This window comes from Panulirus ornatus, chromosome 59 (genome assembly GCF_036320965.1).
Source record: "Panulirus ornatus isolate Po-2019 chromosome 59, ASM3632096v1, whole genome shotgun sequence".
Lineage (NCBI taxonomy): Eukaryota > Metazoa > Arthropoda > Malacostraca > Decapoda > Palinuridae > Panulirus > Panulirus ornatus.
Window position 1 is genome coordinate 13467542 of NC_092282.1, and position 72089 is coordinate 13539630.

Sequence of the window (72089 nt, forward strand, 5' to 3'; positions counted from 1 at the left end):
CTCTCTCTCTCTCTCTCTCTCTCTCTCTCTCTCTCTCTCTCTCTCTCTCTCTCTCTCTCTCTCTCTCTCTCTCTCGAGTGGAGGGTGGGAGAAGAGGGACATTTGCTTTGTTCACTGGGATGGTATCTGTTTCAAGGGACGCTAAGGTCGGGCAACCTTGCTTTGATTCTCTCTCTCTCTCTCTCTCTCTCTCTCTCTCTCTCTCTCTCTCTCTCTCTCTCTCTCTCTCTCTCTCTCTCTCTCTCTCTCTCTCTCTCTCTCTCTCTCTCTCGAGTGGAGGGTGGCAGAAGAGGGACTTTTGCTTTGTTCACTGGGATGGTATCTGTTTCAAGGGACGCTAAGGTCGGGCAACCTTGCTTTGATCCTCTCTCTCTCTCTCTCTCTCTCTCTCTCTCTCTCTCTCTCTCTCTCTCTCTCTCTCCCTCCATCAACAAAGTCAGCTTAGTTCGGTAAGTCAACGTTGGACAAGCCGCGCCTTAAGCAAACCACAAACGAATCATAGTTAGGTTGGATTCATTCTAGTCTTGTTAGGTTATCTGATTTCTCAACTCTTCCTGACGTAGTCACGTGTCGTTATGAATTAGAAATTCATTCATTCTTTAAACTGTTACTATTTCAAGCATCTTGCTCAAGGTAGATCTGATGAATAACTCAGATGAGGTCGGATAAAGATGTATGTTAGTAGGTTTGAGAGAGACGCTTCCTTTATAGGAAAAATAGATCAACCGTTCCACCACCACATTATCCATGTAACTGAAGATCTACGACACAACCAAGGCAGGAAGAAGCCTTTAGTGTTACTACACAGTTTGTATGCGTGACGCCGTCGTACGCCCGCCAGTGCAGTTATCCCCCCCACAACCCGGATGCTGCTGGCTGGTGTCCCCATTCACCTACCCCAGTTACATATCGTCACATCAGAGGTTAATTTGTGGTTACTTAGCCTAGCCACATGTAACAAAAACCCTCCTACTTCACTTTATAATTATGAATGTATTTTGGAACCAGACGTCACGGAGCATTTTAATATGATACTAATGAAGAAGCCAAGCCTAGTATGGCTGCCTTCTGTATTAGGGGTCACTGTATGGGTGGAGGAAATGACCGAACCTTTCATTTTTCGATGATTTATTGAATTTCTCCCTCCGAGATCAAGCGTTTCAGGTCCTCAGCCTTAAACATGGGGTTAGGAATCTCTTAATATACTTGTTTCATTTTAACTCGCGGTTATCAGCAGATCCTTATATCATGAGCATTACTATGATTAAACTGTCTATATATATATATATATATATATATATATATATATATATATATATATATATATATATATATATATATATAGATAGATAGATAGATAGATAGATAGATAGATAGATAGATAGATAGATAGATAGATAGAGTTTGTTATAAATGATATGTCATATATTCATATATCAGTCTATCCTTTGTCATCCCTGTCTTCAATTCTTAGCTCAATATTGCAACTGGGAAGATCATCCAAGGTGAACCACAGATTCATTTGTTGATCTCATGTTTAACGTCTATCATTATTTGATCGATTCAGGAGGAGATGACTTGTTGATCGAACTGATGTATCTCACCGCTATCGCTCAGGGAGCGTGGGGGTGAGGGTGGAGGCGCAGCGGGTGAGGAGGTATGTCGTCATCTGATTGCAACAAAGGACCAGCCATCACTTCGCAGCCATAGAGACATGAGGAAAGCCTTCGACAAAATATGGACACGCAGCCATCATTATACTGTATAACTGTATATTGCTATGTAAGGCATGCTAGAAATGGCTGAGAAATTTCTATCAACTACCTTAAACATCAGTTCGCTGCAGTAGGTAGGACATAAACTTTAAATGCCACGGTGATGCTGTTTATCACTACCGCTAGGTAATGTTGCATGACTAACATTGTTCATAACACACACCAGATGGCTCCCTCTCCAACAGGGAACACGAACATGGACATCTTTTATGCAGACGATGTCTCACAGATACTTAGTAATCTCCAGTATCACATTCCTTAAGACATACTCGCCACCACTCACCTTGTACAGCCAGAAGCATCAAGACGCAACACTTATACCACATACTTCTGGAAGTATTCTCCACGGGTACCTAGTGACGGCACTAGGATCTCGCTCCTCCATCAAGGAATAAAGCATTGATACTAAATTAGATTAAAGAAACTAGAAAACGTAAAAGAAACCCTGCAAGGAACCCCCTTCAAATGTTTTAAAGTTTTCATCCCCAGAATTTAACTTTCCAGAGCTAACGGTCAAGAAAATGTATCTTACAACTTCGTCCCTATCCTGCACCTGTCAGTCCAGCCCGCGTGACACTGGTGGTGTTGCCTCGCCAAGGCTAGCGATGGGACGGCAAGCGACCAGTTTTTCATGAAATAGTATTCGATATCAGAGAGTCATTGCCCGGGTCGTGTCCATCCTCGGCAGACAAACCCTGACCTCTCGCTCTGGGCGAAGCCACTACCGGGAGAGATATATACCTGGTCGCTGCAAGAAACCTCCCCTGGACGCTCCTGCTGCCTGCTTCTCATGATAGGCAGTTTAAGTCGAGTGAGCTAGACGGTATGCCCCTAAGCACTACAGCACGACGCAAATACGGTAAGACGACCCCAGAACATGAAGACCAGACTCTTGAGTACGAAAAGTAAGAGAACAAAATCAGTCCTTCCACTCTCATATCATCGACGTATCTGAAGATCTTTGATACAACCAGCTTGATTGAGGTCGATAGCGACGACACTGGAATGACTTGGGATTAACTTTTGGATGTGTTGGCATAGCCTTTGACTTACCCTCACGCAAGGAGGCAGGTCAAAGGTTCACCCCATCATCCCTATGGGTCTTTACTCAAGGGTCGACGTGTCGTGTTCAAGGTTCATACCACCATGGTCAAGGATCTTATCAAGATGAGGTTCACCTTAAGCAAAATCTCAATCAAAACACTATCAAATAATCTTACATTATATCGTACATCATTTCAATCACATGAATTCTTATTCTTGCAAGGTTTGGCAGGTTTGCTGTTCCTTAACCACACACACACACGCGTATAACAACCACATCACATCATGAAATGAGCATTCCTACCGATTTCTCGTCCGGAGCGATGCTGGATGCATTGTTGCGTGAAAACCATCTAAGGAAGAGACCTGAGGGCTGGCTGAGGTGAAGAGGACACCGTGGGATGAGCAGAGAGATGCCTGGGAGAGGAAGAGCAACGATGTGGTCGAGGTCCAGTTCAGGAAGAACATACAGAGATGAGAGGAGAGTTGTTAAGAGGCGAGAGAACTGGTTAAAAAGATAGTAAACAGATGACAAAGGATTAGCGGGTTTAGAGTGGGGTAAAAATGGAGAGGGATTGAGGGAAGACATTGTGCATACTGGAAGAAGAGGTAAAAGTGCAAAATATGATTACAAACGATAGCTGATTTTGTTACACGAGGACATGAGAAGATATTCAAGAGGAGAAAAAAGTTTGATATCAGAAAATATGAATTCTTTCCGGTAGATGATTTATGGAACCTGGTCTAGTAATTCCCACCCAGTGGGCCATGGTGAATGTTCTGGATGGGTCATGCGGTTTATTCAGCGCCCTAAGATCAGAATGTACCATGTTGGTCTCTGAAGCCAGAGACAAACATTCAAACATTATTGCTCGAGGGATCCAAATCAAATATGGATTCCCTCTCATATAGGCCTCCGTGAGCATAAAAAAAAAAAACTCCTGCTTCACGGAAACTTGAATTCACTTAAGGTGACATTATAAACAATATTGGGTTAACACTTAGAAGGCCGCAAAACTGTAATTAGAAAGGAACTAACAGACAGACCTCTTTGAGGCACGAACACGATTGCAGATACACACAAGTAGAAACATTTTCTATCACAGCGAAATCTGTAATGTAAAATGTACATGGAGAAAATGATAAGATCAGCATATCACGAGATATACTATTAGCATTTTGGCCTAGCTGGAGATGTTAGTCATATGAATTGTAAAGTTTGTGGCCAAAGATCTGGACACAAACTAGAATACTATGTCTTAGAATGTGGAAAAATAGAGCTTTTATAAGGATAGGTCTAAACAAACCCTAAAAGAAATGTCAGAATATGAAACAATGTAATGTATGTACTGAAATACCTGCAATGAATTGTAACATCCATACAATATCAACCCACTGGGGTCTGACGAAGCCCCTTTGTGACCCCTGAAATCCTTTTGAGCTACTACTCACAGGATGGACATGGGGAGAAAACTTCCTTCGTGTAATCTGAGTCAGAATAATGAAGTCTTTTTGATAAGAGGCTCGATATTTTTTAGTGTGAACAAGACGTGCTTTATAACTTTAGAGCTACTCCCATGACCGTAGTGGACTTGCAAAAATCGCTGATGTTATGGTTAAATGACGACGCCTTCTACCAGAATTCTGGTGTGTAACTATGAGAGGAAACCTCTACAGGAAGTGCAATTTAGACTGCGAGAGGTAGTGGGTGGAGGAAGACTCGGCTGTACTTCCTACAGACACCTACAATACTGAGCGTGATTCCATTATACTCCATTCACCACAACCCATATCGTCTAGCCGATACATCTAGCACGGATGATGACGTCCAAAGATGCTCGCGTATGTGTTAGCGAGGATAGAAACTTCAGAAATCCCTATTTCAGAGCTGATTTGTTCTTATATCTATACTGTGTTGGCATTATGAAACCAAACAGTAACAAAGTGGCGACTGGTGATGCCTTCATTATAATATCTACCGTAAACAGGGTAATGCCACTATCTGCAATCACTTTGATTAGAACTACGAAGTGACTGGTTCATTTCGGAGCGTGCTATCTAGTGCTTGTTTATAGCACGGTTAGATGTCTCTTGTGGGAGCCGCATAACAAGCCTAACCCACTATGCCCAGTGCTTAGGTCCTCCACCACCGGCGGACCGCCTTTTTAGAGGATAGGTCCCGCACCTCCTGAGTTGCATGTAGACAGGTTTAATCTCAGCCAACGACTGTTTTGATTATGGCGCTCCGAGGCTCGGTTAACGGTGGGGCAAGACGTGCGTGGAGGAGGGAAGCCCAGGGCGGCGGTTAACGGTACTTGTGTGTGTTGCCGCCTTGTGATCGCTCGCCATATTTTACAGCGCAGGAGTCTGGACAACAACACAAGACTTGTCTGCATAAAGAATTAATTCCCGTGTGAATGTTTCTTTTACGGACATTCCAATGATTGCTAAACCTCCGCAGCGTTACTTATGAAAAACCGTTGCTGCTCGTTGCTGTGGCGATCACTGATGGCGGTGGTGGTCAATACGACGTCGGCACAGCGAAAACTTCCTAGTTACACCAGCAGGTTTCGACGTCCGCTTTTTGGCTAAATCATGTCCGCAAATTTAGCAAGCACAGTTGTGGATTGATAGTTATTATAGTTATCACATCAGGACTTAAAAAATGGTCGCATTGCATAGATTGTTTTCCCTGTTTTGGTGGACATCTACCATTTTTAGGTCAGTTGGAGCTGACGTCCATTTATGATGTCCTTTACCTCCAAAATAAACCGGTTATGCTCCTCCTCTCGAAGCTCTGAGGATGTTGATAGTTATGTTGTGAATGTCGTTTTTTTTTTCCCCCACGTAGTCTAGTGCTTTAGGAGATGCTTGTTCATCCATCACTGATGTGCTATTGAATCAATACATCTCTTGTCATCCTATAACCTTCTGAAGTATCTTGATGGATTAAGCTCTTCTTCAGTGTGCCCCACATTCGTCCAACACAAATGTTATTGAATGTAAAAAGTCGTCTACAAGCAAGTGGTCATGAAGCCAGCACTTTGACCATACATGTCATATGTTCATGACAAGAACGACAGACACGACGAGGTACATTTCTTATCCATCTTCTCACCCTTACCCCAACCCAACAATGATGCTAAAGTCGTGTATTTGATTATTCACCTATGTCAAAAGAAAGTAGATGAGCGATGGTTATCTTTTTATCTATCTATCTATCTGTCTATCTATCTATCTATCAATCTATCTATCTATCTATCTATCTGTATATATATATATATATATATATATATATATATATATATATATATATACTTATATGTATATATATTTTGCTTTGTCGCTGTCTCCCGCTAGGAGGCGCCAAAGATAGAAATAATGCCTCATTCACTCACCTCCACTTCTAAGAAGTCATGTTTAATGCAGAATAACCAGAGCCCCTTGTCCACAACCTACTCAACTGATCCGAAACTGGCGACCCTTTGCAGACACAATCCTCACCGTAAACCAGTCCTCCCCCACACTCCACCAATACAAAAGTCTCCCACATCAAGGAATAACCCTAACCCATACTTATGACACTCGTGCAGCCTTAACCATATCAGATTTTCATTTTCTCACGAGGAAAGAAAACTTATCTACAAATAAGTTGAAGTGCCTGCATATCCATTGTCATTAAGTAGCTTGAACACGCATGATTTCCAGTACTCATGCAATGCTCTTATGCCTTCATGCATATTACTCTCCCACTGACAATCAGGCATTCACGACCCTGGTTCTGGACGTATATGACCAAGTATCTTTCTTCCTCGTATTACTGCGAGTCTCGCTCCCCCGGTATCATTAAGTCCCCAGATACGTATATTATTCCCCAGTTTCAAACTCTCACAGATATTCAACCAGTGCTATTTCAAGAACAGACGCTCATAAGATTAAAGAATTATGTGATATGGTCTTGTAGAGCAATGCCCCTTACTATACGTAGTTAAACGGGGGTATAGTATGGTTAAGGTGTAGACCGGGGGGGAGGGTTGTGTGAGGTGTGTGAGGATGTGAGGGAGGAGGCCGTAGCCCGACCCCCTCGGTTGACCGCGGGCTGTCAGTCGCTGCTCGGCTGGCGAGGAGGCAAGTGCTGGTTTTCTAGGTAGTGTCGCGCGTGTGTGTTGCGCCTCGCACGAACTCTTCATCATTCATCATGAGTGTCAAACTTTGTGGAAATATCGAGGAAATTTCACCCACCGACTAAAACACATTCGCTATGTTTTGTGTTCTCTCGCAAATGGAACGCTAGAGGGGTTATTCAGTCATCAGAATCTTAGAGATAATCATGTCCGTATGAAGGTAGTGACGGTGATGAGATGAAGCCGATTGATGTGAAGCACAGCATCACTCACGTCATGACGCTCTCCAGCCACAGAGTCGCGAAGGTCATCGCACTGCTGATCTTCGTCGGCGCCTTCATGTACTACTACCATTCTGGGGAGACTTCGTCAGGCCCTGCACAGGTCTTGGTCAATGATGGTGACCGTGTGCTGAGCTTGAAGTTCTCCCACAGCGAGATACTCAGACTAATGCAAGTCGGGAGAGTTCATGCCCAAGGTCACGGTGAAGTTAGGGAGACTAACGGGTCGGTGTCGCAGCGATGGGCCGTAGGCCAAGACCCAGGAGATCACCTGATAGAGACCACGAAGAAAGTACAAGACACAGGAGATCAATTGATGGAGACTACGAGGAAAGCACAAGACACAGGAGATCAATTGATGGAGACTACGAGGAAAGCACAAGACACAGGAGATCAATTGATGAATGCTACAAGGAAAGTACAAGACACAGAAGATCATGAGTCGAAGGAGGCCACGAACACAGAGGTGGATGACGGTTGCAACAGCGAGGCAGGGGCGGCTGTGTGGACGCACCCAGTGCTCAAGCCCTCGGAAGGCTCCTATCTGAGTAACCTCGACCTCTCTGCTTACTCGAAACAGGTAATGTGACAGATTCACTTTTAATCGTAAAGTTTCTCGGAGAACACTTCAGTCAGATCCTAATTTGATGTCGTTTCTACATTCACGAGAAGGTGATTGCCCTTGTCCTTAAGGTCATTGTCATTAATACTATGTATATATATGCTGGTGATCCTCTCACCATTAAAGCTTCGTCCTGTTTTTAAGAACGTGTCGGTTAACGTGGTACAGCAACTTCTCACACACCAACGTGTAAGATTTTTACATTATCAAACATGTGTGTTGAGGCAGGAAGGTGTCCGATTGCTTTATATGTAGGCGATATGTTAGAGGCAACTTTAAGAATGAAAAAAAAATAACTGTCTTCAGGTTCGGTATGTGATGAAAGGACTAGGAGTGAAGTAAGAGTTAGACAGTCAGCGACTATAGATGTCGAGTACATCTAGAATGAATATTTCTGTACTGGCTCTCACGCATGCATACAAAAAGCAGCCTATCCCTGGGGATAGGGGAGAAAATACTTCCCACGTATTCCCTGCGTGTCGTAGAAGGCGACTAAAAGGGGAGGGAGCGGGGGGGCTGGAAATCCTCCCCTCCAGTATTCTAATTTTCCATATATATATATATATATATATATATATATATATATATATATATATATATATATATATATATATGATTTATTCATTATTTTTGTATTATACTTAGTCGCTGTCTCCCGCGTTGGCAAGGTAGCGCAAGGAAACAGACTAAAGAATGGCCCAACGCACCCACATACACATGCTTGTACATAAACGCCCACACACGCACGTATACATACCTATACATTTCAACGTATGCATACATATACATACACACATATACATATTCATATTTGCTGCCTTCGTCCATCTCGTCGCCACCTTGCCACACATGACCCCCCTCCTCCCTCCACCCATGCGAGGTAGCGCTAGGAAAAGACAACAAAGGCCACATTCGTTCACACTCAGTCTCTGGCTGTCATGTGTAATGCACCGAAACCACATCCAGGACCCACAAAAGAAAGAATATATACATATATATATATATATATATATATATATATATATATATATATATATATATATATATATATACACACATTCCTATGAGTCCACGGGGAAAATGAAACACGATAAGTTCCCAAGTGCACTTTCATGCAATAACCACATCATTATTTACCCCAGAACCCCTTTAAGAAAGGATCCTGGCGTTACCCCAGCAACCCTTTTATAGGGGATCCTACTGCTCTTAAGCCTGCGCTATAATCAGTAGCAGGGACAGGATGCACACCTTTGACGCGAAAAATGCTTTAACGAGATTATACTTATTCATGATGGAAGTACAAGTGACGGAGGGATCGAACTCACAAACGCATTCAAGTTTTAGCATCCGCCACGGTGGTCCATGTCACTGCCGATGCTAACCAGATTGCCTTGCGTTCCCAAGTTCAACGTAAAGACATTACAGTTTCTGTTAATTGCATATGATGGTTCACCGATAATGGAACTATAGTACTCACTGATGATAACGGAACAATAGTACTTGCTGTATAGTATTGACTCATAAATATTAGATATTTGTTCAATAGATTTTGCTCTGTCAGCGTACGAAATATTAAGACATCCACCCGAGTGTTGTGATATTTTCTGGTTGTGTTCCCTAAGTGGGACAGACCCATCCCACTCACCTCCTATTGGAGGAGAGATCACCGAAACAACCAATCCTGATAAAGTACTGTGGCACGTGACTGCATCACAAGCTCATCCGAGTAGTCATCATCATCTAGCTTGACTCTGGTTTAGGAATGTCCTTTATTCGAGGCGGAAGAATGGTACACAGGTGTCCGCCCAGCTCTGCCACTACGTGCACTCGGTAACATGACGTTGTCATATTGTAAACTAAACTGGCCAGTGATTATTTGCATATATATATATATATATATATATATATATATATATATATATATATATATATATATATATATATATATATATATTCATCTATTATTATACTTTGTCGCTGTCTCCCGCTTTACCGAGGTAGCGCAAGGAAATAGACGAAAGAATGGCCCAACCCACCCACATACACATGTATATGCATACACGTCCACACACGCACATATACATACCTGTACATTTCAATGTATACATATATATATATATACCTACACAGACATACACATATACATACATGTACATAATTCATACTTGCTGCCTTTATTCATTCCCGTCGCCACCCCGCCACACATGAAATGACAACCTCCTCCCCCGCACTCGCGCGAGGTAGCGCTAGAAAAAGAAAACAAAGGCCACATTCGTTCACACTCAGTCTCTAGCTGTCATGTTATAATGCACCGAAACTACAGCTCCCTTTCCACATCCAGGCCCCATAAAACTTTCCATGGTTTACCCCAGACGCTTCACATGCCCTGGTTCAATCCATTGACGGCACGTCGACCCCGGTATACCACATCGTTCCAATTCACTCTCTCTCTCTCTCTCTCTCTCTCTCTCTCTCTCTCTCTCTCTCTATATATATATATATATATATATATATATATATATATATATATATATATATATATATATATATATATAAATATATATCCTGTGGTTAAAGGTGCCCTGATTTCTGGTCCTCCTTTATATGATATTAGTATCATTTCCAAACTGGTTCAACCAGCTGATGAAAACTGTCCGTGACAAAGAGCCTTTTAAAGAACATTTCTGAATTCTTCTCTACACAGTCCCTGAACATGTAAACCTGAAAGGGAACATTAATCCAAAATTTAATACGACTCTGAAGGCAACCTTTGGTTATAAGGCCTAACCACATCTCAAAAGACGTCGCACGAATGAACATAACCCAACTGCCATTTGCCCCACACGCAATGGTGGAAACACCGCCTCTGGATAGTTCCCTCGTCGACATCCACATACACGTTATATAGTCCAACAGGACATAGGAATTTAACTTCAAGGTTTATTCTATGGTCACATGGCCAGTGACCCTGAAATATCGACGGACGTCGTAAAATACTGTTTGCTTCACCTAATACAGCAACAACTTTACATCATCGAATTAGTCCAACGTAAGTTTTAACTTCTGTGATAACTTTCGTGAAAGTAGGGAGGTCCTCGAAGATGTGGGAAATGTAAAAATGTTGGATATGAGAAACACAGATGATGATAGACACTGGAACTGCAACTAGGAAATCCCGACCTGATTTTCCCCAGTGGCCGAGATCTATCTTATTTCAATGTAGTGAAAGAGAGGCGTCCATTCTATTCCCGAATGTTTCGTTCAATTGGTACAGATATAGTAAACAAATGTGCTTTCAATAGATTTTTTTGGGAGGCGGGAAAGCGTTCTTATGTGGATGTTCAAGCTGTAAGTCTACTAACTCACTTTCTGTACGTCATTTTCATACGAGGAAATCATGTAAAAGAATATGTCACAAAGTTTCATTTAAGAATGATCACAAACCCTCCTACGAACACACTCTTGTCTCCTACAGCCACACCAGGTGGACGAAATCCCAAAGGACCATAACATTACATACTTCAAAAACAACATTGGAAATGAGTTCTGGGAAATCACGTGAATTTTTCCTTGAGGTTTTGTTGATTTCTAAATGTGTTTTTCCACGTGTTTTACGTTATTTGACCTAACACATTCCCAACCTCTTTGATACCCTGCTTGCTTTCGAGTTGCTCATGTATCGTTTGATGGGAAAAATTACTTTTAGGTGAAACTAATGTTACAAGATATATTAGACAATGTTCGTAATTCTTTGCTGCCACGGACCTGAATTACACTTTTACCGACGTGAATTTTTTTAATAGCAACTGATTGTCAACTTGTGTCCCGCCTGCAGGACCGTCTGTACCTGAAGAGTCGCCTAGGTGAGATGACCGATAGGATCAAACTCTTGAATAAGGGGTGCAGCTCGCGGTCCAATCTGGCTGTGTCCACTCCACTCTCCCTCGTCTGGCAAGCCAACCACACGCCCAACATCCTCTGGTGCCCGACCTATAAGGTAAGAAGGGGCTCCTGGTATACCATACTACAAGGTTAGGTCCTGGTGGATCCATCCACAGGGTATGAAAGTTGTGAGGAACACACACGCTCCATTAGGTTATAGTTTACCAGGACTGCAGGGCTGTAGCGTGTACCAGCTACAAGGTCCTGGTGGATCCATCCACAGGGTATGAAAGTTGTGATGAACACACACGTTCCATTAGGTTATAGTTTACCAGGACTGCAGGGTTGTTGTGTGTACCAGCTACAAGGTGAGTGTCTCTCGTTTTACATACCTGGGATCTAGAAGCACCAACTAGATGTTCGAGTCCACAGAACACCATCTACAAGGTGGCTGTTAAGGAACCCTCGTCCACCTTCATCAAGCACCTCAAGGTAGCAATCTCGATGTATTATCTAGGCGGGTAAGGAACTCATAAATGCGCGCCCAAGGCGAGAACCCCTGACGACACTGTTGGAGATGTTCCAAAAGAGGAGCAGCGATGAGTGTTCCTGAACTTAAAAAAGAAGGTGAGCTGCAGAGAGAAGGTATCACACAAAGACTGGTTCGCGCCGACAGAAGGGAGGGTTTTCTTCAGTGGCTTTGACAACGTCAACATGGATTATCTATCTGAGGTGGAGATGAATGGTAAGTAGAGATATGGATGAGCCAGAGGGAACAGGAGAAAAGTGAGGAAAAAGAAAATTAGAAAAAACATCAAGAAGTACTTCTGTTTGTTATGTTGTGGTGGACGCGAGTGGGAGAAAGTTAAGTAAACATTCAGTGAAAGTGAAAAGTATCAAAGTTCGAGACATTACGATGCAGGTTTCCTACAGACAGTCTGAAGACAATAAAGGTTGGTAGAAAAGAAAAAAGAGAAAAAGAAAACAGACACAATTCAGCTGTTTAGACACACACACACACACACACACACAATTTGCATGCGAATACACACATTGAAGGAGAAGTCTGGTAGCAGCAGCCGCGGTAATTCCAGCTCCAATACCGTATAACTAAAGTTGCTGCGGTCAAAAATATCCGTGGTTGGGTTTCAGTTATGGTCTGACGGTTCACCTCCCGGTGCCAACTGTTACGCTCCGAAGAGTCTGTGCGGCTGCTCTTAATCTAATGTTCTGATTGGCCGACACGTTAACTTTCAAACAACATATAGGAGTGTTCAGAGCTGAAGCCTTGGATGGTCTTCATAGTGTAGTGGTTAAGTGTTAGAGATCATGAGTCTGCAAAGGCCAGCTCGGGGGTCGAATTTACATGGGTTCGAAAGCTAGGCTTGGAAGTCGGTTTGCACCCAACCCAGGTGGTCATTCAGACCTCGGGGTTGGTCTATAAATGGTTATATGGCTTAGTCTGTGTGTTTTGCTGTTCACATGAGAGTAAAGACGTATTACATATATTACGTAATACATCGAGATTGGGAAGTGAGTCAGTTGTTGTTCGCTGATGATACAGCGCTGGTGGCTGATTCATGTGAGAAACTGCAGAAGCTGGTGACTGAGTTTGGTAAAGTGTGTGGAAGAAGAAAGTTAAGAGTAAATGTGAATAAGAGCAAGGTTATTAGGTACAGTAGGGTTGAGGGTCAAGTCAATTGGGAGGTGAGTTTGAATGGAGAAAAACTGGAGGAAGTGAAGTGTTTTAGATATCTGGGAGTGGATCTGGCAGCGGATGGAACCATGGAAGCGGAAGTGGATCATAGGGTGGGGGAGGGGGCGAAAATTCTGGGGGCCTTGAAGAATGTGTGGAAGTCGAGAACATTATCTCGGAAAGCAAAAATGGGTATGTTTGAAGGAATAGTGGTTCCAACAATGTTGTATGGTTGCGAGGCGTGGGCTATGGATAGAGTTGTGCGCAGGAGGATGGATGTGCTGGAAATGAGATGTTTGAGGACAATGTGTGGTGTGAGGTGGTTTGATCGAGTGAGTAACGTAAGGGTAAGAGAGATGTGTGGAAATAAAAAGAGCGTGGTTGAGAGAGCAGAAGAGGGTGTTTTGAAGTGGTTTGAGGATGAGTGAGGAAAGATTGACCAAGAGGATATATGTGTCGGAGGTGGAGGGAACAAGGAGAAGAGGGAGACCAAATTGGAGGTGGAAAGATGGAGTGAAAAAGATTTTGTGTGATCGGGGCCTGAACATGCAGGAGGGTGAAAGGAGGGCAAGGAATAGAGTGAATTGGAGCGATGTGGTATACCGGGGCTGACGTGCTGTCAGTGGATTGAATCAAGGCATGTGAAGCGTCTGGGGTAAGCTATGGAAAGCTGTGTAGGTATGTATATTTGCGTGTGTGGACGTATGTATATACATGTGTATGGGGGGGGGTTGGGCCATTTCTTTCGTCTGTTTCCTTGCGCTACCTCGCAAACGCGGGAGACAGTGACAAAGTATAATAAAAAATAATAATATATATATATATATATATATATATATATATATATATATATATATATATATATATATATATATATGCACTTCCTGTGTCCTCCACCACAATCCACAGTGTAAACATTCTTTTGAATGTCGACTGCATTTATTGCCTCACAACACAACACCTTAGCAGAAAGCTGATTTGCACAAAACAGAATGCTTGCATCCCGTCAAATCCAGCATCATTGTCTTAGCGTCTGAAAGAATTGGATGCATTCTGCACCCTCATATCACTCTGAATTATCAGTCATCACACTCCACAAATATCAACCATACCAATTGGCATCTTATATGAAGCACACTGGACCATCACTCCACTAAACACAAGGTCCATACACAAACTAGACGCCCTTAGCCACTCACTGGAACCAATTTAGGAAAAGAAATAGAATCCTTCGGTATCCTCAACAAGAATTATATCCACTCCTTTCTAAACTACACCTGACCTGCTTGGTCATCCACCCTCTCAAAAGCAAGTGTAACAAAACTGTAAGCTACCTTAAACAGAGCACTCAGAACAATCACCGGCTGCTTAGCAACGAGAAACCCCTACACTGTGAAACAAGTTATACTTCCAGTACTATTTCATATCAGCATGTTTGGCATCTAATTCTATACATCAGTATTTATTTCTCCCATCCGAGCCACTTCATAACCACCAGCCAACCTTTACACAGAAATGTAAACCTCACCTCGATGTCACACTTCAGCCATCTCTACTCACAAATTGCCATACTCCTATATCCCAACCCATTCACGTCATAATGAACCAAAAAACAATAGATAACCATTTACCCTATACAGTCATGAAGTCCACCCCACTAGATGCCAATTTAGTCCCATATGAAACTGAACTCCCCAGACACACATGAGTCACTCATTGTGTCTGTGCATTGGACACCACCTATCTCCTCTACATTAAAGATATCGATATGTCACAGGAACCCTCAGGCCCATGATGCAACATCCACACTAAAGACATGGAAGTCCTACTCTTCAAAGGACCTGCACTTACCACACACCACAAGATTATATGACCTGCCATCAGCAGTAGTCAATGCGCTTCGTTGAAATCCTCGGCGATAAGGGAGTCCCCTAAAAAGGATCATGGGGTCGCGTAGCTCGAAGTATGATTGACGGTGCATGTTTCAGACTGCAAGAGATCGTCACAGGAACAAATAGCAATTGATTGCTCCCACTGAAGAGTAAGAAAAATAAGGCAATTTGTTTAAGATTTTTTCCCAGGCCTTACTCCTTGAACACGAAGATATAACCCTTTAGCACGAAGGCACAACCCTTGGGTATGACCCTTGGTATGATGGACGTCCTACGACATGATAAAGCCAACATACCCAAGGATTATACCGTCATACTCAAGGGTTAATAACGGAAGGTAAATATTACACAGGTTTATGTAGCAAAAGGAACTAATCACTGGGATAACATACATTATGGTAAGTCTCATACAGATCCCATGATGCTGTAACTGTGTATGAGCTGTGTGTAGTACTTGTTCTCTCTCTCTCTGCAGGCGTCACCGACAGGGTGGCTGAAGCATATGTTCAGTTCGTCACTCCTCAAAGGCGATGGCATCACCGACTTCTCACTAAAGGTTTGTGACGTTATGCTTTTTCCATTCTACCCAGATATCCTCCACACCCCATAAGATACATGATCCTTCCATCCTACCCAGATATCCTCCACACCCCATAAGTTACATGTTCCACCCTAGTCTCTTTTTGATATTCAAGTCCAGTTAGTCTTAAGGCCTACGTGGAGAATGAATTGGCAAATATTGTTATTTCAGTGTACATATAGAAGAATACTGGAGGCCTTTATGTTAAAATAGAAATAGAATATCATTACATTATGAATATGAAATATATATCAGTACAATTGTCAGAGCGTTGTACAGTGACGTATCACGTGACCATCTCTCATCTAGGTGGAGGTTGACAGAAACCAGAAAACACCTGGTTCCTCTCCACCTCCCGACGACCCCCAGGATAGAGACGAAGTGTTCAAGAAGAGCCTACGTGTGCTCGTGGTGAGGAACCCGTATGCCAGGTATTGCATGCTCCCCCGCAATGCTTTACTGTGTATGAGAGTATGCAATCTATTGGGGATGAGAGGGGCCCTGGAAGTGAGTCTGTTGTTGTTCATCGATGGCAGTGCACTGCTGGCTGATTCAAGTGAGGAACTGCAAAAATTGGTGCCTGAGTTTGGAAGTGTGTAGGAGAAAGTTGAGAGTAAATTTGAATAAGAACAAAGATAGACTCAGCAGGGTTGAGGGACAAGTTCGTTGGGATGTAAGTTTGCATGGAGAAAAATTGGAGGAAATGAAGTGTTTTGGATAGAATGTGGGAGTGGACTTGGCAGGGAATGGAATCATGAAAGAGGAATTGAGTCACAGGGTTGGGGAGGGGGCGAAAGTTCTGAGAGCGATGAAGAATCTGTGGAAAGAGAGAACGTTATCTCGCAGAGCAAAATTGAGTATGTTTGAAGGAATGGTCGTTCCAACAGCATTATATGGTTGCGAGGAGGTTGGATGTGTTAGAAATGAAATGTTTGAGGATAATGTGTTGTGTGAGGTGGTTTGATCGAGTAAGTAATGAAAGAGTAAGAGAGATGTGTGGTAGTCGGAAGAACGTGTTAAACGTGGTTAAGAAAGCAGAAGAGGGTGTGTTGAAATGGTTTGGACATATAGAGAGAATGTGTTAGGAAAGATTGACAAAGAGGATATATGTGTCGGAGGTGGAAGGAACAATGAGAAGCGGGAGACCAAATTGGAGGTAGAGAAATGGAGTGAAAAAGATTTTGAGCGATCGGAGCCTGAACATCCAGGAGGGTGAAATGCGTGCACGGAATTGAGTGAATTGGAACGATGCGGTATACTGGGGTCGACGTGCTAGCACGTCAGTACACTGAACCGGGGCAAATGAAACGTTTTGGGTAAACCATTGAAAAGTGTGTGGGGCCTGGATGTGGATAGGGAGCTGTGGTTTCGGTGCATTACACATGGGAGCTAGAGACTGAGTGAGAACGAATGTGGCATATGTTTGTCCGTTTCCCTAGTGCTACCCCGCTCAAGCAGGGGGTAGCGAGGTTGTGTCCTGTGGGGCGGGGTATTGCCAGGAATGGATGAAGACAAGCAAGTATGAATATGCACATGTGTATATATGTATACATCTTTTTATGTGTATGTGAATGTATGTCATATATATATATATATATATATATATATATATATATATATATATATATATATATATATATATATATATATATATATATATATATATATATATATATATATATATATATATATCTATTTCTTATTTCATTACTTATCATACTTTGTCGCTGTCTCCTGCGTCAGCGTGGTAGCGCAAGGAAACAGACGAAAGAATGGCCCAACCCACCCACATACTCATGTATATACATACATATACATACACATCCACACATGCACATATGCATACATATACATGTCAACGGATACATATATACATACACAGACATATACATATATACACATGTACATAACTCATACTTGCTACCATTATTCATTCCCGTCGCCACCCCGTCACACATAAATGACAACCCCCTCCCCTCGCACGCGCGCGAGGTAGCGCTAGGAAAAGACAACAAAGGCTACATTCGTTCACACTCAGTCTCTAGCTGCCATGTATAATGCACCGAAACCACAGCTTCCTTTCCACATCCAGGCTCCGCAAAACTTTCCATGGTTTACCCTAGACGCTTCACATGCCCTGGTTCAATCCATTGACAGTACGTCGATCCCGATATACCACATCGTTCCAATTCACTCTATTCCATGCACTCCTTTCACCCTCCTGCATGTTCAGGCTCCGATCACTCAAAGTCTTTTTCAACGCATCCTTCCACCTCCAATTTGGTCTCCCACTTCTCGTTCCCTCCACCTCTGACACATATATCCTCTTAGCCAATCTTTCCTCACTCATTCTCTCCATGTGACCAAACCATTTCAATACATCCTTTTCTGCTCTCTCAACCACACTCTTTTTATTACCACACATCTCTATTACCCTTTCATTACTTACTCAATCAAACCACCTCACACCACATATTGTCCTCAAACATCTCATTTCCAGCACATTCACCCTCCTCCGCACAACCCTATCTATAGCCCAAGCCTTGCAACCATATAACATTGTTAGAACCACTATTCCTTCAAACATACCCATTTTTGCTTACCTAGATAATGTTCTCGCCTTCCACACATTTTTCAACGCTCCCAGAAGTTTCGTCCCCTCCCCCACCCTGTGACTCTCTTCCGCTTCCATGGTTCCATCCGCTGCCAGATCCACTCCCAGATATCTAAAACACTTTACTTCCTCTAGTTTTTCTCCATTCAAACTTACCTCCCAGTTGACTCGTCTCTCATCCCTACTGTAACTAATAACCTTGTTCTTATTCACATTTACTCTTAACTTTCTTCTTTCACACACTTTACCAAACTCAGTCACCAGCTTCTGCAGTTTCTCACCCGAACCAACCACCAGCGCTGTATCATCAGCGAACAACAACTGACTCACTTCCCAAACCCTTTCATCCACAACAGACTGCATACTTGCTCCCCTCTCCAAAACTCTTGCATTCACCTCCATAAACAAATTAAACAACCAAGGAGACATCACACATCCCTGCTGCAAACCGACATTCACTGGGAACCAATCACTTTCCTCTCTTCTAACTCGTACACATGCCTTACATCCTCGATAAAAACTTTTTTCACTGCTTCTAGCAACTTGCCTCCCACACAATATACTCTTAATACCTTCCACAGAGCATCTCTATCAACTCTATCATATACCTTCTCCAGATCCATAAATGCTACATACAAATCCATTTGTTTTTCTGAGTATCTCTCACATACATTCTTCAAAGCAAACACCTGATTCACACATTCTCTACCACTTCTGAAACCACACTGCTCTTCCCCAATCTGATGCTCTGTACATGCCTTCACCCTCTCAATCAATACCCTCCCATACAATGTCCCAGGAATACTCAACAAACTTGTATACATATGTATACATGTATACATATACGTGTGTGTGTGTGTGTGTGTGTGTGTGTGTATGTGTGTGTGTGTGTGTGTGTGTGTGTGTGTGTGTGTTAACAGCTTGAACCATACAACGTAATGATCCCTGGAGTTAGACACACTGACTGCTTGCTGATCCTTCCTCACCTTTGCCAGGATTGTCGCCGCCTACCTGGACAAGATAGCGACGACGAAACCTCTCCCGGGGTTCTTCACGCGCCTGCAGCGGAAGATCATCAAAAAGTATAGAAAGAAGAAAAATAAGACTGCTAAGAAGAAGGTCACTACTAACTTCCCCTACCCGACCTTCCCAGAGTTCGTGGCTCACCTGATCGATACAGTCAGATCGCTACACACGCCAGACGATTGGAAGTCTAAGGTAAGCCCATGTCTAACTGGTGGTCTTGCATCCTGTCTGCAAATGGATGGGTATTGATAGTGATTTTCAACGGTATACTGAGTAGCACCTGCGGCCAAAGACTGAACATATGGAGATGAAATATATGCAGTAACATTGGGGTTTTAGCAAGGTCGTCACACAAACGCTATATGTTATCTAAAACGTTCATTGTGGTTGGAGAAGCACTGTTCTTGTGGCGGTTTGCATGGACACGGGTGGGCTTGATGTGGTTGTGATGCCGTCGACTCAGGAGAGTGGGATCTCTCCGTGCAGGAGATGATGGTGACTAGGATGATGCAGTAGCTTCTTCCTGAAACTGTCTAAGGAGGTTCAGATGATGGTTGGTTAGACCCAGGAGGAGGAGGACTAGTGAGCTTAGCACCTCCTGATAGATGGTATATGAGGGACCGAGGATATGATCCTGCACGCCCTCTCTTCAATCATTTCCAGAAGCCCTTATTACTCGGCGGACGGGGAGAAAGACCAGGCGTGGAAGGCAGAGGTTCAGGTTGGGAAGAATAACAGTCTTATAAATGATCTCGAGTGCAGGTGCAGGTTGTCCAAATGTTCTGGAGGATTTGATGATGGTGCTGACGTGTTCTTTCCAGTCTAGTCTATCGTCCAGAGTGACATCGAGAAGCTGAATGGAATGAATAACATTGAGGGGGCTGGTGCCTCAAGAGGAGATAAGAGGTTGGGATGTACGTAGCTGTAGGCGTGACTCACATGCATAATTACGGTCTTGTAATCATTTGCACTGTACTGGGAGGGGTTTGTACAATCATGGGAGCCCGATCTCCCCAACTCTATTTTCACTTTCCGACAACAGTTTGAATTTCCAGATGCTGTCAACACTCACGGTCTCATCACTCAGTTTCTTCCATCCATCCATCCACTGATCCTATAATATATAAAGTACACGTTACATCTTTTCTAGCAAGTTCCTTGCTTATTTTTTTTATGATGACCATTGCTCGTTCTATAACCCCAGTTCTCGAAGAAATGGTCACTGTCTGGTTTAAGAACTTAAATGTTGTATTCGGATGAGAGAGAGAGAGAGAGAGAGAGAGAGAGAGAGAGAGAGAGAGAGAGAGAGAGAGAGAGAGAGAGAGAGAGAGAGAGAGATGCTAGGATCGGTCACATCAAGTCATTGAGAACTTAACATTAACCTCTCCTGCAGGTACACTGCTGGAGGCCGTACTGGGTCCAGTGTAACGTGTGCGCTGCTGACTACGACCTCATCCTCAAGATGGAGACGCTGGAGGAAGATGAAAAGTTCCTCCTCACGCTAGCCAACGTAACTGACCTTAAAAATGTAAGTTACTTACAGACGTAAGTTATTGTGAACACGTCATGACACAGTGGGTCATCCCAGCCCATGTAGTGATATCGAGACACCAAATCACCCAGACATTCGACCAGCAACAGCTGCTTGGCTAATATCTGCTCTGTGTATGTAGCCGGAGTTGTCTGATGTGAGTCGAGCTGTTCTGATATTGCTACAGGGGCTGTCTAGTCTTGTTCTACGATGGTAAACATCTTTTATATAACCGATACCAATAAGAACGAACATCATGAAGGACATTCTTCCATTTGTTGAAAAGGTCATTTGATGTCATGCTCATGGACGCTTAAGAGCTGATCAGAGTCGCTCTCTACTCACAGGTACAGTCTTCAGCCTGGCGGCCGCCTGGGAAACTACTTCGCGTAGATCACTACCTGGAGCAGCTAGACCGTAGAGATATGGGCATGCTCCACGATCAGTACCTCCTCGACTTCGACTTTTTCGGTTACGTCAAAAGCCAGTACTTGGAAACTGCATATGATTAGGAGCAAGACGGGAGGTGAAGATAAGCTTTTCGTAGGTACATCCATAGCAACAAGGGGTTAAGATTAACCTCCTCATTATGATTGTACGTCTCGTAAAGGCCGAGTTACGACCCTTGCGTGTGATGATGACCTGACCTTTGACCTGATCCTTCAGAGCTTGTTAGTCATACCCTGAGGTCGCACTGTCGTGCTCAAGGTCGTACTGTTGTACTTAAAAGGTCGTACCGTCGTGTTCAAGGTCGTACCGTCATGCTCAAGAGCCTAACATCTTTCTCTGCTTTTTTGCACAGCATTTAACAGAGATCACACTCGTATTACATACCACACTAGATGATACAGATAACCTTACCCGACATTACTGTTACCTGATGTGACCTTCTCGCCACTAAACTGTGGCGAGAATAATCCATTTACTAACGGAGTGACTGTATGTAGTGTATGCGAGGGAACCATCAGTCAGGCTTTTCGTATCAGGTCAGTCTCACGTCGAAATCAACTCGTAAACAGAAAAAGTTTTCACCCCTGATCCAACGGTACAACACAGGTGCGCAAAGGCTTCAGTCGTAAGACCTATTGGATATACTGCTCTTATGACTGGGACCCGTACAGCAAAAACAGTGACTCAATTTGCATTCTATTGGCCATCATCTCGAAGATACGGACAAGCACATATGTATATATGCATATATTTACATGTATACATACGTTTGTGTACTGGTAAATGGAGAACAAACAAGAGGGCATAAAAATTATCAATGCCTCGAGTCTCTTATGAGGTTTGTCGATGAGTTTCAAGCAACATTTACTAAAGCCATTGTTACTCACCAATCAAAACTCGTAGCGAAGCGATTTTGATATCATGAACAAATATCATTATTCACCTAATGGTATAAGGAATATTGCAAGCAAAACTCGAATAAGATATTGGATACCAGACTCCAAGATTATTGCTGCAGTGTAGATTGCAATATGCAATGGTACTCGATGATCATCTTTCCTCAATTTTACGAGGGGAGAGTCTGATCACAAGTAGGTAAATCCACACGTAAGACTGCATATTTTTTGGCAAGGCTCTTACTAAACTTTAAGAGTTATGGACACTAAGTGCAGCATACGTGTGTAATACTGACTTGAATTACTCCTACTTTTTGACTGTACGACTCTGCAAGTCAGTCAACTCCACCTGGTGATTAGTTGGTGCTCAATGCTCATTAGATGGAAAGATGTTTGATACTGAAGTTGTTTGACTCCCTAGTTTCTCTAGATCGTGAGAGCAACGGGAGAACTCAGTGCACAAATCAACACAGACGTTAATATTCCTTTCTTTCCGAACTGTCATTCACTATAACTTGTTTTAAAGTTACAACGTGACAGTACTGCTCAGTGTTGATTTGCCAAGCGGGAGAGATGACCTGAAGCAAATGATGTAGCAGTGTTGTATATGTATGTGTATATATATATATATATATATATATATATATATATATATATATATATATATATATATATATATATATATATATATATATATATATGTATATATATATATATCATGCAAAAGCTTCCCTCTGCCTTGCAGCTTTAGAATTAGATGATTTCAAATGGCCTAACATATCCACGGTAAACGTAAACTTGCATAAGCATACCTTGATCTGTATTGTGCGGGGAAATAAGAGTTATTTTTCTATTATGAACTTCCTTCATGGAAGTGAGTATCATTTTTTCGTCTCTCACACGCACTTCGGGACTATAATAACCCAAACTTGAGGTACCAGAACGAACGATTGTGTGGTAAATACCATTGCAGATGTGGATACTGACAGCTACCAAAAGTTTGAACGACTTTCCCGTGATTCAATCCTTATCCTCGGAGTTTGTAATATACTTTCACATTCTTTAGTAACAGCGGTCAATACACGTTCGTGAAATTCCTCGTCAAATGGCCTCCCAGTGGATTATGCAATGTAGGAAAACGACTCCTTCGCTCGTAATATTTTCCTTACATGAATCTATAATTCTTTTAGTGTGTCCAATGATTTTTCTAACCATAGCTGGTATGCTAGTGAGTTTCTTCTGAAGTTACAACTTCCTTCTGTATAAGTCTTCTAATAATCCCTCGGCAATAGTTATTGATTTCAGTGACTGCCTAGAAAAATAGTTCGTCAGAGAACTCAAACTGACTGATTTTGACACGAATAAAATACTAGAAGTTTCTGAAGTCTTTTCCGTCACAATTCCCATCTTATCCTAAGGCAAAATATTTGTAAATGTGTATTTCAGTTTGAACCTGCAGCTTTTTTGATGCTCCGTAGTATCTTACAAGTACACCAATAACATAAGCAGATTTTTTTCATCTTTACATCTGTAGTAACATCACGGGCAGGACTTCCTCTTGCATTAGGCTCGGGTCAAGCCCATGGGACCGTAAGCAGCCTACCCTAGTCTTACATCAAGACCATAACTTTGGCTGTAATCAGTTATGGCATCTGTAGCATATCTTGTTCATGATTACCAAAGGACCAATTTTCATGAAAGAATCCTTGTATTACCCAGGAACTCTTTCTAAAGACTGCGCCCCTTAAAGTAGCAGGGAAATGCAGACTCCTCTGGAGTGAAAATTTCTTTGACGAGACTTTTCCTCTCAATTATGCAGCTTCGAAAAAGATGACTTTTCACTCGCGGTGTAACCAGTTGCAGATGGAGCTCGGTCACACCTGGTATCTGTACATACCATTAAAGATATACGCGAAATAAATCCATATGGAAATATCTATTTCCAATCGTCAGACAATTTCCCACTTGATCTGTATCAGTGTAACCTTAAGTATAACGTTGTATAATGTTCTAAACGCATTCCATCCGTAATACAATCTTCCTGCTTGGTCTGTGTGGCAGTTGCCAGTAACACTCACCCATAAGAATCATATGAGAACCTATCCTCACAGGCACAGAGAGAGGCACATATAACTGCTAGCATACGAAAGAATAACCCATAAGCTCATAATGAGTACTGGCTGTTTGGTCAAGGTAGGCCTAGCATCGAGTGGTTCATTCGAGAAATGACATAATTCTCTTGTTGGCCTTGGACGCCTGTGAGTGACGAGGGGAATCAAGACACTGTATATACTGTCGGCGTTGAACACTCGTGAGTAAAGGTGGGTAACGAGACATTAGGGAAACGAGACACTGTATTTTCTGCCGGCGTTAAACGCTCGTGAGTGACGAGACATTAGGGAAACGAGACATTGTATGCACTTGCCGGCGTTGAATGCTCGTGAGTAACGAGACATTAGGGAAACGAGACATTGTATGTACTTGCCGGTGTTGAACACTCGTGAGTAACGGTGGGTAACGAGACATTAGGGAAATGAGACACTGTATATCCTGTTGGCGTTGAACGCTCGTGAGTGACGAGGCACTGTGTACACTGCTGGCCTTGAACATTATAAGTGACGGTGAAAAGTATGGCACTGTGTACACTGCTGGCGTTAAACACTCGTTAGTGACAGTGAGGAACATGGCTGTACCTACCTGGCTTTGAATTAAGCAGTGAAGTGACAATGGAAGGTATGATTTTTGTACACAACGAAGTCCTACTCCTAAAACAGACTATCAGCCTACAGGAACAACGAAAAAGATCCTCTAATGTAACCAGATGTCCAAGCTTACAAGATAGATGAAATGATAGTCTGTGGTAACATTTCCAACAATACACAACCTAGCCACCACCTCAGACTCATCATTTACAACCATGATAAGATAGACATAACATATATACTCATGCATATCAAAGATAGCAAGTGTCTTCATATTACAGTGGTTCTCTTTATCTATAACATGCGACCTCCAGTTGATCGACAGAAAACGGTCCAAGTCTACGCATTTCATCTCCTTAACCATCTTATCAGAGACCACAGCTAGCTCATGGAATTCTCCACGGGCCCGTCTGGCCTCTTTCCCTTCTAAGCAAGGGTTCGTGTCATAATGTTCATGATCCTTTGGGGGAATATCACAAAGGCCAGAAGACCCTAATCCTCAGTAATGCATATCTGTGGAGAACAGGTCTTCATGATGAGGGGCTGGATGGGTTATCGCCTTAGCTATGTCACTCTCCCACATCATGCAGCAGATGACTCGTCTCGCCTTCAGCCCTGCAACCGCTGCCATTCTACCCTCACCCACAGGAGTCATGGGTTCATTAAGGGTTATTAGCCACCCTCCCTCCTCTCAAAGGAAGGGAAATTAAATCACTACATCTTTACTATAGCTGGATTACACTACTGTATATTCATTACAACTAGGATACGAAGCTGTATCTCCATCCATCCATCTCCAACTCAGCCTTGTCCTTCTCCTTATCCCCTCCATTTCTGACACATGCCTCCTTTATTGTCAGCCTCTCCTCACTCATCCTCTCCATATGTCCAAACCATTTCATTCATTCTTTTTTCGGCTCTCTCTCAACCATAATCTTCTCATTATCACATTTCACTCTCATCCTATAACTTTTTACTCATTCAACTCTCCTCACACCGTATCTTGCCCTCAAGCACTTCATTTCCGTACGCTCTTATTTAGATCCCATGCCTCACTTCCAAACAACACCGTCGGGACTTCTATACCATCAAACATACCCATCTTTGCCCTCACCTATAATGAGCTCTCTTTCCACAACCAGGACCTAAGCTCCCTCACCCGTGCTGTGGTTCACATCTGCTTTTTACCTCACTTCCTCCAGGTTCTCTCCATTCAAACTCACACTCCAAGTGGAGATTTTTCCTCTAAAGCTCAGTCATCTATTTCTGACGCCACTTTGCTAAAGCGGGAAATTGTTAACAAATAGGTATTAAGTTGAAGCTACGTGTTTCCAGGGACGGATATTGCTCCCGACAGCAGGGAGTCTCTATTCCCACTGAATTAAGACATCATTGACTAGGAATCACACGTTTGCTGAAAGGTTTGTTTATTGTAATTTTCACAGAAAAAATATACAACATGAGTTTTGGAAATTTTGGTTTGAATATAGATATGAATGATAGAGGAATATTAGGGCAAAAATGAGAATATTTTTAGATCATAAATCAATAAATTCACACGGATGAATATTCTAATATTCACAGACAAAATATATATGAATTTGGGGAGTTTTGGTTTGATTTTATATGAATGATAGGGGAATATTAGGGCAAAATGTAGAAATATCTTTGGAATATCAAGCAATGAATTGACACTGATGAATATTTTGATACATATCTATTAATCACCTTTTTAAACGCCTCATACTTTTAGATTCACAAAATACAGCTAATGAAATGTTGCTTCAAACATATACACAAATGAATGTAGAACAACGTATCTGGAAAACTGCTTCAAGGAAAATTTTTGTAACTTCCGTAACAGCTTCCAAAAAAAAAAAATATAGATTCATATCATTGCATGCATACATGCAGCTTCTAGCAGTTGTCTGCTGTGAGAACATGTGTGTTATTCTGAACATCTGGCCACGAATGAAGAAATAAGAAGTCAGAACATTTTAAAATCCCTCAGTAACTGGTGAAAATATCATATATTCACACTAGGGACTAAGATCGTTTCTAAATTACTAATACGTTATATTTTCTTCTTTCTAGATTTTCAAGAAATTATTGATCCTAAGCGAACTGTGGATATCCACGACTACTTAGTATTCCAAGAAATTTCATTCTTGCCACTTGAGGTAAGATTAACTGTTCATACATCCAAAGCCTGGAGAAGGAGTTAAAAAATCTTATTTCATTTTCTTCTTTTTTTTTTTCCTACTGGTAGCTGTAGCTTGACGCTGACAACCTTCATGACCGTGAAAGTGGCTATACCTCAATGACCAAACAACCAACCATCACATACTGCTCCAAATGTTCCATACGTCACGTCTCGTTCAGTAAGTCACGTCTCGTTCCGTATGTCACGTCTCGTTCCATACGTCAGGTCTCCTTCCATACGTCACGTCATATCTACAGTACGTGAAATGTTTCAACTCTTGTCTCCATCCACCGTAGCAACATGCAACGACTTGATACCAGAAAGAGACTGGTTAACAAAATATCAAAGTATCACAAGAATTCTTACGTGACCCAGAGAAATAATGTGAAGACCAAAAGTCATAAATCCAGCATTTCAAATAGTTTGTACCTAAAAATGTCTTTGCTGCATTTCCGGTTTCAGTTCTCTGTTATGCATACTTTAAGCATTTAATTCAGTTATAGGATTATGCTCGGATACAGATATGTCATTTTCAAGAAATCTTACGTGCTTCAGACTCTCCTCCTAATGATCTTCTCAAAGAAAATGGAAACATTGCCTGCGTCTGTATACTACAATGCCGACAATCTTGTGAGCTCCGCCAACGATACAAAAGACAGACTTTGCTTCCCTTGTGACAGCTACCATGCGCGCGGATCCAAACAAAGCTTTCGTTGTTTTTTTGGTCGCACACAAAACTCTGCTTGCGGAAGTCGCCCGTGCCTGCGTGGGAGTGGACTGGAACAGGATATCAGGCAAGAATTCGGGTCCGTTACTTGGGAGTTCACTGCACCGGCATTACTGGTCCCTGGCTGGCTGGCTGGCTGGCCAACGTACATATTGGTGGTCCTCCTCACGACGACGACGCACAGCAGCCCACAGAGCGACAGACGATCTGCTGTGTGATGTGTGGACAGTAGTAGTACCATCTGGCTCAGAGGGAGGGAATGTCGAGGACTGAGAGAGAGAGAGAGAGAGAGAGAGAGAGAGAGAGAGAGAGAGAGAGAGAGAGAGAGAGAGAGAGAGAGAGAGAGAGAGAGACAGACAGACAGACAGACAGACAAGTCTCGAGGCACGAGAGACAGCTAAGGTAGTGAACAGCGAATGAGACAGGAGGCTTGGGTGTGCAAAAGCACTCGTGGAAAGTGAATTGGTTGAGGTACGAAGAGCCAGTGGGAAAGTGATGGACGTCCCCCACAATGACATTAAAGAAATGTGCCCACAAATGGTCAGGTTGTGGTGTTAAGGTGCACGACCTACTTGACAACACCACCTGCTACCTGGCCAGTCCGGCATTATAGGGATACTGGAAGATCAGTGTTGGCACTGAGAGAGAGGGAGAGGTGCTAGGTAGGAGGAGTTCTGATGGTTTATCCTTGAGCAATTGACAGGATATGATCATGCAGACTGTGTTTAGGTGAGGGGATGGGTGGTAGATATCCTATCATCTGATTTTATATGCAAAGTCAAACACTCGTTTGCATAATATTAAGATAATTTTGCCAAGATATGAGTAGAATGGGTTACTTGTGCACTTGCTTGTCCCTCTTCTATAACTGATCCCTCAGAGACCCGAGCCACGGAACAATATAATACCTCTGATCAACATTATCGCCTTCATTGATCATAGCCATTTGATATATCGTGTTTCAGATGCGCTAGGCGAGGGATGCTAGAGGATTAATGCTGTTAAATGAGACAATGTCGGAGGGGAGTGCTGGATGACCCTGCTCAAGAGAACAGTCCAAATGGTGATGGTCTTTGACCTCGCATTGCTCACCAAGTCGGTGCTTAACGAGTTAGTGCTAACCGACACGATGCTACTAAATGAGGTTGTGTTTAATGAGGAAGTGAGGAGCGGTACGCAGTCAGAGGCGTTGGCTGGTTTAGCGCGACGGGGGAGCCGTGTTTGCATCATGGTTATAAAAATAATCTAAACGTTTTCAATTCTAAGGGTAATGATAACTCTCCAACCTCACTTTTACTACTCCTTGGAGGACAAAGTATAACATGAAAACTAAAACTTTCTTCTTCAATGGCAGTAAATCCTCCAGAACGAATATAAAATCATACAATGATAATGAATTTCACAGTTCGTTGTAAACAGCTCAAACGCATTTCTCCAGCAGGAATATCATACGAGGATCATAGATAATTCAGTGACATATTCAGCATACCTACCCGTCCCTAAATATGCTGCATATGATATACAGCCAAACATACTTATGTTGAAGGCAATTTCGCTGAAGGGATATGAAGCCTTCAAAGAACGTACGTGAATACTCTTGAACAAGTACAAATCCTGAGGTCAACCAAACCTTTTGGAAACTACTGTCTTCAGATCTGTCTATCATAACAAAGATCTGTTCATCATGCATTCATCCTGCATTATGAAGACATGGAAATAGATTAGTATATTAAGATTCAGTATCGTGATTCAATATCGTCAGGTTATTCACCAGAATGGGAGTTAAGTCTACGGTTCTGTGGTTCTCCAAATATCCTACAGCAGACGACTCCACATGTCCAAGGTAAATGTTTTTAACGTGACTCAAGACCTAGGTTTTTCTACCCCCACGTTCGCTCTGACACTCACTGTAAACCTGGATCACGTTGGTGGTTCCTCGATCACACAGACATCACCAGGGCCAGGTTCTTAACCCCGAAAAAAGTTAGTCAGGTTTAACAACTAGAATCTGTACCATTAACCGGTTAGTCCGGATATTCTACCCTCCTCCCACCACGCCAAAAAAAGAGGGAGGGAAGACTTCAGGTTGGAGCGCTTACTTGATTCGACTGCCTCAGTCGTACGATGATCTGGTCCCCCACTTTCTACCCTGGTCTTATAAACGCTGAAAATTTTAATTTGTCATGTTTATTCATCAAAGAAACAGAAATATAAAATCATTCAACAACCTGGCTATAAAAAAAAGATGCACAATTATCAGTCGGGTTCATCCACGTGCAAAAATCTATAGCCTTTCACTAAACACTGAACATGGAACTTAGTTGCATTCATTCACCATTTCAGTATCAGCCATGTACACAGCATACCTCGCATTACCCTCAATATACACGTGGAGTCTAGTTGCATTGCATTAGGGTCTACCCTTACTACCCTAAGTCTTTCGCGGAGCAAGTGTGTCCTCCTCTTACAGTTCAGCTAAAAACCTCAAAGAAAAGATGTTTCTTTTTGAGACGCGAGAGGAGTGTAATGGAAAAACATGAAAACAAATGAAATTCCGAGAAAAGTAGTTCCCAGTATTTTAAAAGTGGGTACAAATACGAACACTGTGAAACTACCAAGAATTTTTCAATAAATGTTTACCAATGATATGTGTCAGGATGGTTGTTTACATGCCATTCACAATGTTAAAAGTCATTTCACCTACTTCTTAAAGTTTCATTTCATAAGCTGAATATGTACGATAAATCCTTCACAGTCGTTTGGCAACACTACCTTGACACGCAAGCGGGTAGACGGCTATCAACTCTCTCCCTACCCAACCACACACCCAAATCACCTCCTCCAGCACTCACTCTGTCCAAAATTCATCCTCACACTCGCTCCTCCTCCTCCTCCTCCTCCTCCCACACTTTCTCACACCTTTTCGTTTAACTTGACTCTCTGATACAATTTTATGGCTGCTTTGCTTCGTTACTACACCGTCTTAGGTACATAGTGAAGGTGAAGTTTGGTGATGTTAAAATGTTTAGAAAACGGAAAAGAAATTCTTATCAAGCATTAGGCGTTATACCATGGTAGGAGAAGGTGTGTATACTTCTCGTACACACACACACACACACACACACACACACACTCGTCCCTGTCTCTTGTGACAGTCAGCTACCTCCAGTCATTACCCCTGGTCCCCCGGGTTCCTCTGTGGTGGGGCGAGGCGCAACAAGGGATAACAGCATTGGCATGTTTCAACCACAACACTGAAAGGTAGGTAATCTTGGCCGTTGAAGAAGCTTAATGAAGATTTTTGTAGGTTAGGTTGATTTCTAGAAATGTTTCATTTATTCCTGGATGTTAAGCTTGGTCATGCTAACTCCATAGGTTCTGTTGATTCCTAGAAGTGTAAAGTAATCTTCTCGAAGAATAAGAGCTGCCTGTAATTTCCTTTTTACTGGTCCTTATAAGTTGTCTTTCAAAAGAGCAAAATGGGTGCGATTTCCGGAAACTGCAAGGGCCCGATGGTACTGGATCTGAGAGGTTGTATTGTAATCACATCCACTTTTCGAATTACTCGGTCAAGGTATCACACTGTGGGGTGAAGCAGAACATACCAACATCATTACATCAAGCTGTAAGTCAACCATATATGTTACAGCATGAAGTAAACCACCCACCTACATCGTGGCAAGAGGTAAACCACCCTCCTCCATTATGACAAGGGGTAAACCACCCATCTCCATTAAAACAAGGGATAAACCACCCATCTCCATTATGACAAGGGGTAAACCACCCATCTCCATTAAGACAAGGGGTAAACCATCCACCTCCATTATGACAAGGGATAAACCACCCATCTCCATTATGACAAGGGATAAACCACCCATCTCCATTAAGACAAGGTGTTTTACCGCATAAACAACAATGATTGGCGGCAGATCAAGTCTCGTGTACTGCTAGTTTCACTGCTCGTGTGTTTTGCTGATATTTTCCCGTGTATGAAACTCTAACGTCCTCATTTCGCTGCTGTAAGTCAAATATCAACAGAAATACTTAGAGAAACAGAATAGAAAAAAAAATATAGATTCTACAGTGAGCTGAAAAAGTGATGAGATATCAACAGAAATACTTAGAGAAACAGAATAGAAAAAAGAGATTCTACAGTGAACTGGAAAAGTGATGAAAACGAACGACTGGGAGTAAACCAGGACCAATATAAGCCCTTCTTGCGCCAGAGTTGCCAATCTGATCAAACTCCTGGAGTTGTGTGCCTTCGCAAAGCACCAGCCAGCACGGAGTCCCCAGAGGCCCCGCCTCTCATAGCCCCTTCACCAATCACACTCCTTCAGTACACTGAAGATGGTATACATCACAACCAATGTGCAGTCGTTATCACAACCAATATACAATTGTTATTCAGGCTGCTAAATAACTCGCCATTAATTTACCACGTCATCTATAAATCACCATCAACATCAATACTCTACAGTGACCGATATTCAACCCTCAGCTTCACACGTCTCAAACCAACACACACTTTATATGATCACATGACCTAGTAATTGCTCAACAACCATCGACGTCTTTTCCTCAATGCTTCTAACACACCGATTTTGCCAGTGCTTAAAACAAACCGAATCTCGCCTCTGCTGTGAAAACGATTTACTCCTTTGCTCTGCTAAGTAACGAAGAAAAAGTTGCGTACATATACCAGGGCGTACTGCCGGGGGACGGATGGTGGTCTAGTGTCGTGGTAAGAGCGTCTACTCACTCGATCAGTCGTTCCTCAGCGGCCGAGGAGAGCAGGTCTTCAAAGAAAACTGTGATAGTCTCGTGAGCACCAGCATTGTAACGTAGGCAGTTCGTTTGCAATACAACCCTCAAAATGCCATGGCTTTATACAGTCCACATTGTTGACTTAGGAGAGATCGATTACTTACATCCTGGACACGGAGTGTCTCAAAGGTGTCACCATCTCTGATGATGAGATGAAGCCTCACCGAACATGACAAAAAATTCTGGCTTGACCACATCGAGATGACCCTCTTCATGAACAGGTCCGCCCGAGTGATTACTCTGATAGGCCTCGTCAGCGCCTCCTTCCTGTACTACCAGTCCACCAGGCCGGTCGACAACACCTTCCAAATCCAGGTTAACGATGAGGGACGAGTAGTGAACCCAAAGCTCTCCCAGAGTGACAAGCGAAGTTTCGTGCAGGAGACGACTAACAACAGCGGGACAGATCAGCCACGAGTTCAGGATGAAGGTGTAGTGAGGACCACATCTACCGAGAGCCCCTGGTCTGAAGGAGAGACCAAGAAGACAGGACGGGACTCACTCGTGACTAGCGCAAATGTGGCCGACAGGAAATGCTACAGTGAGGCGGGGGCGTCTGTGTGGACTCACCCTCAGCTGAAGCCCTCAGCGGGATCCTACTTGAGGAACCTCGACCTCTCCAAGTACAGACAGCAGGTAATGATTGTTCGAACCATATGTGTGTGTGTGTGTGTGTGTATGTGTGTGAGGTCAGAAATAGTGCAAGACAAATGTAATCAGGCCAAAGAAAAAGTTAAGGATTACTATGTAATGTTCGTGTTAATTATCAACATAGGACCATAATCTGGCCTTCATTTCTTAAATATCGATATTTTTTTTTTCTTTTTTTGGCTCCACCGGAGTAAGATGACCTTGTTTTATGTTTCATATGGTTAGAACTAATGATATAACATCAGTACACATGACAGCAAGAGAATGGATGTGAGTGAGTGCGGCCTTTCTTCATCTGTTCCTGGCGCTACCTCGTTAACACGGCAAACGTGATCAAGTATAGGAGAGGGATAGAGAAATCTAAGTGAATATTTAAGTGACGTACGTACGATGCATCAAACATAAACCCAGCTCTTTAACTGATCGCCACACGTAATGCCTATTTCCTTTTCGGACATTATCAATCTCCGTGTCAGAGAATGAACTCAGGTCAACTCACTCAGGCTGTGGCAAACACAAGCATCATATGTGAGGAGTCCGCTAATGATGTCTACTTGTGTACCCTGCAGGACGCCGGTTACCTGAAGGGTCGCATAGACGAGATGATCTCCAGGACAACACACGTGAGCAAGTGGTGCAAGTCTCACTCCCAGCTGGCGGCCTCATCGAACCTCAGCCTCGTCTGGTACCCCAACCACGAACCCAACATCATCTGGTGCCCCATCTATAAGGTAGCGATCTCCCGACCCATCTTCCAAGTCCATGGCTCCTAATCTACAAGCCAAGGTTATGATATAACTCACATGGAAGTGGTTTCCAGTAGCTCATCTACCTACACTACAGAAAATACAGTGGTCGTGTTTCAACACTGTATAAGTGGAGTTCTGGCCATCCATTGATAAGTTAGGAGTTTTTTTGGTACATTCTTTTACCAGGTATCGTTCTGATACGCTATCTGTTAGGTAGATCCGCTATACTGTCCAGAGGCAGGACTCTGGTGCACTCTCTACAAGCACGATCCTGGTGAACCATCCACAAGGTCGGAGTCCTAGTGCACCATACACAAGGTAGGAGTCATGGTGCACCATACACAAAGTAGGAGTCCCAGTGCACCATACACAAGGTAGGAATCATGGTGCACCATCTATAAGGTAAGTCATGGTGCATCATCCACAAAGTACAGTCATGGTGCACCATTCACAAGTTAGGAGTCATGGTGTTTACATGAGTTTACATGAGAATGACAGACAACAGGAGGCCTGAATTTAACTTGACAAGAATATGTAGCTCCACTCGGCAGTTTTTTAAGCTGTCACCAACTCTCCGCTGCTGCACATTAGCCTTCCAGTGTCCCCGTTGCCGCTGTCGTTTATATAGTTTATTTTTGGCGTTTTTTTTTTCACAAAGTATACCAGAATTTATAAGATATTCGTCTGGAATACTTTAAGGGCATTTATAGTGTTAGCATTCACTACGTCTGACGGTAACTTATCCCAGTACTCAACACAACTATAGGAAAAAGAGCTTTTTCCCAAGTTCGTACTACATCTTATAGCTTTGAATTTTATTCCGTTTGTCCTGATAACCGTATTTTCCTGTATTTCGATAAGATGTTCGTGATTTACTTTATCGAACTTCTTCAGAATTTTGAACACTCGGATTAAGTCGCCATGAAGTCTATGTTTTTTAAGGGAGAAGAGATCCAATCATTTTACCCTCTCCGTATGCCAGATTTCTAAGAGATGGGATCAATTCTGTCGCGCGTCTTACTTGCTCTAATTTTCCCTCGTCTTTTGTTTAGTTCTGGTGTCTTGTAATCTATGTTCCTGGTTATGAAACCTACCATTTGGTTGCCTTTTTGACCTGCTGCTTGACACTGTTTAGTGTATTTCAGATTATTGCTAATGACAACTCTAAGGTCCTTTTCTTCATTTACTTTAGTTAGAGAGTTTCCGGAATAGTTTGTAGTCGTAATGTATATTCTTGCCTCCAAAGTGCACAACTTTACACCTCTCTACATTAAACTTCATTTGCCATCCGTATGACCACTCTGCTAGTAAGTTAAGAGTTAAGATCGCTTTGAATCATTTCGCATTCCCTCCTGTTTACAGATCTACCTCCTAGTTTAGTATCGTCAGCAGATTTGGAGATTTTAGATACGAGACCGAGTTCTAGGTTAGCAATGTATATCATGAAAAGAATTGGGCGTAGGACCGACCCTTGTGGCACACCACTCGTTACGTCTAGCCAATCTGAGGCTTCGCCGTTTAATACTACACACTGCTTTCTTCCGGTAAGCCAGTCTTTGATCCATATACAGAATTCTTCACCAATTTTGGTTGCTTTATGTAAGTCTCTTGTGAGGCACTTTATCGAAAGCCTTTTGGAAATCTAAATATACTACTTCAGACGGTAATTTTTCGTCACAATCCTGATATCAAAAAATTTCTGCAAATTCGTCAGGCAGGATCTTCGATTCCAGAAACCGTGTTGGTTGTCAGATATAAATCTTGTGTTCTAGAAACGTAACAATTTTATCACATGTTCCTTTTTTCCATCGTTTTACCTAAAATTGACGTAAGGCTAATTGGGTGGTAGTTCAAGGCACACTTTTTGTCTCCTTTCTTATAGAAAAGAGTAACATTTGCTAGTTTCTAGACACTCGGCACCTGACCATCCAACAGAGATTTGTTGAATAATTTTGTTATGGGATATATCAGCTGTCTCCTGACCTCTCTTAAAAATTTTTGGAGCTAAGTTATCTGAGCCGTTGGCTTTGTTAGGTTTTAATTGGCCCAGGTATTTAAGTACTTCAGAAGTCTTTATTTCTATAACCTTCAACTTTTCTTCATCAGATCCTTAAAACATTGTCATCAGTTGCGGTATTTAAGATGTTTCTTCAATTGTGAATACGGAATTAAAAGAATAATCTAGTAAGGTAGCCATTTCCTTATCGTTAGTAGTCAGTGTGTCATGTTCGTTTCGTAATGGTCCAATTCCTTCTTTTACTGTCTTCTTTTGTCTTATATATCTGACGAATTCCTTAGGATTATTCTGAACTTTCAAGGAAGTTATTTTTTTTCTCCTCGCGCTTCCTCTGTCTCCTGACCTTCTTACATTCTCTTTGGATTTGAATTCATTCCTGGTGATTTTTATTGGTTCCCATTGATTTGAATATCTTATATGTTTTCTTTTTGACGAATTAGTCCTTCTATTCTCTTATTCATCCATGATGGTTTTGAAATATTGCAAATTCTCTCCCTAATTCGTGGAATATGTTTATTTTTAATCTCGAGAAGTGTATTTTTAGAATTATTCCACATTTCCTCTAGTGTGTAAATATCAAGAAGTTTTGTACCGCGAATTTTGTGTATAAATGTTTTTTAAGATTTGCTCGCCTGTCATCTGTGTTCGAGAGTTTGTTGTCATTTATTTCATAATCTAAATTTGTCCTTAATCTAATCAAACTGTGATCGCTGATTGACACACTCTCGCCTACTTCGTAGGAATCGATTAAGTTTGTGTCTCTGGTGAGGACAAGATCAAGAATGTCTTTACCTCTAGTTGTTTTGTTTTTTATTAACTGTTCTAGAAAAGCGTCTTCAATTAGCCTCCGTTAGTCTCGTTCCCTCTCAGGTCACCTGTTAACGTGTTCCAGTTTTTATTTGGATTCTTGAAGTCTTCTAACCTCTACTTTTTACTACAGTTTTGATTTCATTGTATAACATCTTATCGTCGCCTTCTTTTTGTTTAGGGGGTCTGTGATTAACGCCGAGGCGTAGTTCACTTCTGAACTTGTCGGTGATGTCGATATGAAGAGAGTCGTAAGTATTTGTGTCTACTTTACTTATCTTAATAACACTTAGATTGTTATCAACGGAGATCAGAACTCCACCACCTACCCTGTACAAGAGATCTTTCCTACATAGTTTGTATCCTGGTATTGTTAACTCGGCTCAAAGTGTTTATTCTCAGAGTTTACCCACGATTTTGAGATATGCAATAACGTTCGGTTTTCCAGTAACTGCAATAGGATATAAGTTCATCACGTTTCGTAATGATGCTCCGGGTATTTGTGTGTGTATCAAATATATTTTCTTTGGAGTTGATTTCTGGGCTGGAGTTTCCCTTTTTTCTTACTCTCGGTATGCAAGTTCGTATTGTCACTGCTCATGTCTGCATGTGCAGCAGCGGGAGAGAGAGAGAGAGAGAGAGAGAGAGAGAGAGAGAGAGAGAGAGAGAGAGAGAGAGAGAGAGAGATGGTTCCCCATCAGTTTTGGGTTCGCTGCCTTACTCTGACCCCACCATTAGACCCTACCAGCCTTGTTCCTAAAAGTTACCTGAGAGTTGACCTGGAGCTGGGCTAACCGCTACTTCTACTGCATGAGCTGTCTCCAAAAAACCGTACTTGAGCTTTCTTTGCTAATTCCTCTGTCTGTGAGGTTACTGCTACCTCCCCCCGACGATCCAACCGCCAATTCCCCATCCATCGTCTAACCACTGTCATTACACTGGTCAAACTGGACGCCTTGTTCCTCAGATCCCGTTCACACTCAGATTCCACCCGCACCGACCCACGCTTGATACCTCCTCCCTCACCCTTCCCCATATTCTCCTAGTTCCTTCGTTGGCTAGACCGTGATTTGCACCATGTTCAAGGTAGGAGTCATGGTGCACCATCCACAAGGTAGGGGTCATGGCTATATATATATATATATATATATATATATATATATATATATATATATATATATATATATATATATATATATATATATATATATATATATATATGCTATATGTGCTAAAAGTTATGGGGGTCAGTGTTTCATATTCCGTTCATGACATCTCATATCCTCCCTTTTCACAGGTGGCTCCAACATCGTGGTTCTCGAAACTGGTACGTGAAGGAAATTCTAATGAAACGAATTCCAAGAACCACATACGGGAGTCAAAGGACCGGAAAAAGGTATGATTATCATTTGTGATCACTATCTATATGTTGAGGGGTAGAGTTTTACGCTCGTGCTGCCCCGTCTCTTCGCCTTTTACATATGTACTATGCCATACCTTCACTCATACGTGTGTGAGAATAAATATATTTCAACCAGACTCACTTTCGCACCGGAAACAAAATAAACAACTCTGTACTCGCTCCTTCTTGTTTCTGATGAGTCAAACTTTACACCATTGGATGTCTTTACTGTTTTGGTTCAGTTCAGAATAATTGTCATCACTTCTAGTTAAATGCACATGACAGACAGGTCACGTTTCGCATTCCTATACAATCTCTTGATACCAACGTAACTTGAACGGAGTTCTAGGACGTTCTCACTCTGCCACACAGGCGAGGGACAGCAATGACCAGTACCTCCTCCACTCTCCTCCCACCGACGAAGATGTGAGAGACCAAGTGTTCAGCAACAGCCTCCGTGTCTTGGTCGTGAGGAATCCTTACAACAGGTACTCTAAGGTGTTGTACCACTATATTTCTTCTACTTTGTCGCTGTCTCCCGCGTCAGCGAGGTAGCGCAAGGAAACAGACGAAAGAATGGCCCAGCCCACATACACTTGTGTATACATACACGTCCACACACGCACATATACATACCTATACATTTCAACGTATACTTATATATACATACACAGACATATACATATATACACATGTACATAATTTATACTTGCTGCCTTTATTCATTCCCGTCGCCACCCCGCCACATATAAAACGACAAACCCCTCCAAACTCATGCGCGCGAGGTAGCGCTAGGAAAAGATATTGATTGAGAGGGTGAAGGCATGTACAAAGCATCAGATTGGGGAAGAGCAGTGCGGTTTCCGAAGTAGTAGAGGATGTGTGGATCAGGCATCTGCTTTGAAGAATGTATGTGAGAAATGCTTAGAAAAGCGAATGAATTTGTATGTAGCATTTATGGATGTGGAGAAGCATATGATAGAGTTGATAGAGATGCTCTGTGGAAGGTCTTAAGAGTATATGGTGTGGGAGGTAAGTTGCTAGAAGCAGTGAAAAGTTTTTACCAAGGGTGTAAGCCATGTGTATGAGTAGGAAGAGAGAAGAGTGATTGGTTCCCAGTGAAGGTAGCTACAGGCGTTTTCGTGAATGAGTCATATATTCAGAAATACAGAGATGACGAACAAACCGTAGGTTTTACAGCCTTGCATATAACTATACATGATATGTAAGGCGCATGACCTCGTCATGCTAGAACGTCAAGTAAGAAATATGATCACCTGAACCATGGATCGGGGCACCAAAGTCACACGTCAGCTGACCACAGACAAGGTAGGGTCCGGATGATCAAAGACAAATTAAGGTTAACAAGAAATTTCATACATGCATTTAGGACTGTAGTTTTCTTTCCTAATCTTGATCTAAGCAACTAAGGCTACATTTTGCCTGATTTCGCTCATAGTAATGGCTGCAAACTCTGGACAGACACTTTACACGCAAGAATACAGATTACCTTTTCCTTGACGTAATTTTCAATAAAGGAAATGATATACTAATGATAGTAACTGGGTCCAACACCATAGATATGTTTCAGAACAGACTTAACAGACACATCACTTCAGTTATGCGAGTGACATCATATGCGTCTCCGGTATGGCACATAAAGGATATTTCTCCATCAGTCATCTTTTTTGCTTTCCACTTGCCCTATGACTCTCATGTCTCGGATCCCCTCCGCTGTCACAAACAGCCTCGAAAGAACAGAATCCATTTGTCTGTTGCTGTCTGTTTTTCCTCTGTTATCCTTTGATCTATGTGGCTGCACAACCTCGCTGAAGCGTTGACGAAAAGAATTGTCCTTAACCAATAACCCTTCATAAGAATTTAGCAAAGTTATCCTCCATGTCTGAGTGATCAGCTTACTGGGTTCTTTAAAAAGGCATTTTATCTAATCCTTAGACTGATTCAATATACTTAGAGGAGCCATATTATCTAAAGACAAGGAGAGGACTTTCCTTTAAGAAAAATTACATGGTGTTCTTCATCACATTTACCATTTTCAGAATCATTTCTGCCTACTTAGACAAGATAGCCAAAAGGAACCCACGTCAGGAATACTTCCAGTATTTGCAGAGGAAGATCATAAAGGAGTACAGGGAGGACAGGAAAAGCAAGACCTCACCTTACCCGACCTTCCCAGAGTTCTTCCAATATGTCCTCGACTCTACCACGTTAATACACACAGCAGATCACTGGATGGGAAAGGTCAGTGAATACGTGGATGAGGGAGAGAGAGAGAGAGAGAGAGAGAGAGAGAGAGAGAGAGAGAGAGAGAGAGAGAGAGAGAGAGAGAGAGAGAGAGAGAGAGAGAGAGAGAGAGAGAGAGAGAGAGAGAGAGAGAGAGAGAATGCTAGGATCGGTCACATCAAGTCATCGAGGACTTAACATTAACCTCTCCTGCAGGTACACTGCTGGAGGCCGTACTGGGTCCAGTGTAACGTGTGCGCTGCTGACTACGACCTCATCCTCAAGATGGAGACGTTGGAGGAAGATGAAAAGTTCCTCCTCACGCTTGCCAACTTGACAAAGCCTAAAGATGTAAGTTAAAGTGATTCTCGACGCAAGCTGAGATAAGATTCTTGAACCAGATGCATTCAGTATCGTGTCCCTTGTGGTGCTCGTACTACAGAGGCATGAGTTTGTTGAGTATTCCTGGGTGATTGTATGGGAGGATATTGATTGAGAGGGTGAAGGCATGTACAGAGTATCAGATTGGGGAAGAGCAGTGCGGTTTCCAAAGTAGTAGAGGATGTGGGGATCAGGTATCTGCTTTGAAGAATGTATGTGAGAAATAGAAAAATAAATGGATTTGTATGTACCATTTATGGATCTGGAGAAGCATATGATAGAGTTGACAGAGATGCTCTGTGGAAGGTCTTAAGAGTATATCGTGTGGGAGGTAAGTTGCTAGAAGCAGTGAAAAGTTTTTACCGAGGATGTGAGGCATGTCTACACTAGTCTACTTCACATAAAAGAGAAAGAGTTATTATGTTACTAAAACTACTCAAACTACTCTAATGGTCTCTATACCTTAGAATAATAGAATAGGATATGATACTCTTTTTTTTTTATTTTTTAGATCCCAACTGTTTTTAGCAGGAAGTAGCGTGAGGACGCACTTCTAATCTTACGAACTCGGGGACGCGCTGTATACGTTATGTTCTACTTACCTCATTACCTGAAGTATCAGCAGCCGTGAGATAATACCATGATGACACGTAAATGATATCTCTTATGATGTCCCAAGGTCTATGATTTAATACTTCAGGAAGAATAACTTAGACGTGTATTCTAAAGTACATGAACTGAATTCATTTGGGACGAGGCATTTCATTACTGCAGACACACCACACACACACACACTTGACAAGCCACATACAACCCGCCCTGTGCCAGTAATGGCACCCCGGGAACACATACCCGCCCTGTGCCAGTAATGGAACCCTGGGAACACACACCCGAGCTGTGCCAGTAATGGCACCCCGGGTACACACACCCGACCTGTGTCAGTAATGGCACGTCGGGAACACACATCCGACCTGTGCCAGTAATGGCACCCCGGGAACACACATCCGACCTGTGCCAGTAATGGCACGTCGGGAACACACACACCCGACCTGTTCCAGTAATGGCATACCGGAGTGTAAAAACACTACCATTTCTCTTCCTTTTCCTGCAGGTAAGGCGGCCAAAGAGGGACCAGTCGAGCAAGAAGATACCAACACAAGAGGCGAAGTACTTGAAACAACTAGACCGTAAGCAGTTAAACTTTTTTTACATGCAGTACATTATTGACTTTGAACTATTCGGCTACCTAAACAAAAAGAATGATTACGCATGAACAAGACTAAGTCGACTCCATAGGAGAGCTTCGTTGCAATAGACATTCTAAACAGAAACTCCGTGAATCTCTGGCCCTAGTAAGTTACGCTATGTTAGGATAATCCATTATGCAATCGAATCAATTGATCTAAATCCTCACTCGCCTCAAAACGCTGTTTTTCGTTGTTGCACACCTTCACTTACGAGCATATTTACCTTTAGAGTCATCTGTGGAAACACCCTCTCTCCTATATCGTTCGTAGTTGCAATCCTTGCAAAGTGAGTGGCTAATTGCTCACATTATGAACTAAGTAGATTCATTCTCATAAATGTATCACAACCTCGGTACAGTAATATGAGCGTGTCTTAACACATGATCAGCTTTAAGAAAACCTGTAGTGAATCTTGTAAGTTCGGCCGCATTGCGTGTCGTGGACCCGCCTAACTGCTTGTACAGACTGCAAATAAGATTTGAAGTAACTTCATACTTTGGTTTGGTTTGTGTTAATGATACGTTACACAGAGGTCGACCAGAAGTGCTCGAGGTTCACCACCTCACGTTTTCAGTCGTTTCTATAAATGCGCCACCTTCACTGTCTCAGTATCTAACGTTGATCCTATACCGCTTGTTCGATACTCGAGCTCCGGTTAAGTACGTTGATGTCTTGAAAGACAGAATGTAAGCATTTTTGAAGGAATATATGTTCGACTGTGAAACCCAGTGAAACCAAATGTTTTCTGCAGTAGTTTAACAAACCACAAACTCAAAGAAATATGCAAAAAAAAAAAAGAAAAAAAATTTATTGGAGGTATGTAGGCCTGTAACGAGGCCGCTCCTCGAAAAATATCATTTATTTCCGGTGTGTTTGGCAACCTGCTTTCATCAATTATGAGAGGAGAAAGCATTCACTACTCTTGTAATTTCTAGTGATTCTAGCGGTCTGCAGGTCACAGGCCCGAACCTCATAATGACACCACTGAAACTGGATTGTACCTGTGGGACGATCTATCATCATCTGTGTGGAGACTTGAGTGTGGTTGTGAGGGATTTGCCTTCCCCGGCGAGAGAAAATGAGACTCTATAAATCATTTACATTATTTGCTATTGTCTAGCGTACAAAATTGTTGGAGATTGATGTAAACTTGTTTATTTACAAAACTGATATCCATTATCTACTTGATTTACCAAAATGACACCATGATAGTATATGATTTGCGACATAGAATATTGTTTACATTTCCGTGGTCTAGGGGAAGTCCTGGTGTGGTTGTTAGGTTGATTTGCGTCTTTTATATTCTGGGAATCAATTTACAGAGTCCTTGCGTGACCCTTAAATAGTTGTATTAGGATTTAGTTCGTTTAAAAAGCGCCAGGTCGCCCTGCCTGGCACGGGGTATGGTCGAAGTAGCGATCTCTTTGTATATTTGTGTGTGTGTGTGTGTGTGTGTGTGTGTGTGTGTGTGTGTGTGTTGTGTACAAAAATTTCGCCAAGACTAAGCTGAGCAGGGGCTTTTATCAATGACAACTCGATCTCGGGCGTACGATTATAGGCACAGGTCGGGTGTGTGTGTGTATGTGTGTATGTGCTCTGGGTTCCATCGCAGACACAGGGCGGCCTGTGTGTAACGAGTGTTGCAGCTACTTCGGTGGATGTGGGTGTTATGTAGAAATGTGAAGTTACTACATCTCAAATAAATTTAGTTCATGATCGTTTGTATGCTTATCATCACCTAATTGTTTTGTCTTGCTTCCATTAACAGCCAAGGTCATTAAAATCGTCATCGTCCGCTAATCAAAGAAATTATTAATATTCACCCAAAGTGTTAAGAAGGATTTTAAAACCACTTATACTTATGCATGTGGCCCTGATCACAACTTTTCTTTTACAAAGATATTTACATATAAGTTTTAACTGTAAATGCCTAAATGATTAATTCGACAGGTCTGGGAGACAGTTTTGTTGTTAATTAGATTCCGTTTATCGTTATATAATTTCATTGCAATATACATGCCAACCTGACGATATATTAACTCCTATAATGGGCTGATAAAGCATCTATTTATCTATCTATGTATATAAGGATCTCCCTTGGCTTTAGTCCTACCATGTCTCTTTTACGTTTTTTATGATAGTCACCAACAAAGAAAACGATATCAAATTAACCTGTATAATGCATGGCATCAGATATTTACAAAAATATTCCGTCATATTGCCCCAAAACCCCTTTTACAGGATTCCTGCAGGTTCTTAATGGCTGTTCTATAATCATTAGCAAGGATAAGAAGAAAATCTTTTTTTGGAGCAAAAAGTTCCTCGATGAGAATATATTTCTTTCCGTCCATGAACTATGATACAAGTTACTGTTTATTTGTGTTTCCTCATGCACATGAAGCCTTGTAACACTATCTATGAATATATTCTTGAAAACAATGTAACAGTTCTATGGTGTATTTCGTTTTCTCTAGCAGTTTATCTGATCTGTCTTACCTGGAAAATTAGTGAAGTTTCAATTTAGGGACATCAAGAAACTTGCCTATTTTTGGAATATTCCAAAATTAGCTGAAATGTAACAGAAAAAAAACAAGAATATGATCCGGATTGCTTAAGTTCTGTTAGAATAAAGTGGTAGAATGATATTTGATAGAAAAGGAAAAGAATCTAAGCCGATCAAAGAAAGAATTAATCTCTCCAAAGTGCTCTCGTTATATCGTCCCCTAAACACCAATGTAAACTGCATTAGTTCCTCCCTTAAAGTGAAAGAACATACAATGATATGAAACAAACAAGAAACAGGTGATCTATTCCTTAATTTACCCAAGAAGAATAAAAAAAAACTTGTGGAGAGGCCGTATTTGTGTGATATGTCTTCTAGGCTGTGCCTCATCGTTCGTATTGCGTTTCGGCGAGTAGAATAAATATACCATAATGTCTGAGCGTATACAATACATACAGCTTGCCTCATCGTTTATATGGTTGGCCGACACTTTAGCCCCTTACCCACAATTAGGTAGTGATCTCTATCCACCTTTCTTTCATTAACATAACCATCATTATGTGATGATGAGAAAATCAATAAATTGTTCAGTGACCTACGAACTCGATAGCCAATACATACATACAGAGAAAAGAAAACAACCTGGTTAATGTCTAACTCGGCCCATAGTTTATCATACATATTACGTTGATGATCTTTAGCTAAAGGTCGGCTGAGATCTACCTGGGCCTAGATCGATGGAATCCCTCAGGAATATCAAATTAACAGAACAGTTACACAGAGTTACGTAGAAAGCCTTCTGAAACTCCGAGTGTGTTCAGGTCTTCAGAGACCATTGATCCATTCAAGAACATCCCCCAAAAGCAAGTTTCTCCCGACTGTAGAAGACCTTACTCATAACAATGATGATTATGACAACTGTATGAAAAAAAACAGTACGTGTTATCACTGTTGAAGCTACATGGCTGAAACTGCAAACTTTTGGTGTTGGATTGCCTGTTGAATGACCCGGCATCGACTTGTCTTGAGCTAACTATTAGTGGACATTATTCTAAGACACGTCCTCTTGTTAGAGCAGAGGGTAAAGAGAGGTAATCGATGGCTTTCAACTCGTCGTTGGGAGATCTGACCCAGCTTGTCATAAGGTGGTAACATTATCTAAAGCTCCCAAAAGAATTAGACAGGTACGAATCGACTACTTGTTTGGTGCACAGAAATAGACGTCAACTTTTCTATATCAAAACCTCAGTGAGAGGCCAGCTCTAACAGCTTATAACTAGTGTGCCCAGAATGTTTGGAAGAGGAGCAACACGTAAGAGAAATTTACTGTAATGAAGCTAAACAGTGACTAGAGGATTGATTTTGTAAAATTTGTGAAGGGTTAGCTTAAATAAAATACTATAAGCTTAAAACTATCTACACCGATTTATATATATTGCTTTACTTCGGAAACTTAGTATTGATGGAATACCCTGTGGATCATCCATGTTAGTATACTGGAAAAACAACCTCGAGTGCTGAGGGCAGCGAGGAGGACTTGTGACGAAAGATAACATTCCCAGCAACGAGGTGATTCTGCCCTAGATTCATATGAGAGGTGCCGGAGTGTGGTGAGGGTACGACGCTGTGGATATTCTTCAGACACCGGCTGTACATTCCAGAACCTATGAGGTGGTCTATGTGACAGAATTATGGGAAGGTGAGTGACAGAGTCACATCAAAAGAGAGGTGAGGAGTCTGCTAGTATAGCAGCTACCGACGGGACGTGATGTGGAAAGGGAATCTAATAGGGAAGCAATGCTTGGAATCGGAACTGTCCTCGAACGAAGCTTCAGAGAGAGCGAGACTCCATGAGACAACAGTTCGTCCCTGCTTCTCGCTCTTGAACACTATCCTGGATCAGTCCATGCCAGTACCTTCAATGTAGACTCGCTTCCAATCTCTTCCAATAAGGAAAGTGTTCCTAAAATCCCTTTTCAGAAGGATGATGCTTCACTACCCAAAATAAAAACTCGATTAGGCTCTGCAATGGAATTATGGAAATATTTATGGCTAAGTGCATCGAGAAACAGACATATTTATTGCTGTTTCATAAAACACATCCAGCAGAGGGACTGGTATTGCTATGAAGAGCATACGATCAATATGTCAGGGGATTGTCCTCTCAGAGAAAAAGAAAACTGGTTCGGATCCCTTCGTTCGACAGGAGAGATTAGCACACGGTATGGTGAGCAACACAGTTAATACCCTACGAAAACACCTTCCTTCAGAAAGGCTCAACTGTTTCAAATCTTTTAGAACAGCAGGAAAGACTGGCAGACCGTTTAAGGAGGAACACACCAAAAGAACAGAGAAAATGTAATATCATTGAGAAAAATAAGCCACACGCAAAGAAAATTTCAAGAAGTGAAGGAAGAGAGGAAAAAAAAAGCCTCGTAGATAGCGCAATCACCATGAGTTAGCTCAGAAGAATGTTAGCTGTGCAACAGACAGCGTCATTTGGAATCAAGAACGGTACACAGTCCACGGCTACATCCAGACGGAAGCTCGGGTATGTACATACAACCCCGGATACGCGCATTCTCGTCGCTGAGTCAAAACCAAAGCAGCGAAGCAAACGTCTATCGCAGAAAATAAGCTATCATCATCGACCACTTCAGACGATCGGGCAAACTCCTTATTTCACGCTCAAATGGATTCGGATCAGGCACCTCGAGCCTCAACGGAAGTGTCTTTAACATCAGTGGACGGCGAGGAAATACGTGAATTCACGAAGGTAAGAAATTTCTATGATGACAGTTATTACCAGAGTCACCCCACCAGATCGTGCGTTGGCTTTATGGTTTACGACAGAGTCAAAACGTGCACGGAGGTTGTGACAGTGTTGCATATGTCAGTGGCAATCAGTAACAGTTACGAGCGACGCCAGAGTGTGTATGCTCACAAGGCTGACAAATTAATGGTATGATTTGTATATTGTTCTTAACGGATTCTTGTTCTAAGTGTAACATATGTATGTATTTTCAGATATCTTGAGACGGTGTAATAACTTTGTCATATTGTTCCAGTAGATGGAAAATCAACAATTATTTTAGTATAGGTTTTGTTCTGTATGTAAGTATATGGTAGTCTATTGTTTATGTAAATGACTTGTTTTCCTTGGCTAAAACGAGTTCGTACCAGGCTGTCCATAGTGTAAACATCTCTCGCGTTTGTTCAAGTAAAATTCTTGCTCACAATTATGATAGTTTGTGATTTTTGATTTTGCTGTATGAGGCTGTCCGTTCTTGTAGATGCCTTGTTTTCATTGATTAGGACGAGGTTTGAAAATTGTGTAAACATCTAGTTATAGAAAGTGTCTTATCAAATGTATATATCCTTGTAAACTGCTTGTTTGTACGGCGGTGTGTGTGTGTGTGTGTGTGTGTGTGTAGATATTTGCCAAGACACAGGCTCTTGTCATTCATTGCCCTTTCTAAGGTGTGCCATTACTGGCACAGGTCGGGTGTGTGTCTATGCTCAGGGTGCCGTTACTAGGAAGAGGGCGACCCTTGTGTAACTGCAGTGGATTCTTAGGTGTTGTGTAGAATGTAATGATTTGCTTTGTACCAAATAAATTCATTTGTGCCTTCTGTTATTACTGTAATCTTCCTTGTATTATTTTGTGTTTGTAACCTCAACCGACTCTTCTTTGAGTGGGTGGCTTTTCTGTCCATGATGATGCCTTGTTTCCTTGCGTATCATTCGCATGGATATTTTGATATGATATTGTAAATGTCTAACTCATAAGTATGTAGTTGCTGAGATGTTTCAGCTCTGTCAGCAATTCTATTTTGGAGGCAATCAACCACGCGTCTGTTGACTGAGGCCCACCCTGTCTGCACGTAAAAGATGTTTGAGTTTATATATTCTTAATCCATCCCATAGATATGAGGACAGAGTTACTGATGATAAAAAGGCGTATGTAATACTCGCTTATTTGTTTGTTGCTTTTGTGAAAGTAATAAGATAAAACAAGAATTGAAAGGTAATCTTTTACAGTTGGGGCTACATAATCTACGTGTCAATAAAGTTATGGCTTTAAGCTCTAAATAACATATTAATGAAAGTTAGTCTAACTCTAATACAAAAATTTTCTTCTATAAAATGATTTTAATGTATTTCAATATATTTTTCATCGGAAGAATTGGCTACAGTATTACATATATATTTCTGACTTTGAATTGGGCAAAACAAAGTCTATGCATTATCAAATGTGTTGCAACGTCTTGTAAAATGTAAACATTTACACTGCATATCTTAATTTGTTGAGCATTGACTTGCCTTCATCAAATCTGATGTCCTGTTACATAAAAGTGAGGTTGCTATGAAGCGATTTATCTGCTCGGGTGTGCCTCCTCCCAGCCGAAGTGTCATGAGCCATATACATAGTACCTGTTTACCTGGTCTTAGAATTATCTTTAACATCAGATGAAATGTGTTTACGATGTATGTTGACGTCCATAATGAACTTTGAGTTGATAGGCCCATAGCCCAACCGATCAATCACTCGAAGTGTGGTTTTTGGTAAAAAAGTAGAGTGTGATGCTGGGTCAACGCCTCTTTGCCACATGTCTTGATTTATTCAAGTAATAATCGTCTCTTCGTCCCTTAGGCAGAAAAACTGGCACATACATTCTCTATATACAAATGTATTAAGTACGTTAGATTAAGATTTATACTCAATGATAATGCTCGTCAGTCCTCTGGGGATTAATAAATCTTGGAAGAATTGATGATATATCTACAAGTGTGTGTGTGTGTGTGTGTGTGTGTGTGAGGGGGGGATCGTTAATTTCTTCAATATCACTAGAAAAAATCAAAGGATTTGATGTGTTTGTCCTCAGGGTTCTGAATTTACCGAGATGTTATATATCATTATCATACGAGTCTTCTGTCGGGATAATTTTGATAGAATTGCTCGAAATGCGATGGTTTTGGTCATCCTGTGAACCAAAGAAGGTTTGGTTGGCTAATACACCTACCATTTCAAGTCTCACGTAGTCCAGATAAGTGAGGTTATTAATAGTAATCTAACCACGAGGTGATTTTACTTCCTACACTCAGAGTAAGGAGAAGTGAGAAATGAAATTAGTTTACCCCAAATCTTCTATATACGTTCTCTCTTAAAACTTACCAGCTCACCGTAAGGTGGCGCTAAGGCAGATGTTGGCATATCGTAAAATATACTGATAAATCACGAGAGTTACGTTTCCTAAACATATGTTACTCGAGTATAAGGGCTGCAGACGGGTGTTTCCAATGCAGTCCGTGCTTTAGTTCGTTGTTCGTTTGTTATGTGTACCTCCACGATCCTACTTCGTACGTCCGTGAAACTGTGAAACACGAGTGAAGCCTCTAGTGAGACCTCTTGAAGATTGCAAACCCGGATCAAGCCAATCTACGGTCAAACCTTAGGTAAAGGTATGTTTACTCTGTTGAACTTGGGCTGAGGTTGTATACATCTTTCGATGACCTGCTATGAGTACTTCACAGAACAGGTTATCCTGTGTCTAAAGCCATAGCTGCCTCATTTGACAAAATAAAAGCAACGTATATATGTCTGACGACATTAACTGATATATAAGAGTGTTAATAACTGCTGAAGAATTAGTCATACCCGAATCAGGTAACACCGGCTTGGTGAGCGGCATAAAATATGGAAAACTGATGAAATATGTTTTTAGCGTTTATTTCTCACTCAGATGAAAGTGAATGCAGTTACTGTATCTCAGATGCCAGTAAAGTCGTGAGATATTGTACAAAGTCGAGTCGTAGAGTTGCTATTCTTTTGCTATGCTTGCGTAAGCTTACACTAAGGCCACTAGGCAAATTAATCTGGCACAGGGGTCATGTTATGAAAATTCGTTTGAAAGCTAACAGCATCGAGATTGTTCTGAACTTGCACAAACCCTCACTGACTGCATCTGCTTCTTGCCTCACCGACCTTCGAATGATTAGCTGATTTGTTTGAAATGTTAAGCTTAGGCTACAGTGACCTTTTAAGTGAAACATGAAGCAGTGATATTATTTCTTTGCTAATGCAATTTTTGGTCATGGGTTTACTGTGATATTTCTCATTTGTTTAGATAAGTCTGCTGCTGATATGACTGTTCCGGCCACTCACCTATGTGATCAGTATGATGCATGGAAGGGAAGGACCAATATTTTTCTTCTTTGGGCTTATGGTCGTACCTGAGTCAAATATATTTGACAAGTCTCAGTATTCAGAAAAGATCTAAGACTATAGTAGGATTTGAAAACCACTTGTTATTACCTACCATACTATTGGTATTTCAGTACTTTGCACAGCCGTTGTGTAAATTATTTTGCTTTTTCCATGTATTAACGTGAGTGTGAGGCCACTGACGGTATTTTCCGTGTTGGCATGGCGGCCCGGTGCGTTGGTTCGCTTCCAATTGCTCTTGATACATATACCTATTTTGATATTATCATTCTTGCTTCACTGTTGGATGTGTTTAATGTGGTGATGTAGTTAGCACTGCTGACTACCAATTTAATAGCTTGAGCTCGATCCCTGACGTGGACAGACATCGTAAAGCCATCATCTCGTTGAAAGACAGATAGACGTAAAGCCAAGCTAAGCCAGCCGAAAGTTTGTTACGGCCCAAGTTAAACCTGTATCTATATACGGGACATTTGGCCATTTTATTAGTCGCCTTTCTTGAAATGTTTTCAGACAATCATTCCGGAATGACAAGTGTCGAAAACCGCTAACGATGTTTACATCTTAGCAACTAAGAGAACGGCCAATGGTCCTCAATGACAAACTGGTGACCGGTCCAAGGGTTTTTATTTGCTGCTCTGTCGCTTAGAGGCACCGGTGAGTAAAATAATGTTAGTGACTAGTGTATTTGATCAATTTTTATATTTTAACTGGATCCATTGACTTTGCCAAACTGGGTATTTATTTCAAACATCGATATTCCTTTAGATATCAATTCTGAGTGGAAGGATCAATTATAATTGCTAATGGGCTAGGGTTGACTAGAAACATGGTCTGGTCGATACAGTATGATGCAATCTTTGGTGTGTTTATGGTTACTGAAGGTCTAGACATGGTCAAGGTTGAAACAGGGCAACGAGTGTAAGACTCTGATATACGTAATTAGCAATCTCGATTTCCCCTTGCTACAGATCTACTTTAATTACGTCAGTTGCATTTTCCGCTATGCTTGCTTGATTCTGAAATGCGATTGAGAATTCTCCAAAAATGGTCGTGAATTAAGTGAAGGGCTACACTACTCGAGGGAATTACTGTACAATTGAATTACGATTCAAAGAATTATTCTTTGATCTATATGAAGTAAAGGCGTAGAGGAAACCAAGAATCAATAACGCTTTCTACAGAGCTTGTCATAGTGCTCCCACTAAGTTGCACAACCTCAAACTAAAAAGAATTACGCTTAACGACTGCCAGGGTCGTTAACACTTGGATTGCAATGTGGCATAGAGTAGCAGAAATGCTTAACATTCCCAGCTGATGTGTTATTCCATATTTCGTATCCATTAATGTTACTAAGACTTTAACAACAGAATGGAAGAACGTCACATCTAAGTCATTCATAAACTATAAGGGGATTGTTATTGCTTCATAATGGCGAGATATGAAATTTACGTGAAATTTACCCTAAATTAACTAAACTTAGATTATTGTTGTGTACAACTGAAAGAGAACTAAGGTTGCCACGGCTTCTTGTCCTTTCAGGAGTGTACCATTGATAGCACAGGTCGGGTGTATGTGTGTGTGTGTGGACTTAGATGGATGTGTGTGTTGTGCAAAATGAGATGAATTGCTTCACCCAAAATAAGTTCATCTTGAAATTGCTGCGTCTGACGGGTATGCTTGCTAGTTTTACAGTAAAGCTCTTTCAGTTTTACATATATAAAAAGATCATCAAAGAATCACATTAGTTGAAACAAGAAAAGATTTATTACGTAGAATGAAATGATTGAATTCGGTAATCATTTTGTGTGTATAGGTAAAATAAATGTTAAAACAATGGCAGCGGTAGTTGCTTGTTTAGGTTTTGGACCTATCGTTTTCCAGGGTCTTTAAGATCATTACCGTCAAGCTACATCTACCAACCGAAAAACCCTTAATTACCCACGTCAGATGTTAACGGACACACTCTCTAGTTTTACATCACCCATGCAACGGTAACTCGCTGGACGCCCTGGCTTTGCTAGAACAATATTAGCGCTGGGCTGAAATGTGCACAAAAAGTTTACACATCATAGTGAAAGAATTAGGTGGAGGGTTCAAATATACCTCTGAAGTGAATATTGTTTTTCATTGTATGAATATTTTTGAAAGTGTAAGGGTGAATGCGTTTTATGAATATCTTTCGAAACAGATTCCCAGTTGAAGAGGAAACTAAATGAAAGAGTTAAGGGGTTAATTGATGGCCCTGGTTGTGATAGTCCTGAAGCTGGAACTACCCACCATCCTTTTCTAACAATTATCCTATCTAAATGATAAGTATATTGATAAATTCACTTCAATTTTAAGTGAAGATGCGTAAGGGTATTATTTTGTAAAGGTAAATAGTTTTACACGTATTATATTCAAATTGATTGAATTTTCTGTTACGATTTTTTTTATTTTATTTAAAACAATTCTTTTTTTGAGTATCTTTGTCGTATTCTAACAAATTTCTAAAATATTTGCTTAATTATCGTTCATAATATGTTTGATGATAAAATAATCGCTTAAATCTTTGAGAGGACATAGCAAATTAATGATAGATTGCATGCAAAAGTAAGAAAAATACAAGTTTTTGCAGGTCCTATGATAATAGGATCAAAATAATCCATCATGAAAAGCAGTGAGTAAGATTAAAAATCTCGGATTAGTATATATTACCCCAGGTGGGCATTCTTTGTATATAATTCATTCATGATTCATGAGAACGTAATTCATCAGTATAGCTGTGCATCGAAGATAGCTTTAGAAACTAATTTTATTTTGTAGTTATTTTGTAGAAACTAATTTTTCTTTTTCTTTCATACTATTCGCCATTTCCCGCATTAGCGAGGTAGCGTTGAGAACAGAGGACTAGGCCCTTGAGGGAATATCCTCACCTGGGCCCCTTCTCTGTTCCCTCTTTTGGAAAATTTAAAAAAAAAGTGAGAGGGGAGGATTTCCAGCCCCCCGCTCCCTCCCCTTTTAGTCGCCTTCTACGACACGCAGGGAATACGTGGGAAGTATTCTTTCTCCCCTATCCCCAGGGATAAGAAACTAATTTTATTTTGTGTAAAATTTAGAGAACAGAATGAAAGATGCAGAGCAAGATTCGGAGCGTTATGAATATCATTTACGAAACCGAATAATGTGATAATGGTGAGGGTTATAAGACCAGGGAAAGATTTAAGGTTAGCTGAATTAAACGTGTACAGAATACGTGGATGCTAAACCAAAACTTCTGTAACGGTCACTATGTCGCAATCCATCGCACTTTTGATATATCAAGAATATAGAGTTGGTGTAGTTACCATTTGCAAAGTAGGATGTGTGTGTGTGTGTGTGTGTGTGTGTGTGTGTGTGTGTGTGTGTGTGTGTGTGTGTGTGCACTTAGGATCAAAGACAGTATTACATTTATAAAGGGTTATGAGACGGGACGACATAATTGTAAAACTCTCCCTGTAACGCGCGCGCGCGCGCACACACACACACACACACACACACACACACACACACACACACACACACACACACACACACAAAATCGCCCAAAGGGTTGTTTCACATGCTCGACTATGTGCTGTTAGAGAGATGCATTTGGACGATTTTTGCAGGGAAAAAATGCAAATGAGTGGGAGATGTATAAAAGAAAGAGACAGGAGGTCAAGAGAAAGGTGCAAGAGGTGAAAAAGAGGGCAAATGAGAGTTGGGGTGAAAGAGTATCATTAAATTTTTGGGAGAATAAAAAGATGTTCTGGAAGGAGGTAAATAAAGTGCGTAAGACAAGGGAACAAATGGGAACTTCCGTGAAAGGGGCTAATGGGGAGGTGATAACAAGTAGTGGTGATGTGAGAAGGAGATGGAGTGAGTATTTTGAAGGTTTGTTGAATGTGTTTGATGATAGAGTGGCAGATATAGGGTGTTTTGGTCGAGGTGGTGTGAAAAGTGAGAGGGTTAGGGAAAATGATTTGGTAAACAGAGAAGAGGTAGTAAAAGCTTTGCGGAAGATGAAAGCCGGCAAGGCAGCAGGTTTGGATGGTATTGCAGTGGAATTTATTAAAAAAGGGGCTGACTGTATTGTTGACTGGTTGGTAAGGTTATTTAATGTATGTATGATTCATGGTGAGGTGCCTGAGGATTGGCGGAATACGTGCATAGTGCCAATGTAAAAAGGCAAAGGGGATAAGAGTGAGTGCTCAAATTACAGAGGTATAAGTTTGTTGAGTATTCCTGGTAAATTATATGATTGAGAGGGTGAAGGCATGTACAGAGCATCAGATTGGGGAAGAGCAGTGTGGTTTCAGAAGTGGTAGAGGATGTGTGGATCAGGTGTTTGCTTTGAAGAATGTATGTGAGAAATACTTAGAAAAGCAAATGGATTTGTATGTAGCATTTATGGATCTGGAGAAGGCATATGATAGAGGTGATAGAGATGCTCTGTGGAAGGTACTAAGAATATATGGTGTGGGAGGCAAGTTGTTAGAAGCAGTGAATAGTTTTTATCGAGGATGTAAGGCATGTGTACGTGTAGGAAGAGAGGAAAGTGATTGGTTCTCAGTGAATGTAGGTTTGCGGCAGGGGTGTGTGATGTCTCCATGGTTATTTAATTTGTTTATGGATTGGGTTGTTAGGGAGGTGAATGCAAGAGTTTTGGAAAGAGGGGCAAGTATGAAGTCTGTTGTGGATGAGAGAGCTTGGGAAGTGAGTCAGTTGTTGTTCGCTGATGATACAGCGCTGGTGCCGGTTTTCATCTTCCGCAAAGCTTTTACTACCTTTTCTCTGTTTACCAAATCATTTTCCCTAACCCTCTCACTTTGCACACCACCTCGACCAAAAAACCCTACATCTGCCACTCTATCATCAAACACATTCAACAAACCTTCAAAATACTCACTCCATCTCCTCACATCACCACTACTTGTTATCACCTCCCCATTATCCCCCTTCACTGAAGTTTCCATTTGTTCTCTTGTCTTACGCACTTTATTTACCTCCTTCCAAACATCTTTTTATTCTCCGTAAAATTTAATGATACTTTCTCACCTCAACTCTCTTTTTGCCGTCTTTTTCACCTCTTGCACCTTTCTCTTGACCTCCTGCCTTTTCCTTTTATACATCTCCCAGTCATTTAAATTATTTCCCTGCAAAAATCATCCAAATGCCTCTCTCTTCTCTTTCACTAATAATCTTACTTCTTCATCCCACCACTCACTACCCTTTCTAATCTGCCCACCTCCCACGCTTCTCATGCCACAAGCATCTTTTGCGCAAGCCATCACTGCTTCCTTATTTACATCCCATTCCTCCCCCACTCCCCTTACGTCCTTTGTTCTCACCTTTTTCCATTCTGTACTCAGTCTCTCCTGGTACTTCCTCACACGTCTCCTTCCCAAGCTCACTTACTCTCACCACTCTCTTCACCCCAACATTCTCTCTTCTTTTCTGAAAACCTCTACAATTCTTCACCTTCGCCTCCACAAGATAATGATCAGACATCCCTCCATTTGCACCTCTCAGCACATTAACACCCAAAAGTCTCTCTTTCGCGCGCCTATCAATTAACACGTTATCCAATAACGCTCTCTGGCCATCTCTCCTACTTACATACGTATACTTATGTATATCTCTCTTTTTAAACCAGGTATTCCCAATCACCAGTCCTTTTTCAGCACATTAATCTAGAAGCTCTTCACCATTTCCATTTACAACACTGAACACCCCATGTACACCAATTATTCCCTCAACTGCCACATTACTCACCTTTGCATTCAAATCACCCATCACTGTAACCCGGTCTCGTGCATCAAAACTACTAACACACTCACTCAGCTGCTCCCAAAACACTTGCCTCTCATGACCTTTCTTCTCATGCCCAGGTGCATATGCACCAATAATCACCCATCTCTCTCCATCACCTTTCAGTTTAACCCATATCAATCTAGAGTTTACTTTCTTACACTCTATCACATACTCCTACCACTCCTGTTTCAGGAGTAGTGCTACTTGTTCCCTTGCTCTCGTCCTTTCACTAACCCCTGACTTTACTCCCAAGACATTCCCAAACCACTCTTCCCCTTTACCCTTGAGCTTTGTTTCACTCAGAGCCAAGACAACCAGGTTCCTTTCCTCAGACATGCTGCCTATCTCTCCTTTTTTCTCATCTTGGTTACATCCACACACATTTAGACACCCCAATCTGAACCTTCGAGGAGGATGAGCACTCCCCGCGTGACTCCTGTTTCCTCTTTTGAAAAGTTAGAATATATATATATATATATATATATATATATATATATATATATATATATATATATATATATATATATATATATATAAAGGCAAGCTAGTATGAACATATACTTGTGTATATATGTATATGTCTGTGTATGTTTATGTATATGTTGATATGTATATGTGCGTATCTAGGCGTTTATGTTTATATATGCGTATGGGTGGATGGGCCGTTCTTCGTCTGTTTCCTGGCACTACCTTGCTGATGCTTGAAACAGCGATAAAGTATAATGAATGATTTATTTATCTTTTAGTCATTATACTTAACCGCCGCCTCCCGCGTGAGCGAGGTAGCGCAAGGAAACAGACGAGGAATTCCCCAACCCACCCACGTACACATGTATATACATAAACACCCACACACGCACATATACATACATATACATTTCAACGTATGCATACATATACATACTCAGATATATACATGTATACACATGTGCATATCCATACTTGCTGCCATACTTCTCGTCACCAACCCGCCACACACGAAATAGCACCCCCCACCCCAGCGAGGCAGAGCCAGGAACAGACACAAAAGGCCACATTCGTTCACACTCACTCTCTAGCAGTCATGTGTAATGCACCAAAACCACAGCTCCCTTTCCACACTCCCAGGCCAAAGAGACCTTTCCATGGTTTACCCCAGACGCTTCACATCCCCTGGTTCATTCCATTGACAGCACGTCGACCCTGTTATACCACATTGTTTCAGTTCACTCTATTCCTTGCATGCCTTTCACCCTCCTGTATGTTCAGGCCCCGATCGCTCAAAATCTTTTTTATTCCATCCTTCCACCTCCAATTTGGTCTCATGCTTCTTCTTCCATCCACATCTGACACATATATCCTCTTTGTCAATCTTTCCTCACTCATTCTCTCCATGTGTCCAAACCATTGCAACACACGCCTTTCTGCTCTCTCAACCACACTTTTTTTATTACCACACATCTCTCTTACTATTTCATTACTTACTCGATCAAGCCACCTCACACCACGTATTGTCCCCAAATATTTCATTTCCAGCACATCCACCCTCCTCTGCACAACCTTATCTATAGCCCATGCCTCGCAGCAATATAACATTGTTGGAACCACTATACCTTCAAACATACCAATATTTGCTCTCTGAGATAACGTTCTCGCCTTCCACACATTCTTCAATGCTCCCAGAACCTTCACTCCCTCCCCCACCCTGTGATTCACTTCTGCTTCCATGGTTCCATCTGCTGCTAAATCCACTCCCAGATATCTAAAACACTTCACTTCCTCCAGTTTTTCTCCATTCACATATACCTCCCAGTTAACTTGTCCCTCCACCGTACTGAACCTAATAACGATGCTCTTATTCACATTTACTCTCTTCTCTCACGCACTTTGCCAAACTCAGTCACCAACTTCTCCAGTTTCTCACCCGAAGCAGCCACCAGCACTGTATCATCAGCGAACAACAACTGACTCACTTCCCAAGCCCTCTCATTCACAACAGACTGAATATTTGCCCCTCTCTCCAGAACTCACAAAACTCATACATTCACCTCCCAAACAACTCCATCCATAAACAAATATAACAACCATGGAGACATCACGCACCCCTTCCGCAAACTGACATTCACTGGGAACCAATCCCTTTCCTCTCTTCCTACTCCTACACATGCCTTACATCCTTGGTAAAAACTTTTCACTACTTCTAGCAACTTGCCTCCCTCACCATATACTCTTAAAACCTTCCACAAACCATCTCCACCCTATCATATACCTTCTCCAGATCCATAAATGCTACATACAGATCCATCTGTTTTTTCTAAGTATTTCTCACATGCTTTCTTCACAGCAAACACCTGATCCACACATCGTCTACAACTTCTGAAACCACACTGCTCTTCCCGAATCTGATGCTCTGTACATGCCTTTACCTTCTCAATCAGTAGTCTCCCATGTAATTTCTCAGGAATACTCAACAAACTTATGCCTCTGTGGTTTGCACACTCACCTTTATCTACTTTCCCTTCGTACAACGGCACTATGCATCCATTCCACCAAAATATTCACTCCATCTCCTTCTCACGTCATCACTACTTGTTATTACCTCCCATATGCCGCCTTCACCGATGTTCCCATTTGTTCTCATGTCTTACGCACTTTATTTGCCACCTTCCAAAACATCTTTTTAATTCTCCCTAGAGTTAATGATACTTTCTCACTCCCTCTCATTTGCCCTCTTTTTCACCTCTTGCACCTTTCTCTTGACCTCCCGCCGCTTTCTTTTATACGTCTCCCGGTCATTTGCACTACTTTCCTGCAAATATCATCCAAACGCCTCTCTCTTCTCTTTCACCAGCAATCTTACTTCTTCATCCCACCATTCACTACCCTTTCTAATCTGTCCACCTCCCACCTTTCTCATGCCACATGCATCTTTTGCACAAGCTATCACTGCTTCCCTAAATATATCCCATTCCTCCCCCACTCCCCTTACGTCATTTGCTCTCACCTTTTGCCATTCTCCACTCAATCAAAATGTGAGAGCAAGTGATGTAAGGGGAGTAGGGGAGGAATGGGATGCATTTAGGGAAGCAGTGATGGCTTGCGCAAAAGATGCATGTGGCACGAGAAAGGTGGGAGGTGGACAGATTAGAAAGGGTAGTGAATGGTGGGATAAAGAAGTAAGATTGTTAGTGAAAGAGAAGAGAGAGTCATTTGGACGTTTGCAGGGAGGTAGTGCAAATGACCGGGAGACGTATGAAAGAAAGCGGCGGGAGGTCAAGAGAAAGGTGCAAGAGGTGAAATAGAGGGCAAATGAGAGTTGGGGTGAGTATCATTATATTTTGGGGAGAATATAAAGATGTTTTGGAAGGAGGTAAATAAAGTGCGTAAGACAAGAGAATAAATGGGAACATCGGTGAAGCGGGCAAATGGGGAGATAATAACAAGTAGTGATGAAGTGAGAAGGAGATGGAGTGAATATTTTGAAGGTTTGTTGAATGTGTTCGATGATAGAGTGGCGCATAAAGGGTGTTTTGGTTGGGGTGGTGTGCAAAGCGAGAGGGTCAGGGAGAATGGTTTGGTGAAGAGAGAAGTAATGAAAGCGTTACGGAAGATGAAAACCAGCAAGGCGGCGGGTTTGGATGGTATTGCAGTGGAATTTATTAAAAAAAAGGGGGTGAATGTGTTGTTGATTGGTTAGGGAGGGAAATGCACGAGTTTTGGAGAGAGGGGCGAGTTGCATATGCAGTCTGTTGTGGATGAGAGGGCCTGGGAAGTGAGTAAGTTGTTGTTCGCTGATGATACAGCTCTGATGGCTGATTCGGGTGAGAAACTGCAGTTGTTGTGTGTGTGAAAGGAGAAAGTTGAGAGTAAATGTGAATAAGAGCAAGGTTATTAGGTTCTGTAGGGTTGAGGGATAAGTTAATTGGAAGATAAGTTTGAATGGAGAAAAACTCGAGGAAGTGAAATGTTTTAGATATCTGGGAGTGGACTTTGCAGCGGATGGAACCAAGGAAGTGGAAGTGAGTCACAGTGTCGGGGAGGGGGCGAAAGTTCTGGGAGTGATGAAGAATGTGTGGAAGGAAAGAACTTTATCTCAGAGAACAAAAATGGGCATATTTGAGGAAATAGTAGTTCCAACAATGTTCTATTGTTGTGAGGCATGGGCTATAGATAGGGTTGTATGGAGGAGAGTAAATAATGAAGGGGTAAGAGAGATGTGTGGTAATAAAAAGAGTGTGGTTGAGTGAACAGAAGGGGGTTTGTTGAAATGGTTTGGACATGTGGGGAGAATGAGTGAGGAAAGATTGACAAAGAGGATGTATGTGTCAGAGGTGGAGGAAACAAGGAGAAGCGGAAGACCAAATTGGAGGTGGAAGGATGGAGTGAAAAAGATTTGAGTGATTGGGGCTTGAGCATATAGGAGGGTGAGAGGCGTGCAGAAGGTATAATTAATTGGATTGATGAGGTATAACGGGGTCAACATGCTGTCAATGGACTAAACCAGGGCATGTGAAAAGTTTGGGGTAAACTATGGAAGGGTCTGTGAGGCCTGGATGTAGGGAGGGAACTGTTGTTTCAGTGCATTACTCGTGACAGCTAGAGACTGTTTCTTCTGAGGCAGGGTAGCGCCAGGAATGGATAAAGGCAAGCAAGTATGAATATGCACATGTGTATGTATGTGATGTCTGCATATGGGTGTGTGTGTATGTATGTATATGTTGATATGTATAAGTATGGATATGTGCGTACGTAGGCGTTTATGTATAATATATATGTTATTTTTTATTATTATACTTTATCGCGGTCTCCCACGTTAGTTAGGTAGCGCAAGGAAACAGACGAAAGAATGGCCCTACCCACCCACATACACATGTATATACATACACGCCCACACGCGCACAGGTACATACCTATACATTTCATAGTATACATACATATACAAACACAGACATATACATATATACACAGGTACATATTCATACTTGCTGCCTTCATCCATTCCCGTCGACGCCCCGCCACACATAAAATAGTGCCCCCCTCCCACAGCGTGCGCGTGAGGTAGAGCCAGGAAAGACAACAAAGGCCACATTCGTGCACACTCATTCTCTAGCTATCATGTGTAATGCACAGAAACCACAGCTCCCTTTCCACATCCAGGCCCCACAAAACTGTCCATGGTTTACCCCAGACGCTTCACATGCCCTGGTTCAATCCATTGACAGCACTTCGACCCCGGTATACCACATCATCCCGATTCACTCTATTCCTTGCACGCCTTTCACCCTCCTGTATGTTCAGGCCCCGATCGCTCAAAATCTTTTTCACTCCATCCTTCCATCTCCAATTTGGTTTCCCACTTCTACTCGTTCCCTCTACCTCTGACACATACATCCTCTTTGTCAATCTTTCCTCACTCATTCTCTTCATGTGACCAGTCCACTTCGATACACCCTCCTTTGCTCTCTCAACCACACTCTTTTTAGTACCACTCATCTCTCTTACCCCTTCATTACTCACTCGATCAAACCACCTATATTATCCTCAAACATCTAATTTCCAACACATCTACCCTCATCCGCACAACCATATCTATAACCCACGCCTCGCAATCGTATAACATTGTCGGATCCACTGTTCCTTCAAGCATACCCATTTTTGCTCTCCAAGATAAGGTTCTTTCCTTCCACTCATTCTTCAATGCTCCCTGAACCTTTTCCCCCTCCCCCACCCTGTGACTCACTTCTGCTTCCATGATTCCATCCGCTGCTAAATCCACTCCCAGATACCTAAAACACTTCACTTCCTCCAGTTTTTCTCCATTCAAACTTACCTCCCAATTGACTTGACCCTCAACCCTACTGTACCTAATAACCTTGCTCTTATTCACATTTACTCTTAACTTTCTTCTTTCACACACTTTACCAAACTCAGTCACCAGCTTCTGCAGTTTCTCACATGAATCAGCCACCAGCGCTGTATCATCAGCGAACAACAACTGACTCACTTCCCAAGCTCTCTCATCCCCAACAGACTTCATACTTGCCCCTCTTTCCAAAACTCTTGCATTCACCTCCCTAACAACCCCATCCATAAATAAATTAAAGGGATATATATATATATATATATATATATATATATATATATATATATATATATATATATATATATATATATATATATATCCCTGGGGATAGGGGAGAAAGAATACTTCCCACGTATTCCCTGCGTGTCGTAGAAGGCGACTAAAAGGGGAGGGAGTGGGGGGCTGGAAATCCTCCCCTCTCGTTTTTTTTTTTTTTTTTTTAATTTTCCAAAAGAAGGAACAGAAAAAGGGGCCAGGTGAGGATATTCCCTGAGAGGCCCAGTCCTCTGTTCTTAACGCTACCTCGCTAACGCGGGAAATGGCGAATAGTTTGAAAGAAAGATATATATATATATGTATATATATATATATATATATATATATATATATATATATATATATATATATATATATTTTTTTTTTTTTTTTTTATACTTTGTCGCTGTCTCCCGCGTTTGCGAGGTAGCGCAAGGAAACAGACGAAAGAAATGGCCCAACCCCCCCCCCCCATACACATGTACATACACACGTCCACACACGCAAATATACATACCTACACAGCTTTCCATGGTTTACCCCAGACGCTTCACATGCCTTGCTTCAATCCACTGACAGCACGTCAACCCCTGTATACCACATGACTCCAATTCACTCTATTTCTTGCCCTCCTTTCACCCTCCTGCATGTTCAGGCCCCGATCACACAAAATCTTTTTCACTCCATCTTTCCACCTCCAATTTGGTCTCCCTCTTCTCCTCGTTCCCTCCACCTCCGACACATATATCCTCTTGGTCAATCTCTCCTCACTCATTCTCTCCATGTGCCCAAACCATTTCAAAACACCCTCTTCTGCTCTCTCAACCACGCTCTTTTTATTTCCACACATCTCTCTTACCCTTACGTTACTTACTCGATCAAACCACCTCACACCACACATTGTCCTCAAACATCTCATTTCCAGCACATCCATCCTCCTGCGCACATCTCTATCCATAGCCCACGCCTCGCAACCATACAACATTGTTGGAACCACTATTCCCTCAAACATACCCATTTTTGCTTTCCGAGATAATGTTCTCGACTTCCACACATTTTTCAAGGCTCCCAAAATTTTCGCCCCCTCCCCCACCCTATGATCCACTTCCGCTTCCATGGTTCCATCCGCTGACAGATCCACTCCCAGATATCTAAAACACTTCACTACCTCCAGTTTTTCTCCATTCAAACTCACCTCCCAATTGACTTGACCCTCACCCCTACTGTACCTAATAACCTTGCTCTTATTCACATTTACTCTCAACTTTCTTCTTCCACACACTTTACCAAACTCAGTCACCAGCTTCTGCAGTTTCTCACATGAATCAGCCACCAGCGCTGTATCATCAGCGAACAACAACTGACTCACTTCCCAAGCTCTCTCATCCCCAACAGACTTCATACTTGCCCCTCTTTCCAGGACTCTTGCATTTACCTCCCTTACAACCCCATCCATAAACAAATTAAACAACCATGGAGACATCACACACCCCTGCCGCAAACCTACATTCACTGAGAACCAATCACTTTCCTCTCTTCCTACACGTACACATGCCTTACATCCTCGATAAAAACTTTTCACTGCTTCTAACAACTTGCCTCCCACACCATATATTCTTAATACCTTCCACAGAGCATCTCTATCAACTCTATCATATGCCTTCTCCAGATCCATAAATGCTACATACAAATCCATTTGCTTTTCTAAGTATTTCTCACATACATTCTTCAAAGCAAACACCTGATCCACACATCCTCTACCACTTCTGAAACCGCACTGCTCTTCCCCAATCTGATGCTCTGTACATGCCTTCACCCTCTCAATCAATACCCTCCCATATAATTTACCAGGAATACTCAACAAACTTATACCTCTGTAATTTGAGCACTCACTCTTATCCCCTTTGCCTTTGTACAATGGCACTATGCACGCATTCCGCCAATCCTCAGGCACCTCACCATGAGTCATACATACATTAAATAACCTTACCAACCAGTCAACAATACAGGGGGGCCGGAAATCCTCCCCTCCTTGTATTAACTTTCTAAAATGGGAAACAGAAGAAGGAGTCACGCGGGGAGTGATCATCCTCCTCGAAGGCTCAGAGTGGGGTGCCTAAATGTGTGTGGATGTAACCAAGATGTGAAAAAAGGAGAGATAGGTAGTATGTTTGAGGAAAGGAACCTGGATGTTTTGGCTCTGAGTGAAACGAAGCTCAAGGGTAAAGGGGAAGAGTGGTTTGGAAATGTCTGGGGAGTGAAGTCAGGGGTTAGTGAGAGGACAAGAGCAAGGGAAGGAGTAGCAATACTCCTGAAACAGGAGTTGTGGGAGTATGTGATAGAATGTAAGAAAGTAAATTCTCGATTAATATGGGTAAAATTGAAAGTTGATGGAGAGAGGTGGGTGATTATTGGTGCATATGCACCTGGGCATGAGAAGAAAGATCATGAGAGGCAAGTGTTTTGGGAGCAGCTAAATGAGTGTGTTAGCGGTTTTGATGCACGAGACCGGGTTATAGTGATGGGTGATTTGAATGCAAAGGTGAGTAATGTGGCAGTTGAGGGAATAATTGGTATGCATGGGGTGTTCAGTGTTGTAAATGGAAATGGTGAAGAGCTTGTAGATTTATGTGCTGAAAAAGGACTGATGATTGGGAATACCTGGTTTAAAAAGCGAGATATACATAAGTATACTTATGTAAGTAGGAGAGATGGCCAGAGAGCGTTATTGGATTACGTGTTAATTGACAGGCATGCGAAAGAGAGACTTTTGGATGTTAATGTGCTGGGAGGTGCAACTGGAGGGATGTCTGATCATTATCTTGTGGAGGCTAAGGTGAAGATTAGTATGGGTTTTCAGAAAAGAGGAGTGAATGTTGGGGTGAAGAAGGTGGTGAGAGTAAGTGAGCTTGGGAAGGAGACCTGTGTGGGGAAGTACCAGGAGAGACTGTGTACAGAATGGAAAAAGGTGAGAACAATGGAAGTAAGGGGAGTGGGGGAGGAATGGGATGTATTTAGGGAATCAGTGATGGATTGCGCAAAAGATGCTTGTGGCATGAGAAGAGTGGGAGGTGGGCTGTTTAGAAAGGGTAGTGAGTGGTGGGATGAAGAAGTAAGAGTATTAGTGAAAGAGAAGAGAGAGGCATTTGGACGATTTTTGCAGGGAAAAAATGCAATTGAGTGGGAGAAGTATAAAAGAAAGAGACAGGAGGTCAAGAGAAAGGTGCAAGAGGTGAAAAAAAGGGCAAATGAGAGTTGGGGTGAGAGACTATCAGTAAATTTTAGGGAGAATAAAAAGATGTTCTGGAAGGAGGTAAATAGGGTGCGTAAGACAAGGGAGCAAATGGGAACTTCAGTGAAGGGCGTAAATGGGGAGGTGATAACAAGTAGCGGTGATGTGAGAAGGAGATGGAATGAGTATTTTGAAGGTTTGTTGAATGTGTCTGATGACAGAGTGGCAGATATAGGGTGTTTTGGTCGAGGTGGTGTGCAAAGTGAGAGGGTTAGGGAAAATGATTTGGTAAACAGAGAAGAGGTAGTAAAAGCTTTGCGGAAGATGAAAGCCGGCAAGGCAGCAGGTTTGGATGGTATTGCAGTGGAATTTATTAAAAAAGGGGGTGACTGTATTGTTGACTGGTTGGTATATATATATATATATATATATATATATATATATATATATATATATGTATATATATATATATATATATATATATATATATATATATATATATATATATATATATATATATATATATATCCCTGGGGAGTGAGTCAGTTGTTGTTTGGTGATGATACAGCACTGGGGGCTGATTCGGCAAAGAAACTGCAGAAGCTGGTGACTGACTTTGGTAAAGTGTGTGAAAGAAGAAAGCTGAGAGTAAATATGAATAAGATCAAGGTTATTGGGTACAGTAGGGTTGAGGGACAAGTCAATTGGGAGGTAAGTTTTTATGGAAAAAAACTGGAGGAAGTGAAGTGTTTTAGATGTCTGGGAGTGGATTTGGCAGCAAATGGAATCATGGAAGCGGAAGTGAGTCATAGGGTGGGGGAGGGGGCGAAAGTTCTGGGAGCGTTGAAAAATGTGTGGAAGTTGAGAACATTATCTTGGAAAGCAAAAATGGGTATGTTTGAAGGAATAGTGGTTCCAACAATGTTTTATGGTTGCGAGGTGTGGGCTATAGAAAGAGTTGTGTGGAGGAGGGTTGATGTGCTGGAAAGGAAATGCTTGAGGACAATATGTGGTGTGAGGTGGTTTGATCGAGTAAGTAATGAAAGGGTAAGAGAGATGTGTGGTAATAAAAAGAGTGTGGTTGAGAGAGCAGGGGAGGGTGTTTTGAAATGGTTTGGTCACATGGAGAGAATGAGTGAGGAAAGATTGACAAAGGGGATATATGTGTCAGAGGTGGAGGGAACGAGGAGAAGTGGGAGACCAAATTGGAGGTGGTAAGATGGGGTGAAAAAGATATTGAGTGATCGGGGCCTGAACATGCAGGAGGGTGAAAGGTGTGCAAGGAATACAGTGAATTGGAACGATGTGGTACAACGGGGTCGACGTGCTATCAATGGATTAAACCAGGGCATGTGAAGAGTCTGGGGGAAACCATGGAAAGTTTTGTTGGGCCTGGATGCGGAAAGGGAGCTATGGTTTTGGTGCATTATACATGACAGCTAGAGACTTAGTGTGAACGAATGTTGCCTTAGTTGTCTTTTCCTAGTGCTACCTCACGCACATGCAGGGGGAGGGGGATTGTCATTTCACGTGTGGCGGGGTGGCGACGTGAATGAATAAAGGGCAGACAGTATGAATTATGCACATGTGTATATATGTATATGTCTGTGTGTGTGTGTGTGTATATATATATATATATATATATATATATATATATATATATATTTTATTTATATTTATTTTGCTTTGTCGCTGTCTCCCGCGTTTGCGAGATAGCGCAAGGAAACAGACGAAAGAAATGGCCCAACCCACCCCCATACACAATGTATATACATACACGTCCACACACGCAAATATACATACCTATACATCTCAATGTACACATATATATACACACACACAGACACATACATATATACCCATGCACACAATTCACGCTGTCTGCCTTTATTCATTTTCATCGCCACCTCGCCACACATGGAATACCATCCCCCTCCCCCCTCATGTGTGCGGAGGAAGTAAAGTGTTTTAGATATCTGGGAGTGGATCTGGCAGCGGATGGAACCATGGAAGCGGAAGTGGATCATAGGGTGGGTGAGGGGGCGAAAATTCTGGGAGCCTTGAAGAATGTGTGGAAGTCGAGGACATTATCTCGGAAAGCAAAAATGGGTATATTTGAAGGAATAGTGGTTCCAACAATGTTGTATGGTTGCGAGGCGTGGGCTATGGATAGAGTTGTGTGCAGGAGGATGGATGTGCTGGAAATGAGATGTTTGAGAACAATATGTGGTGTGAGGTGGTTTGACCGAGTAAGTAATGAAAGGGTAAGAGAGATGTGTGGTAATAAAAAGAGTGTGGTTGAGAGAGCAGAAGAGAATGTTTTGAAATGGTTTGGTCACATGGAGAGAATGAGTGAGGAAAGATTGACAAAGAGAATATATGTGTCATAGGTGGAGGGAACGAGGAGAAGTGGGAGACCAACTTGGAGGTGGAAGAATGGAGAGAAAAAGATTTTAATTGATCGGGGCCTGAGCATGCAGGAGGGTGAAAGGTGTGCAAGGAATAGAGTGAATTGGAACGGTGTGGTTTACCGGGGTTGACATGCTGTCAATGGATTAAACCAGGGCATGTGAAGTGTCTGGGGTAAACCATGGAAAGTTTTGTGGGGCCTGGATGTGGAAAGGGAGCTGTGGTTTTGGTGCATTATACATGACAGCTAGAGACTGAGTGTGAACGAATGTGGCCTTTGTTGTCCTTTCCTAGTGCTACCTTGTGCACATGTGGGGGGAGGGGGTTGTTATTTCATGTGTGGCGGGGTGGCAAAGGGAATGAATAAGGGCAGACAGTATTAATTATGTATATGGGTATATATGTTTTTGTCTCTGTTATATATATGTGTAAGTTGAGATGTATAGGCATGTATATATATGCGTGTGTGGACGTGTATGTATGTACATGTACATGTGGATGGGTTGGGCCATTCTTTCATCTGTTAAGAAGTGCTGCCATTATGATCCAGCCCAATTATAAAAGATTAGATAGAAATATTAGAACAAACAATTGGACATCAGTTCTACAAACAGAATTGTTAGCCAGGCTTTAATTATCATTGATTCATTTTTTCTCTTAACACCTTGAGAAAAGAATGAAACATGGACTTTGAAGCCAGAGACAGACACAAATATTACTGGTTAAAGGATTCAAATCAGTATAGATTCCCTGTAATATGAGCCTTTTTGAGAATGTCAAAGTTAATGCTTTAGCCAAACTTGTGCTTAGTAAAGAAATTCTGGAAAAATCAGTTGGGTTATCAGTTAGAAACTTCAAAACTTTGATTAGAAAGATCCTAATAGGCCTCTTTGAAGGAAATACATGAGTCTGGATGGGCACAGGTAGAAATATTTCCCATCACAGTGAAATGTGAACTACTAGATATGTATATGGAGAAAGACCAGCAGATTACAATGCAAATTTGCTGTTCTAAGGCTAAGCTATAGGTACTATTGGTCTATCTAGTGATCTTATTTATGTGAATTGGAAAGTTTGTGCCCAGGGATGTGGACACAAACTAGAGAACTCTATCTTAGAATGTGAAAAAATAGTCTTTTAGGGAAAGGTATAAACAAACCCTCCAAGAAAATGACACATCTTATTATTAATAGCAAGACTGGAAGTTCTAAGATTGTATCCACTTTTTTATATGTTTGGTGAAACTTACTATGTAAAAGACATATAAAAGCTTATGTAATGAATCAATTTTGGAACTGTTTATGTAATGAATATCAGCCCAATGGGGTCTGTGACCTCTATAATCATTTTGCAGTACTTTCTGCAGGAGAGACGTGGTATGCATGATAAATTTTCTGGAGATACCTACACAAATCAGAATCCTATATCAGAATGTTTTTGTGTATGCTACAGACTACATGCCACATTTATGTGTCTGAACATCTTGTTAAACTACAATATTTTTCTATAAGAAGAATCTATCACTGTTACACTTCCTTTTCCTTGGCTTACTGCATAACTGTACAGTTGTAACTGGGAATGTAACAAAGTTATATGTACAGTTATACATCGTGTTGTTATCAGTTACCAGTTTGAAGAAATGGAAAAGCACATGTACTGGCAACTTGAGACATGTACACCTGAAACAGTTTTCTAAAGTTATAGTTTAAGTGATATGGGGTTACTTCTTTTGGACATTGCTTGGAATATTGACACTAGCAGTCTTAGTCAAGGAATTGTAGCTTAATATACATATACAAACAGTTTGTATGTCACATACATTTATCAGGCATTGTAAATGAAACGCATTTAACTATAACAAACTTTTTATTGATCATACAAAGATCACAGTGTACATAGATATCAAACATGAAAAGGTGAAAGAGCCATATAATGAATGTTTTTTTTCAATATATGTGAGGGTCAGCAGCCAACTGAGAGACAAAAAGGGAGATAGACTTTACTTAAATCTTACTAAACTAGAAATTACAAAAGACTTGAAAGCCTCTGGGCATAAAACATATCTTACACAAAAATCATGTTATTATAGCACCCCTGTGGCTTACAGTGGGATGTTGGGAAGCGGAGAGCCATGTTGTCTTTAAGTGTTGAACAGTACCATACTCGGACCTACACATATATCATTATTATGACAAGAAGGATGTAGCTATGACAGAGAGAGAGAGAGAGAGAGAGAGAGAGAGAGAGAGAGAGAGAGAGAGAGAGAGAGAGAGAGAGAGAGAGAGAGAGAGAGAGCAGGAGAGATGCCTTAGGGCCATAATAATCTAATTCTTATAGAGGCACATTTTGGGCTCAACTCAAATAATTCACACCTGTATTCTTTGACACAACACTTGAGCATTATGGATCTACCGGGTTATGGATTAATTGTAGCAGGTATTTACAATGATGGGGAGTACTTTAAACATGGTTTGACCACCAGCATTCTCTAGGTAATCATACAGGTATCATCAGTCAGTCTTGAGGGTTATTGGATCTTTTTTATGTATGTGAAGCTCAAGGTATTTTTAGAAAATAAAGTACTTATTAAATTCAGCAAAAAATACAGCACTTATCTGTATAATCTAGTTAATACAGAATATGACCTCAGTCATAAGGTTAATCTCTGATTGTAGGTAGAGAAATGTTTCATGTGAATGGAAATCCCAAAATTATATATATATATATATATATATATATATATATATATATATATATATATATATATATATATATATATATATATATGAGATTATAATTATCACTTGACCCTCTCACTTTTTCTGGGGGCTCCTGCAGTTTTGAGGATGCTCTTCATGCAGGAACTGGGGATGATGGGCTCCTTTTGGACTATAATGTCCTGAACAACACTGCTGGATTCTTTCTTTACTGTTTGCTGATAGAGAAACAGCTTTGCTGAAAGTGACCTTTTGCTTTCATTTATGAGGGATAATCATTCAAATTCTAACTCGAGGATGAGTGATTTTCCAATAATAATATTATAAATGTTAAATATCTTTTGGAATATTTGTATCCAATACATTGATAAGGCCTCCAATTTCTCAATGCAAATGCAGTATGTTCATCATGACTGAAATCCATTTAACATTTCTTGACATGAGTTCAATTGTTGTATTGTCAAGATATTGGCAGCTTAAGACTTGGTTACAAATAATGCCCTTATATATATATATATATATATATATATATATATATATATATATATATATATATATATATATATATATATATATATATATTCTTTTTCTTTCAAACTATTCGCCATTTCCCGCATTAGCGAGGTAGCGTTAAGAACAGAGGACTGGGCCTTTGAGGGAATACCCTCACCTGGCCCAATTCTCTTTTGGAAAATTAAAAAAAAACGAGAGGGGAGGA

General features: G+C 41.6%; 2 protein-coding genes across 2 annotated transcripts; both read left to right on the forward strand.

Annotated features, from left to right (window-relative positions):
* The first annotated feature begins 6942 nt into the window (after nucleotides 1-6942).
* On the forward strand, nucleotides 6943-23793 carry LOC139767107 (carbohydrate sulfotransferase 11-like). The gene is made up of 7 exons (XM_071696090.1): nucleotides 6943-7804; nucleotides 11682-11843; nucleotides 15792-15872; nucleotides 16206-16327; nucleotides 19506-19728; nucleotides 20930-21064; nucleotides 21415-23793. The coding sequence occupies exons 1-7, from the start codon at nucleotides 7181-7183 to the stop codon at nucleotides 21577-21579; spliced, it is 1512 nt and encodes a 503-aa protein (XP_071552191.1). The 5' UTR covers nucleotides 6943-7180; the 3' UTR covers nucleotides 21580-23793.
* An 8939-nt stretch (nucleotides 23794-32732) lies between these two features.
* On the forward strand, nucleotides 32733-48491 carry LOC139767124 (carbohydrate sulfotransferase 11-like). The gene is made up of 7 exons (XM_071696132.1): nucleotides 32733-33508; nucleotides 34093-34254; nucleotides 38394-38492; nucleotides 38871-38986; nucleotides 40559-40760; nucleotides 40959-41093; nucleotides 42235-48491. Exons 1-7 carry the CDS (start codon nucleotides 33074-33076, stop codon nucleotides 42394-42396), a joined length of 1311 nt encoding a protein of 436 aa, XP_071552233.1. The 5' UTR covers nucleotides 32733-33073; the 3' UTR covers nucleotides 42397-48491.
* The last annotated feature ends 23598 nt before the right edge of the window (nucleotides 48492-72089 follow it).

Coding starts and splice junctions, on each gene's coding strand:
- LOC139767107 (XM_071696090.1), top strand. CDS start 7,181: ATGAAGCCGATTGATGTGAAGCACAGCATCACTCACGTCATGACGCTC. Junction 11,844..15,791: donor TCTGGTGCCCGACCTATAAG/GTAAGAAGGGGC, acceptor CTCTCTCTGCAG/GCGTCACCGACAGGGTGGCT. Junction 19,729..20,929: donor CAGACGATTGGAAGTCTAAG/GTAAGCCCATGT, acceptor CCTCTCCTGCAG/GTACACTGCTGGAGGCCGTA.
- LOC139767124 (XM_071696132.1), top strand. CDS start 33,074: ATGACCCTCTTCATGAACAGGTCCGCCCGAGTGATTACTCTGATAGGC. Junction 33,509..34,092: donor TCTCCAAGTACAGACAGCAG/GTAATGATTGTT, acceptor TGTACCCTGCAG/GACGCCGGTTACCTGAAGGG. Junction 38,987..40,558: donor GTGAGGAATCCTTACAACAG/GTACTCTAAGGT, acceptor TACCATTTTCAG/AATCATTTCTGCCTACTTAG.